This window comes from Spermophilus citellus, assembly GCF_964194105.1.
Source record: "Spermophilus citellus genome assembly, chromosome: 8".
Classification (NCBI taxonomy): Eukaryota; Metazoa; Chordata; class Mammalia; order Rodentia; family Sciuridae; genus Spermophilus; species Spermophilus citellus.
In genome coordinates, this window is record NC_138189.1 from 59,718,138 (window position 1) to 59,790,226 (window position 72,089).

General features: G+C 36.6%; 2 protein-coding genes across 6 annotated transcripts; one reads left to right on the top strand and one right to left on the bottom strand.

Moving 5' to 3' along the window:
- Window positions 1–11,956: 11,956 nt before the first annotated feature.
- On the bottom strand, window positions 11,957–35,179 carry RCHY1 (ring finger and CHY zinc finger domain containing 1). 2 transcript variants are annotated; one of them, XM_081303758.1, is made up of 9 exons: window positions 34,951–35,179; window positions 29,967–30,086; window positions 29,101–29,216; window positions 24,483–24,561; window positions 22,366–22,410; window positions 22,199–22,257; window positions 22,083–22,109; window positions 21,043–21,163; window positions 11,957–19,401 (listed from the first exon to the last, which is right to left on the bottom strand). In XM_081303758.1, exons 1-9 carry the CDS (start codon window positions 35,038–35,040, stop codon window positions 19,273–19,275), a joined length of 786 nt encoding a protein of 261 aa, XP_081159884.1. In that variant the 5' UTR covers window positions 35,041–35,179; the 3' UTR covers window positions 11,957–19,272. The 2 variants fall into 2 exon arrangements, with proteins under 2 accessions (XP_081159884.1, XP_081159885.1); XM_081303759.1 differs by lacking the exons at window positions 29,101–29,216; window positions 29,967–30,086; window positions 34,951–35,179 and adding exons at window positions 26,137–26,188; window positions 26,785–26,841.
- A 19-nt stretch (window positions 35,180–35,198) lies between these two features.
- THAP6 (THAP domain containing 6) lies at window positions 35,199–49,785 on the top strand. Of its 4 annotated transcripts, none has more exons than XM_081303761.1 (5): window positions 35,199–35,272; window positions 36,175–36,277; window positions 37,613–37,820; window positions 41,359–41,484; window positions 47,468–49,785. In XM_081303761.1, the coding sequence occupies exons 2-5, from the start codon at window positions 36,198–36,200 to the stop codon at window positions 47,705–47,707; spliced, it is 654 nt and encodes a 217-aa protein (XP_081159887.1). In that variant the 5' UTR covers window positions 35,199–35,272; window positions 36,175–36,197; the 3' UTR covers window positions 47,708–49,785. The 4 variants fall into 4 exon arrangements, with proteins under 4 accessions (XP_081159887.1, XP_081159890.1, XP_081159889.1 ...); XM_081303762.1 differs by lacking the exon at window positions 35,199–35,272 and adding an exon at window positions 35,601–35,723; XM_081303764.1 differs by lacking the exon at window positions 41,359–41,484.
- Window positions 49,786–72,089: the final 22,304 nt, after the last annotated feature.

Genomic DNA, 72,089 nt, shown 5'->3' on the forward strand with positions numbered 1-72,089 from the left:
TAAAGAAACAAACCAAAATGCTCAGAGAATTGTCTTTGGGTAGTACAATTAAGGTCCACTATTTTTTTTCCTTCTTTTCTACAAATTCTAAATTTCTATCATGAACATGTACTACTCTTAGCATAAGAAACAAAAATGGCTTTAAGAAAAATTGTCAGTGTTACATTGGCAATCTTGTTGCAGCTATCTTAGACTATTCAATCTGCCACATTTTACATCCCCCTTGGTAAGCCCATTTGATTATCTGGCTCTGAAACAGTTTCCAATTATCAGCAGGTCAAACAGTACTTTTCCTGCTTAATACTATCATCTATTTGGTCCTGTACACCTCTTAGAGTCCACATGGTACCAAAACTCATAAGTATAGCAATGGTGATGCTGGCTTCCAGATCCCTGCCCTTACTACTTGACCTCTTAATCTTTCCTGTAACCCTTGCTATTCCAAAATGTATACATAACATTTGTAACATTAACAAAACATTGATCATATACTCTTGAAAATACTCTGTCTTCACAGACTTGACCCAAGAAATACATTAGACTTTATCCTATTTAAACCTTGCCACACAAACCCCATCTATCCCCATTTCACAAACAGGCAGATATGAAATATGTTGGCAACAGACATGCTTAATTAAATTTTAGAACTATTTAATGATTGCACATTCTCAATATTGGTTTGTGTGACTATTATATAATTGACAATAAAAGTCCTCCTGTCAGTGTCCTGAAAAAGCTCTTACTTTTAAATACCAGGTAGGGAAAAATCATTCTGCACAGGTTTCTGTCACTAAAAACATTATGGCACCCTCTGCTGTCAGGAAACAAAGTATAAGGGTACCCTGGGTTGGGGGTTTTTTATTGTTTGTTTGTTTTTTTCCTGGAAGATTCTATAGCATCCGTGTACCATAGGCTGTGTCAGTCATCCAGATGTAAAAGTATAATTAAAGAGAGGAGGAAAGGCACTGGACTTCATGCAGGCAAGATACTAAAGGTAAAAGAATGAAAATCCAATTAGTGTGTGTAGTTAAATAGTAGTAAAGGGGAAAGGCAGCTATATAGAGAATCTCAAGACTTAGCAGATATCAAAGACATCAAAATACAGCTACCTTTGTCTAAGTAAGTAAAATTAATCTTGACAAATAACTCATGAAACACAGAAAGGTTAAATGTGTACACAAGGTCACGCAGCAAATTAATGGTTGAGCCAAGATACAAATTCCAGCAATCTGTCTCCAGAGCCTATATTTTTAAGCATTTTTTTTGCCACTACTTAATAAATAATTAAGACTACTAATGAGCAGTCTTAAATATATCAAGAATTATTGTTAGGGATTATTTCTATTATCTAAAAGAAAACTGATTCCTAGGAAAATTTCTTGCCCCATATTAAGCAGAGAAATTAAGAATTCAAGTCTCCCATCCACAATTAAGCCATTCTGAAGTTTAAGATTCTTTTCCCTTCTATATTTAGAAACAAATGTGTTATTTTGAGAAATAAAATTTCTTACAACAACCTGAAAAGTAGCATCCCTCCTTATAACCCCATTACAGCACCTATAGCAGGCTTGAAGCTTATGCAGCCTGTTTCATCCGGCAGCAAAGTCAACTGAGCAGAGTCACTCAGAGTATTCCAAACACAAAGAATGGTTCACTCGCAAAGTGACAGGGGAGTAGAAGTGGGGAGAAAATAGGTTTTTCCTTGTAAAGGGCAGAGCAACCAGTTCCCATCCTCCTCAGTGAAAAAATGAACTTCTAAGCCAAGAGGACAGGGGGTTGGAGAACTCTAGGCTGCAGGCTGCAAGGAGCAGGATGAAACTGTGCTATGGTCCTGGAAAACTGCCTGTTCTAAGAGACCCTCAAGGCAGAACAAGGAGCAAGTCCCAAACCACTCAAGGCCTTTTGTCCCTAGGAAAACTTCCAAGACTTCCCTGCTCAGAACCCAGGTGATTAAAGGTGACCTAGATTATTCCAGCCACTGGAATTTGGAGAAATTGGTACAGCTCCCATATGCTGGAAATTACCTCAATGCTACAAACAGGAGGGGCCTGAGCGTAATATCTACTGAGGCCCCACATGCACCAGCACAGTCCCTAGCCTTCCTATTTAAACCTTGCCACACAACCCCAAACATTCCCAATTCACAAAGAGTAGTGTCTAAAAACCCAAGAATCATGGTCACACACCAGTGTATATTAGAATTCAAATCTCTCTCTGCTTCCAAAGTTAAGCCACATCTATCATATCGAGCTGCCTGTGCAAAACATGATTCCTGAGACTGGGAAACTCGGAAAGTTGTTGCTGGGCCTCTACTCTGAAATTCTAGACCAGCCTTGAAGGTCAATGCTTTACAGCCTGATTATAAAACCACTGTGATGGGGAGGGAGGGAAACCAGCTTGGAGAGGATGCCTCCCCTATTTACTTACCTCTCCATGGTTTCCCTTCCCCTATCCTAGATGACCTCTCTTGATCTGTAGGTCTTAGGTAGGTGTTTCTCAAAGGGCACAATCCTATTATTCCAGCATCCATTTTATTCACATATGGAATACAGATGCTGAAAATAAATAACTTGTCCTTTGCAGGCCTTCTAAGAAAGCTTGGGCAAATCAATTGAAGTTTTCTGGGTTTCAGTTTGGTCAGGCAAAATTAGACTAAGTTGGACTGTATGATGTCTAATTCCCTTTCAACTCTCAAGTCTGATTCTTTTTTTCTTTTTTGTTTTTTTTTTTGAGAGAGAGAATTTTAATATTTATTTTTTAGTTTTCGTCAGACACAACATCTTTGTTTGTATGTGGTGCTGAGGATTGAACCCAGGCCGCATGCATGCCAGGTGAGCGCGCTACCGCTTGAGCCACATCCCCAGCCCTCAAGTCTGATTCTTTAAGTTTAAACTAAATCCATTAATCTTCACAATGAAATAGCCCCAAAGAAACACATCAGCTCATAAAAAGAATGATTTATTTCAACAAATACTGCCATGTGCCTGGGACATCAATTATTTAATCAAAAGATTTAAAGTGCACAGATTTAAGAATGGCCAGCACTACTTCATTCCTGAGATGAGAGAGGAAGCAGGTCTTATCTGATGCCACAACCAACTGTCCCCAGAGGTCAGGCCAATTTTAGTCTTTTCTAGGAAAAAGTTATTTATCTCATCCACCACAAGTTACCTAATGCACAAGGACTGATTACCTTGCATCCATAGATGCCAGGTCAATATGAGGGCTGCATCAGGGTCTTTGGAATGAAAATCTCCCCATCTTCTTTCCTCAGCTAATCAAACAAAATTCTGCCTACTTAGGCAGTATTCGGGAAGAAAACATTCATCCTTCATCTATCCCATCAGAGGAAACTTATTGTGAAAAAGTCATTGCATTACATGGCCTAGGCACTTTCAAGGCACTAGCCTTCCCCAGGCAACTGCAGTGCTTGTGACTTGACGCATCACTCTCCAGGGGAGAGCACCTGTGGAAGTAGGCCTGCAGCCAGTGACTGGGTGGGTAAGTCCAATTTAGTGCAAAGAAGTGCAAACTCAATTTGATTGCGGTTCCAAGCCACAATCTCCTTTCCAGTTTTATCATTGATATCTGCCTCCCACATCTACATCCCAATTGATTCAGAACTCCAGAGGAACACAGCCCTTTAAAATTATAAGAGAAGGCACAGATCGCATTAAGTTCAATATCAGATACTGTACTAGAAGCTCTAAAGGAATTCAGAATTCAGTAAAGAAAATTACCATGTAAATAATTTAAGTTAAGAACATAAAAAAAAGAAAAAGCCAACTGTGTGACCCCGGAGATCCAGGCTGTCTGATTCCAGCGGCCTGCCCCGCAGCTACAGAAGGCGAGGCGCCGCAGAGAAGGGACTAATTAGTAAGCAGGGAGATAAGTGGCTGCGACAACACAGTGGAATCCCGCCAGCCAAGCCCGCACTGACCCCCGGGCTGAGTTCGGGATTTCAAACGGGGAAGGAAGCGGTACAGTCCCATCCCCCACAAGGGACACTCCACTAAGGCAATCAGCGGCCACCATCTTGGAGAGCTGAAGTATCCACCGCCACTCTCCGACAGATTGCAACAACAAAACAGGTGTGTGTCACTCAGCTCAGCCCCCATACATAGGGGGATTTCGCATAAAATCTCTCCTAGACTTTCCGGGGGAGGGAATATCAGAGTGAGCCTGCATAAAGACTAAGGGGAAAATAGAGGCACCTGACCTTCAAACCCCCCCCCAATCAGCAGCCAAAACAAAACCTGTCTAGCCAGCGCTGGGGGAGGGGCAAGCAGAAAAAATCAAAACCATAGAGTGCCGGGGATCCCAAAAGCCAACTGTGTGACCCCGGAGATCCAGGCTGTCTGATTCGCGCGGCCTGCCCCACGGCTACAGAAGGCATGGCGCTGCAGAGAAGGGATTAACTAGCAAGCAGGGAGATAAGTGGCTGCGACAACACAGTGGAATCCCGCCAGCCAAGCCCGCATTGACCCCCGGGCTGAGTTCGGGATTTCAGACGGGGAAGGAAGCGGTACAGTTCTATCCCCCACAAGGGAAACAAAACAATAGAGTGCCGGGGTTCCCAATAGCCACCCTCCACACCCAACAAACGGCAGGCCCAGAGTACAGTTTGAACTGCCGAGAACCATCACTCAGGGGAAATCTGGTCTAGCAGGAGAAACCAAGACTAGCAGGAGAAACCAGGGGACTAGAGGCAAGGCCCTCGCGACTGGGCGGCTGTAAACTGCAGACCCGCCGGCGACAGTTCACCCACTGCCCACGTAACTGGGCGGTAGGAGAACGCCCGCCCGCTGGCGACTGATCACCTGCCTGCGGCCTGTGATACTGGGCGGCTGGAGACCGCCTGCCTGCCGCGACCGGGAGCAGAAACCAAACAGAGACAGTCCAGTCACACACCCCCATTAGGACACCCCGGCAAGGAGACTGGGGCCCGTCATAGCAGAGTAGTGTTGTCACTGGAGCTCGGACGTCGGAATTCCTTCCCAGCAGAATCCACGTTAGCAGGCATAGTTTAACAACACAAAGGAGAGACATCAGAGTAATACAGACACAAAACAAAGCTATAGAAGAGAGCAGAAACACGACAATCAAATAGAGCTGGAAAGTAACGTGGACAACATGAGAAAACAAGGGAAAAAAGGATTACAAACAATGCAAGACAACTCAATTCTTCTACAGGAGGACATAGAAACATCAGAAACAGGGATAGGGAAAGAACTCAAGGCATACCTAACTCGAATGGAAAGGAATATTAGAGAAGACATGAGACAGCAAGTTCAAAAAATAAAAGTATATTTTGAAAATGAATTAAACAAACAAATTCAAATGGCAAAGAACGAGCTCTACCAGGAGATAGAGATCTTAAAAAAAATCAAACAATAATCCTAGAATTGCAGGAAACTATAAACCAAATGAAAAACTCAAACGAGAATATTACAAATAGACTTGATCAAGTAGAAGTCAGAACATCAGATAATGAAGACAAGGTTTATCAACTTGAAAAGAATATAGTCAACACAGAAAAGATGCTTAAATCCCACGAGCAATCTATTCAAGAGATATGGGATGTCATAAAAAAACCAAATTTGAGAGTCATAGGGATAGAAGAAGGCACAGAGATTCAAACCAAAGGAATGGACAGCATATTAAATGAAATAATTCTAGAAAACTTCCCAGAGATGAAAGATGGAATGGATTGCCAAATCCTGGAAGCCTACAGGACCCCAAACATTCAAAACCATAATAGACCAACTCCAAGACATATAATTATGAAGATAGCCAACGTACAGAACAAGGAGAGAATATTAAAAGCTACGAGAGAAAAGAGGCAGATTACATTCAGGGGTAAACCAATTAGGTTAACGACCGATTTCTCATCTCAGACTTTGAAAGCGAGAAGATCCTGGAACAATGTATTTCAAACGCTGAAAAATAATGGATTCCAACCAAGAATACTGTATCCAGCAAAATTGAGCTTCAAATTTGACAATGAAATTAAAATCTTTCACGATAAACAAAAGCTAAAAGAATTCGCAGCAAGAAAACCAGCTCTGCAAAGCATTTTGAGCAAAACACTACAAGAAGAGGAATTGAAAAATAATGCCCAAAACTAACAGCAGGAGGTATCTCAGTAAAGGGGGAGGAAAGTAACCAAAAAGTAAAACTAGCCAAACTAAAATAAATAAATAAAGAAGCATGACTGGAAGTACAAATCATATTTCAATTGTAACCTTAAATGTTAATGGCCTAAACTCACCAATCAAGAGACATAGGCTAGTAACCTGGATCAAAAAAACAAATCCAACAATATGCTGCCTTCAGGAGACTCATATGATAGGAAAAGACATAAACAGGCTGAAGGTAAAAGGTTGGGAAAAATCATACCACTCACATGGCCCTCGGAAGCAAGCAGGAGTGGCCATACTCATATCGAATAAAATCAACTTCAAACCTAAGTTAATCAAGAAGGATAAAGAAGGACACTATATACTGTTAAAAGGAACCATCCACCAACAAGACATAACAATCATCAATTTGTATGCACCAAACAATGGAGCTGCAACGTTCATAAAACAAACTCTCCTCAAGTTCAAGAGTCAAATAGACCACAACACAATAATTATAGGTGACTTCAACACACCGCTCTCGCCATTAGACAGATCCTCTAGACAAAAACTGAATAAAGAAACTACAGAACTCAACAGCACAATCAATAACCTAGACTTAACCGACATATATAGAATATATCAACCATCATCAAGTGGATACACGTTCTTCTCAGCAGCACATGGATCCTACTCAAAGATAGACCATATATTATGCCATAAGGCAACTCTTAGTAAATATAAAGGCGTGGAGATAATACCATGCACCATATCTGATCATAATGGAATGAAATTGGAAATCAATGATAAAAGAAGGAAGGAAAAATCCTACATCACATGGAAAATGAACAATATGTTATTGAATGATCAATGGGTTATAGAAGACATAAAGGAGGAGATGAAAAAATTCTTAGAGTCAAATGATAATACAGACACAACATACCGGAATCTATGGGACACAATGAAAGCAGTTTTAAGAGGGAAATTCATTTCTTGGAGTTCTTACCTCAAAAAAAGAAAAAACCAACAAATAAATGAACTCACGCAACACCTCAAAAACCTAGAAAAGGAAGAGCAAAACAACAGCAAATGTAGTAGAAGACAAGAAATAATTAAAATTAGAGCAGAAATCAACGAAATTGAAACAAAAGAAACCATTGAAAAAATTGATAAAACTAAAAGTTGGTTCTTTGAAAAAATAAATAAGATAGACAAGCCCTTAGCCATGCTAACGAAAAGAAGAAGAGAGAGAACTCAGATTACTAACATACGGGATGAAAAAGGCAATATCACAACAGACACTACAGAAATACAGAAGATAATTAGAAAGTATTTTGAAACCCTATATTCCAATAAAATAGAAGATAGTGAAGATATCGATAAATTTCTTAAGGCATATGATTTGCCCAGATTGAGACAGGAAGACACACACAGTTTAAACAGACCAATAACAAAGGAAGAAATAGAAGAAGCCATCAAAAGACTACCAACCAAGAAAAGCCCTGGACCGGATGGGTATACAGCGGAGTTCTACAAAACCTTCAAAGAAGAATTAATACCAATACTTTTCAAGCTATTTCAAGAAATAGAAAAAGAAGGAGCTCTTCCAAATTCATTCTATGAGGCCAACATCACTTTGATCCCAAAACCAGACAAAGATACTTCAAAGAAAGAAAACTACAGACCAATATCTCTAATGAACTTGGATGCAAAAATCCTCAATAAAATTCTGGCGAATCGAATACAAAAACATATCAGAAAACTTGTGCACCATGATCAAGTAGGATTCATTCCTGGGATGCAAGGCTGGTTCAATATACGGAAATCAATAAATGCTATTCACCACATCAATAGACTTAAAGACAAGAACCATATGATCATCTCGATGGATGCAGAAAAAGCATTTGACAAAGTACAGCATCCCTTTATGTTCAAAACACTAGAAAAACTAGGGATAACAGGAACTTACCTCAACATTGTAAAAGCTATATATGCTAAACCTCAGGCTAGCATCATCCTAAATGGAGAAAAACTGAAGGCATTCCCTCTAAAATCTGGAACAAGACAGGGATGCCCTCTATCACCACTTCTATTCAATTTAGTTCTCGAAGTACTAGCCAGAGCAATTAGACAGACAAAAGAAATTAAAGGCATAAAAATAGGAAAAGAAGAAATTAAATTATCGCTATTTGCGGATGACATGATAATGTACTTAACAGACCCAAAAGAGTCTACAAAGAAGCTGCTAGAGTTAATAAATGAATTCAGCAAAGTGGCAGGTTATAAAATGAATATGCATAAATCAAAGGCATTCCTGTATATCAGCAACAAAACCTCTGAAATGGAAATAAGGAAAACCACTCCATTCACAATATCCTCAAAGAAAATAAGATATTTGGGAATCAACCTAACAAAAGAGGTGAAAGATTTATACAATGAAAACTACAGAACCCTAAAGAGAGAGATAGAAGAAGATCTCAGAAGATGGAAAAATGTACCCTGTTCATGGATAGGCAGAACTAACATCATCAAAATGGCGATATTACCCAAAGTTCTCTACAGGTTTAATGCAATGCCAATCAAAATCCCAACGGCATTTCCTGTAGAAATAGACAAAGCAATCATGAAATTCATATGGAAAAACAAAAGACCCAGAATAGCAAAAGCAATTCTAAGCAGGAAGTGTGAATCTGGAGGTATAGCGATACCAGAGTTCAAACTGTACTACAAAGCAATAGTAACAAAAACAGCATGGTACTGGTACCAAAACAGGCAGGTGGACCAATGGTACAGAATAGAGGACACAGAGACTAATCCACAAAGCTACAACTATCATATATTTGATAAAGGGGCTAAAAGCATGCAATGGAGGAAGGATAGCATCTTCAACAAATGGTGCTGGGAAAATTGGAAATCCATATGCAACAAAATGAAATTGAATCCCTTTCTCTCGCCATCCACAAAAATTAACTCAAAATGGATCAGGGAGCTAGATATCAAATCAGAGACACTGCGTCTGATAGAAGAAAAAGTTGGCTACGATCTACATATTGTGGGGTCGGGCTCCAAATTCCTTAATAGGACACCCATAGCCCAAGAGTTAATAACAAGAATAAACAAATGGGACTTACTTAAACTAAAAAGTTTTTTCTCAGCAAGAGAAACAATAAAAGAGGTAAATAGAGAGCCTACATCCTGGGAACAAATTTTTACCCCCCACACCTCAGATAGAGCCCTAATATTCAGAATGTACAAAGAACTTAAAAAATTAAACAATAAGATAACAAATAACCCAATCAACAAATGGGCCAAGGACCTGAACAGACACTTCTCAGAGGAGGACATACAATCAATCAACAAGTACATGAAAAAATGCTCACCATCTCTAACAATCAGAGAAATGCAAATCAAAACCACCCTAAGATACCATCTCACTCCAGTAAGATTGGCAGCCATTATGAAGTCAAACAACAATAAGTGTTGGCGGGGATGTGGGGAAAAGGGTACACTTGTACACTGCTGGTGGGGCTGCAAAATGGTGAGGCCAATTTGGAAAGCAGTATGGAGATTCCTGGGAAAGCTGGGAATGGATCCACCATTTGACCCAGCTATCGCACTTCTCGGACTATTCCCTGAGGACCTTAAAAGAGCGCACTATAGGGATACAGCTGCATCAATGATTATAGCGGCACAATTCACAATAGCTAGACTGTGGAACCAACCTAGATGCCCCTCAATAGATGAATGGATAAAAAAAATGTGGCATCTATACACAATGGAGTATTATGCAACACTAAGAAATGACAAAATCATAGAATTTGCAGGGAAATGGATGGCATTAGAGCAGATTATGCTAAGCGAAGCTAGCCAAGCCCTAAAAAACAAATGCCAAATGTCTGCTTTGATATAAAGAGAGCAACCAAGAACAGAACAGGAAGGAAGAGCATGAGGAAAAGACTACAGTAAACAAAGACGAATGGGGGGAGAGAAACGGAGAGAGAAGGGAAAGCATATGGAAATGGTAGGAGACCTTCAATGATACATAAAATTATAAGAGGTCATGAGGGGCAAGGGGGAGGGAAAAAAAGGGAGAGAATTGAACAACAGCAGGGGAGGTAGAGAGGGAAGATGGGAGGGGAGGGGAGGGGAGGGGAGGGGGGATAGTAGGGGATAGGAAAGGTAGCAGAATACAACAGTCACTAATATGGCATTATGTAAAAATGTGAATATGTAACAGATGTGATTCTGCAATCTGTATTTGGGGTGAAAATGGGAGTTCAAAACCCAATTTGAGTCAAATGTATGAAAGATGATATATCATGAGCTATGTAATGCTTTAAATAATCAATAAAAATAAAAAATAAAAAAAAAAGAACATAAAAAAGCCCATCCAAGATTCAAGCAAATGCTGTTGTGCTGCCAAGTGAGAGGCGTGGCGAAGTGGGTAGTAGACAATCATTCAGGATCACCAGGGATGGGTTTCCAAAAGAAATCTTCTGATGTGAGATAAGGTCCTCTGAGAAGACACAGAATTTTACCTTATTTTCAAGGTTCTCCAGGCTCCAGCAGACTCAGCTTCTTAGGGCCTCTACACACTTGAGAGGAACCAATGACCAAGTCCTACCTAAGCCAGCTCTACTGGCAAAGGCTGGAATTACAGCAACCTCTAAACAGGCTACAAGGTGTTTGCCATTCATAGCACATTCTGAATTCTGACTAGAAAAACCGAATAAGCATGATGAGGAAAAGGACAAAGAGTGAAAAATGGGATAGGATAATTGGAAGCAGGTGGATGATAGCAGGAAGTTTTGACTCCAATTTGAACATCATATATTGTTTGCCTCAGGAAAAATAAGTGAAAGCAATCAGTTTGATCTTATCAGAGGTTTATAAGTCTAAGTGCTTGTCAAGCCCAAAATACAAAATATGGGTAAATCCTTACTGAAATAAAAATGGCCACCACCACCCCCAAAATAAATAGATAGATAGATAGATAGATAGATAGATAGATACGGCCTGCCTTAGACCAGGGATCCCAGGCATCACCCACCTCATACCAGGCCTCTGCTAATTGACATCTATAAGAATTTAGGCTTGACTGCTTATTCTAAAAGAGAGAAAACACAAGTCACAGGCTTGCACACCACCCAAAGACAATACTTTTGTGATCCCTATATGGCATAACCAAGCCAAAAATTTGTTGCGAAGAGGCCATTTCAAAGAACTCCCTACTGAGAGAGTCACTAAACATGGATGTTAGAAATTAGTCCAAGCATTTTGTATCCATCACACATCTACCTCTCCTAGGTTAGGAATAACTTGAGGTCACTCACTATGTCTTATTCATACACTTTATAACCAAGCTCTAAATTGTCTCTGGCATGTAACTGGTCCAAAATAAATTTTGTTAAATGGAACAAATGAACCTATTAGCCAGATTTCAGCATGAATAATTGATCCCTGTCTTCTATATGATCAAAGTGTGATACCATCACATATATTAGTCAATATTCAATTAATAAAATTTCTGGGGGACCTTTTCAAAGAGTCTTTGTCCATATATGTGCACACATTTCTAACCACATTCACAGATACCGTGAAAACTTGGGAACAAACTATTTTTACATCTCACTAGAAATTAAACAGATTCTTATGAGTATCTCTATAAAGCTAGATGCTAAAAAAAGGTGAAAGGCTCCATCATTGTGTGAGAAAATAGGTTCTTCCTCTTACCTCCCCCACCTTAGGTTAGGGTCCTCCACAGCATACTTCCTTTACCACCCCTTAGCTTTCCTCACCATTATCTCCTGTGTTTATATATATATATTTTTTTTTGGGGGGGGGGGTACCAGGGATTGAACTCGGGGGCACTCAACCACTGAGCCCAATTTTGTATTTTATTAGAGACAGGGTCTCACTGAGTTGCTTAGTGCCTTGCCATTGCTGAGGCTGGCTTTGAACTCGCGATCCTCCCATCTCAGCCTCCGGAGCTGCTGGAATTACAGGCATGCACCACCACACCACGCCCACCAGCCTTTCCTGTGTTTATCTTCTACAAGTCACTACCAGTAGCTATAGCTCCTTCAGAGTTGTAGCTCCACCCGCTAACCCAGCTTTTATCTATGGTGAGTTTTATATACATTGTTTAAACGAGAAAAGCAAAAATTGAATCATAATAAAGAAAATGTTTAAGTCCTTTAAGATTAGAAAAAAGTGCTACAGAGTTTAAAAGAGAGTGAAGTTACAAAAGAATCTGAGTATTAAATGACATTTATGGAGAAGGTAAACATTGAGGTGGACCATGAAGACTAGGCCAGCCTTTTCTTTTTATACATAGATGAAACTAGGCCAGCTTTTGACTATATTTTTTAAGAATGGTTGCTCCAGGGCTCAGGTTGTGGCTCAGTGGTAGAGCGCTTGCCTAGCACGTGTGAAGCACTGGGTTAAATTCTCAGCACCACATATAAATAAATGAATATAATAAAGATCCATCAACAACTTAAAAAAAAATGGTTGCTCCATAAGGGAACTGTACAAGCAAAGGCAAGAAGCAAATTAAAAAGGAGGCGAGTTTAATATATGTAAAGGAATAACAAAAAATAAAACTAAAAAAGATAAAATTGGAACTACACTATAAAAATTTCAAAACAAAGACTCTGGGCTTAATAAAACAGTAGGGAATCTATATACTATGCTGACCATAATCATAATAAAGCCTAAGCACAGGAAAAGTAATACAGCAGGATGGACATTAAGGCGAAATAAAGTAAAACCAGATGTAAGCCCATGTAGGTGTGAGACTGCTATGAAAATAAAAATGGATGTATAAGGACAAATAAGGGCAAAAAGCAGTCTCACCAGTGGGTTAACTGGACAAACACAAGGGGGAAAACCCACTGTCAAATGACAGTAAGAAACAAGCTTGCTTAGTAAGAAATAAACTCAGGTAAATATGATGAAATAGCAAAAATAAAAAGAACTTAAAAGGAGATGATTAAAGTGGCATAAAGTTCTTTTAAAGATAAGCAAAATGAACAATCCTTTGGCCAGCTTAAAAAAAAAAAGAACAAATTATAAATCAAGAAAAGAGGAGACAAAACAACAGGTATTACAAAACTACAAAGAATGAGTCCAGTATGAATAAGCACATACCTCCAAATTAGAAAACCTAAAAGAAATAGATCAATTACTAGGAACATTCAACCTGCAAAGACTGAATCAAGAAGAAATACAACAGTCACTAATATGCCATTATGTAAAAATGTGAGTGTGTAACCGATGTGATTCTGCAATTTGTATTTGGGGTAAAATGGGAGTTCATAACCCAATTGAGTCAAATGTATGAAAGATGATATATCATGAGCTTTGTAATGTTTTGAACAACCAATAAAAAAATATATAAAAAAAGAAGAAATAGAAAATTTAAACAGACCAACAACAAGTAAGGAATTGAGTCAATAATTTAACCCCTACCACAAAGCCCAGGACCAGGTGACTTCACAGCAGAATCCTGCCAAACATTTAAAGAACTAATATTAATCCTTCACAAACTCTTATAAAAAAAAAATCAGAAGAAATATTTTCAAACTCATTTTATAAGGTCATCATCATCCTGATAACAAAGCCAGATGAAGACACTATAAGAAAGGAAAATCATAGACCAATATCACTGATGAATGCAGATGCAAAAAAATCTTCAAAAAATAATAGCAAACCAAATTTAATAGCACATTAAAAGGATATTCAATATGAACACAGGGAATTTGTCTTGTAGTGCAGGATAGTTCAACACATGAAAATGAATAAATATAATACACCTAACAGAATGAAAGACAAAAAAACAAATGATCATCTCAATAGATTCAGAAAAAGCATTAAACAAAATTCAAACTCCTCTCATGATAAAAAGAAAAGTGAAAAATTGTTAATAACTTAGGCTAGAAATAATGAACCCAAAACAAAAAAAGCCATATATAAATAGCCCACAGTTAGCATCATATTTAACAGTGAAAAGCTGAGGTTTCTCCTTGAATATCAACAACAAGACAATGATGCCCAGTCTCACCCACTGTTTTTTTTTTTTAACAGTATAGAAAATTCTAGCCAGACCAATTAGAAAAGAAAAAGAAAATCCAGAGGTATTTAAATATAAAGAAATGTTTGCAGATGACATGATCTTATAACAGAAAACTCTTATTTAAAGATTTCATCTGAAAAATATCAGAACTGATAAATGAAGAAAAAAAATAAAAATCAAGTCCATTCATAATCACATAAATATTAAGTACATACATACATACTTAGCACTGTTACCAAGAAGGTGAAAGGTCTGTATACTAAACACTATAAAACACTGATGAAAGAAATAGTAGACAATACAAATAAATGTAAGGTATACTGTGTTCATGGATTAGAAGAATACTGTTAAAATGTCCATAACTAGGGCCTGGGGTTGTGGCTCAGGGGTAGAGTGCTCACGTAACATGTGCGAGGTGCTGAATTTGATCCTCAGCACCACATAAAAATAAATAAATAAAATAAAGGTATTGTGTCCAACTACAACTAAAAAAAAAAATTCATAAACACTCAAAGGGATCGACAGACTCAACACAATCCCTATAGCAATCCCAATGTCATTTTTTACAGAAATTTTAAAAATAACTTAAAATTCATATGAAACCAAAAGACTACTTCCAATAGCCAAAGCAATCTTGAGGGAAAACAACAAAGCTGAAGCACCATACTGACTGATTTCAAAATCTATTACAAGGCTAAAGGAATCCAAATAATATGGTACTGACAAAACACACACACACACACACACACATATTAAAAATGGAACAGGACAGTGAGCCCCGAAATAAACCCACACACCTAACATCAATTTATTTTCAACAAAACAAATACACTCTGGGGGAAGGGACAGTATATTCAAGAGGTGGTGCTGGAAAAACTGGATATCCATATACAGAATGAAACTGGAACCTTATGTCACACCACATTCAAAAATCAACTCAAAATGGATTAAAAACATAAACATACGATTTAAAACTACAAAACTTCTAGAAGGAAACAGAGTAAAACGTTACATATTTATCTGAGCAAAGATTTATTTGATAGACTCTTAAAAGCACAAGCAACCAAAGCAAAAATATATGGAATTCCATCAAATTAAAAAGCTTCTGCAAAACAAACAACTGATAGAAGATGAAACAATCCACAAATTGGAAGAAATTGCAAACCACTGAACCTCATAAGGTGCTAATATTCAAAATAGATAAGGAACTCAATAGCAAGAAAATAAAGAAGCCAATTTTAAAATGGAAAAAGACCTAAACATACATTACTAAGAAGATATACAGATGGCCGGTAAACATTTGAAAAAATTATCATGTTCAATAAGCATCAGGGAAATGCAAATGAAAACCACAAGAGACATCTCCTCACACTTGTTAGAACGGCTATTACAAAAAAGGTGAAAAATAAGTGTTGACCAGGATGTGGAGAAAAGGGATCCTTTGCACACTTGGTGGGAATGTTAATTAATAAAGCCATATGGGAAACAGTTTGAAGGTTCCTCAGAAAACAAAAAACAGAATTTCCATGTGACCCACAATCTCACTTCTAAGTATGTATCTAAAAGATTTGTAATCAGAACGTTGAAGAATGACATCCGCACTTCTATGTTCACCGCAGCATTATTCACAATAGATATGAAATCAAAGTATCCATCATTGGATGAATGGATAAAGAAAAAACATGTACACACAAACAATAGAATATATTCACCTATTAAAAAAAAAAAGAAAATTCTATTATTTGTGTTTACATAGATGATCCTAGAGGGCACTATACTAAGCAATCCAGAATAAAACCGAACTCAAAGTAGTAGAGTAGAATGGTGGTAACCAGAGGCTGAGGGAGAGGGATGGCCAGATAAAGAAGAGATGCTGATCACAAGGTTTAAAATTTCAGTTAGACAAGAATAAGCTTTAATGATGCTATTGCAGAGAATGGTAATTACAATAAATAATGTACTGCATTGTTCAAAATTACTGAGTATATTGTAAGTGTTCATCACATAAAAATGGTATGAGAGGCAGACTTATTAACTATCCAGATTTAATCTTTTCACAATGTAAATCAGAAGGAATATTTTCAAACTCATTTTATACGGTCATCACTATCCTGATAACAAAGCCAGACAATAACTAAGCACAGGAAAATAAGCAAAAATATCACACTGTACCCCAAAAGTACATAATATATAATTATTTGACATATTAAAATTTTAAAAACAAAAAACAAAGTGTCATAGTTCTGAGCATCTATCATATCAAACTAATTCATTTCAAATCAGTCTATTCACCTACTGGACCCCTATTAAGTGTCAGGTACTTATAAATTGGTTCCTTAGTTCCTAATTTTAATTCATGACCAAAATTTAAAGAATATCATACAAAGCTCCATGTATTGGTTAAGAAGTAACCAGAAACTAAAAGATTAAAAATTAATATCTTGATACATATTTCTTTAATGACAAAAGAAGTTGATAATTAGCTATGCACCAAGAAACTCATAAACACTGAGCTACTGATTCTTAAAATAAGTAAACAATAGATAACAAATTTTGTGGCAGGGCAACCTGACTTATTTTAGGGACACACAATTCTACTAAACCTTATTTCACAAACTATTATTCTACTAAAGATCAAGCTAAGTGTTTAACATTCCTGTAAGTTTTTAAAGTCTTCATGTACAATAAAAGACAGAAGTTTCTGTTAAAATACTAAAAGTATTTATTCCTGAGTGTTTTACCTTTGCTTCTTTCCTACAGCAAAAATATTTTTAAAATTAAAAAAGTAAAAGAAAATTAAGTATTAGATTGCATATTATTATATATTATCATATGCTAAGAGACTGCTTTTATTCTGATTGTGAATAAGAATTGAAGCATTTTAAGCGCTGGGTTGACATATCATGGACATATCCTTGAAGGAACCCTGAGTACCAAAGCCTGGGCACTCTGAGGGCAATTGAAAACTGTTCCAAGTATATGATTGGATAGAATTAATAAGTGATTGCATATTATTTTGTATTATCTTACACAAATTTGGATCCTGAATTGCAGATAAAATCAGATTTTGAAATAAGACATTTCTAAAAACTATAGTCACTGAAAAATAGGTCAATCAAATAAATCATGAGTTCTTCAAAAACAGATGATTAGCTATCAGGGGTATTTTAGCACAATGGAAGTTAGGGTCAAAGACAATGTGGTATAGTGAGTTTGAAGTCACAGACCTGGATCTGATTCTCAATTCGCACACTCAGTAACTTATTTACTCAAGTATGTTAAATTCTAAAAATAGTTTAGCAGGATGAGGTAACAGAAACAAAAAGCATTACATCTGGAAAACTAGTCTCTCCTTCTCTGTACACTGGCCAGTAAGTAATACCTGGCAACATCATACACCTTCTCCAAATCAAGACAGCACTGCTACCCTATTCAGGCCAAGGAAACACATAAAGGGAGAAAACACAAAGAGTATAACACAGAAGATATAAAGATTGGTGCAATAGTTTAGATATGAAACAACAAAAGTCTGTTAAAAAGGGTTGCTCCCTACCCTGTAGTGCTACTTAGAGATGGTGAAACCTTTAAAAGGTGGGGCCTACTTGGAGGAAGTTAGGTATATGGGGGCATGAACCTGAAGGAGGTATAAGAACACTGGCTTTTTCATCTCCCAACTATAATGTTCTGCATTACCATAAGCCCCAAAATAATTGAGCTAAGTGACCTTGGACTGATCTCTGGAACTGTGAGCTGAAATAAACCTTTTCTCCTAATAAGTTTATTATCTCATGTATTTTATCACAGCAATAGAAAGCTGGCTAAAATAATGGATAACATAAAAATCTGAACCCCAATATTGCTACCTTTATCCAGGTAAAGAGATTTCAACCAAAGAAAAGATAAATGTACCCAAACTGTTAGGATTTCTAGTTATTAGACTATCTTCTTAAACATAGAAGATTCAACTGGTGTTTATTAAGTACTCATCAGTGAACATACATTTTACTTCCTAATGCTACTACTGAATACTGACACTACTGCAAAAGTTGACTAGATTATCAAGAATGTTAACTTTGTTCTTGAATTAAGAAGTATATTTAATTCCATTACACAAGCCCCCCAAAAGTATTACAAAAACAGATCTTGCCAGGCATAACCAATACAAGCCTTTAGGAAAGAAATAAACTATTCATTTACAACAAGGACAAACAAGGATGTGCTAATCAAATATGTGCAACACTAGAATGTACCGCCATCAGGGCAGGGACTTCTGTCTTTACTGTTCACTGCTGTCTGCAACATTTAGAACCATTTCTGGTACACAACAGTTATCCAATAAATACCTGAAGGATGACTAATTCTTTGAAAAATAATTTTGGGCCACCTACATAAATTATTTTCAATATTGCTATTTAAGCAAGGCTTTGAGAAAGTCACAGTATTTTACATAACATTTTTCTAACTGCTCTCATAAAAGAATAAAAGAAAGGAGGATTTATTTTAGCTTATGAAACATTGTCGTTATGAGTCAAAAATACACAATCTTGAGAAAAAAACTTCTATAAAAATCTTTTGATATAATTTTATTAGCATTTATTACATCAAAATTCACTTAGAGGATTCTAAGGACTGTCTTAGAAAAATTGAAAGCATAATTAGGTTTAAACAATTAGGTAGAACTTATTCTCATTATAGCACAGCCCTTCAAGTCAAGAACACTACTGAGAATTAAGTGCAGTTCTATCAATTCTGTGCACACAGTGTCACTTAGTTCCATGAAAATATAACATACTTCTATGAATATGTATATCAATGGCAAACATCATTGGCTTCCAAACAACTGACACTAAAGGATTTCCAATCAAAACACAAGCACAGAGGCTTTCATCCAATAAAGAGCTATGATAATTCTATAAAGAGACCCTGAATCCATAAGTACTTGTAATATGATTTTATGCTGTGACACTAGTACAAAACACATCAACTCCAATGCACAGATTATGACACAGTATAACATCAGCCATTGAGCTTTTTCTGTATCACAAAAGCTGAGTTTTCCAGTGAAGTATAGGCTGCTTATTGCTGATCTAGTGAAATTCTACGTCCTCCAGCTTGAGCAGTATTGTAGGATTCACAGATCTTACATTTCATGCCTAAAATATGGAACTGGACTGTAGATCGTCCATTGCAGTCATTGCACAGAATCTGAAAAGTGAAGAGATGAATTCAAGGTAAGTACTTTAAATGTTATTGATATAAGTGGCCTTGTCTGCTTATAACAATCTCTTGACAAGCCTATTAAAGATTCAAAGATACACATACTTAAACATTTCCACAAGTAGAAATCTCTTTTTTCACTGAAAACTCTAAAAAAGTATTAAAAACTTCAAACTTAGAAAATGAAAATACAGTGCTGGTATTAGTGGCACAGGCCTGTAATCCCAGCTGCACTGGAGGATGAGGCAGAAAGATCACAAGTTTTAGGCCAATCTCAGCAACCTATCAAGACCCTGTCTCAAAATAAAAAAATAAAAATAAAAAAATTTTAAAAGGAGTGATTTCTAAAATTGAGTAGAGACAGGAGACTCTCATCTCATCTCCAAAATGACAATAAAACGCCCTTTAATAAAATTCATCTCTTTTGGTGCTAAGTGAGCTCATGAAAAATTAGGCATTAATCTAAAAACAGATCAATATCACCACTACGCATTAAAAGCATTCATTTCAGTCATACCATCATAAGCAGAAAATTTCCAAATTTGCTTTAAATTATAATTTGGAAAACTATTCTTTTAAAAATACTGTCTAAATGTGGAAAGATTAGTGGTTGTCTAGGCCTGAGGAGCCTAGTGACTACTACTGGAAACAGGATTTCTTTGGGGGGTAATAAAAATTATTACCCTAAATTTATGGTGATCTTTGTACAATGATCTAAAATTATGGTGATCTTTGTACAATTCCATGAATATACTAACAAAGGAATGAGGTGTGTACATGAATTATAACCTAACAAAGCTATTATTTTAAAAAAAGTCTACATGAAATAGCACACTTCAGTCTCTAGTAAAACATCACATGATTCTCACTAGTCTAAAAATGATCATCTTTCACTGCCTTAACAATTCAATTTCCCACATGAATTAAAAACTTTTCAGAGTGAATAAAATTTTTAAAAATTGGTTTTATTCTTGTGTGAGGAAGTATTTTATATGTGCCAAAATTATTAAAGCATCAGAAAGCAATTTAGCTTTCTCATTCTGATCTATAACTCAACACTATGCTAAGAACAGAATAGTAGAGCTGCACATCTCAATTAGTTGAATAAAGATGGTCATTTTCTGTAAAGCAAAAGGCATAGAAATACTTCTTATACTTTAGGTTATAAGCTAATTAGTTAAGACCAAATAAAAGAAGACTAAGATAGAATAAAAAGGGTAATAAACATCAAAAAACAAAATTTAAACTTCAAAAATCAGAGAACATGTTCTCCTTCAATAAACATTTGAAATAAATACAAATAAAAATGAAAATAAAAATAAAACATCAGTGATCCACCTCTATCCAGTTTCATTATTGACTGGCAGGTAATGTGCAAATAATTCAGAATAAAGTTTTTGCCTGCCATCTAGTGTTGGGAAAAACCACACAAAGGTATTCTTAGGACTTTTTTCTTGGGTTTGAGCTCAACACAACTAAAATTTAAAAATCATTTTGTCCTTCCCATTAATCATCACATTGCAATTTATATCAAAGTAGTATTTTCCAGACAAATCTAAGTAAAAGGATAAAAATTTTTAAGAGTATCAATAAGAAACCTGAAAAGTTTTAAGAACTGATTCTACTCACATCCACAGTCATGTTCTGATATTCTGATGGCATAGGAGTCTGTGCTACCTCATCATCCAGCTGTCTCCAGTACCGAGTCATATCTAAAGCAGAGTGCATACATAATGGACATCTGTAGCCTCTGGAAGAGACAGAAAAGTTATTTTCTGAATATTTAATGAAGGGTATTTCAACTTGAGCATATAAGAAGATGCAAGCTAACTGGCACATAAGCCATCCAAGATAAGGCATTATTCTATAAAATTTATTCTATTTCAAGAAAAATCTCTGTAGGAACCCTTACGTTATAAAAGCTTTAAATTAAATCCAGTATCTTACAGTATTTTTAAACCCTAAGTCTTTTTCCTCAGTTTGCTAAAATGGAGAGAAATTAGTTCACAGTCTTCGTAAAATATATTTCATATACTTAAAAATATCAGTCAAGCTATTCCTTAGTTAAGCAACCTCAGGTTCTTAATACAGTCATGCAAGGAAGAAACTGTATTCCCTAAAAGATCATATTATTTCCTTTCTAAAAATTTGAAAAAATGTTTCCTTCTGTTTGGCTATTAAATAACAATTTCGGATCATCAATTCATAGAACAAAATACATTATACAGTCTCTTTTTTCCTAACTACTTCTCATATCATTTTAGTTCCAGTTTTAGATAATTTCTTTGCCAATTTTCTTTGCAGTTTATTACTGGACCAATACAATAACCAAACAAAAATTTCAGCAACATTCCTCAGTGTCTTTCAAGCACCATGAACAGACTGTGTTTCCTGATAAGTATACCTACATAACAAGAGATATTTATCTCAAGTTGTGGAAGAAGATAAAGCATAATAGAGACGATAGAGACATGGGGACAAATGTATAGCTCTATATCTTCCAAGATGCCTTACCTGGTTTAACACTATTCACCTACTTACTCATGTCAATTTAAGTATATGCCATGCCTAATACAGTGTGAATAGCAGTCATGTCTGCCTACCTCCCTATCCCCAAAAGCACACACACAAAAAAAATCTCACAATTACTTAAAATCTCAAATACTCACTCTTTCAGCATTTCTTCATAGCATGTTCTGAAAGAAAAAGTAATATTGTTTCAGTAAAAACAAAAACTCTCTTCACTATTTTCAAACATCTTTGAGGGAAAAGAAAGTTATTTTACCTATGTAAAAGATGTCCGCATGGCAAGACATGAGCAACAACACGGGATGTGTGAATGTCCTATAAAGAAAAAAAAAATGTTAGTGCTTGTTTGATGACAATATGAACATCAAAGTATTCTAAATTCAAGAAGAAAGATTTCCAAAGTGAAAAATATTTTAAGCTTACCTCCAAACATATTGGACAATTCTGCCGGGAAACATTTTCAATACACTGTTTTAAAAGAGAAACATTAACAAAAGCTTAAATAGATAAAAATGCCAGATATAATAGTAGTAGTAATAATAAAAATGATAGAATCAACTTACTAAAAACAATAGGTAACCCTAATACACATTTCTTGTATGTCAGATAAAATTAATAATTCCTTGATTTTCACAACTATGTCAGGGCAGACACAATACCTAAAACAAGGAAAATGTTCAATAAATCTGCACTATTCAGAGTACCTTCATTAAAAAGATAAGGAAACTGAATCAGAGAATCAAGATACTTACACTCAAGCTCCAAAGATAATGATGTTTGGAAGCTCTCTATTTTATATGTGTTTTACTACAAAGTAACTGCCCAAAATTGGTATGCTAAGCCAATAAATAAGAATATTAATAGTAAAAATAATAGCTCATACTGAGATTTACTATATGCTATTTGTTAAGTAAAGTACCGCATAAACTCAACTAACTCTCAACCCTAGATGATACAGGTAAAATTATAACTTCATTTTATAGATTAGAAAGGCCTAGAGAAGCTAAGTAACTGACAAAGTTGCACACTTAGGAGGCAGAATTAAATTTGAGTCCCAGAAGACTTCAGAGCTTGAGTTCTTAGTTTGGTAAGGCTTAATGTCTGACTACATGAAGAAAGAGAAGGGAAAGCATCACACCATCCCTTGCTTTTAATGGAAGCACCTGAAAAGAACTTACTAACATACAGGCAATACAAGATAACTTACAAAAAAAAAAAAAGAACAAAAAAATCATAAAAATATGTATAGCTTTTTAAAGACAATGGAGTATAATGCAGAGTAAAGTCCTCAAAATAATAAATTTTAAATCAGGAGATTGTAATCTTTGCTCTAACATTTATGAGCCCCTAAAATTTTGGACAAGCCACCACTTTTTTAGTCTTATGTTCCTTATATATAAAATAAAACTAATAGATATTTCATTTTGTTCTAAAGTGTACTTCACAGACATTTTAAGATCTCTGCAATTAAAATGTATCTGACAGCTTTGAGTTGATGAAATGTAAAAGATGCTGTAAGCGTGCAATGAATTGGTTGTGTGCACTTACACAAACTCTACACATGCTTTGGAGCATAGAACAGCACCACAAGAACACAATCTATAAGAGGCTATCAACTTCAAATTCTCTCCACTACGTTATCTAGCTCTCACCCTAAAATTAAGTTTATAAAGCCAAGTTCAATCTTTAACAAATTCACTATCTACTAATCAAGTACCTTAAACCAGGACTGAAAATCTTGGAATTCTTCTTTAAAAGCCCCAGTTCTTTTCCCCCAATTTCCTGTTACCATCTCCTACATGTTCATTACTCATCTTTATTATTTAGGCCAGGTACTATCTAAGATTTTATTTCTACAAGAACCTCTTTTCCTTGTCTTCTACTGAACCTAGTTGAGTGCTAAGCGAATTACTTCAAATACTTTCTTTCCAATCTCTAACACACACACACAATGTTGATACTCACTGTTCTCCCTTATCTGAAATTTCCTATACCTGTAAAATATCATTTATACTTCACTCCACACCAATTCCCCATTCTCCAAATTCATATAGTAGGTAGAATCAGTACTATAAATTCAAACTTTTATTAGATAGTTTTTAAATACTAAGGGAGAGCCTGGGATTATAATAAAATACCTGTATCCAGATTTAAAATATTTGTCTTAATTATGGAAATATAAAAAACTTTCTAAATTTTCATAGAATGTTCAGTGAATAAGTTACACTGCTCAGTATTTTTCCTGTAAATCACAAAAGCAGCACCAATGATCAGAATCTATAAACCAACTTAGAATTTATCAACATTATGCTAATAACTGGCCTCAGCATTCTTACACTACAGAAAAGAAATTGTACAACATCATATGTTCAGGTGTGTATTTTAGAATACCTACTTAATACTGCTTTTTTAAAACATAACATATAGAGTTGTACTTGCTAATATCTGAAAATTATCATACTTCCAAAATATATTAGAATTTAAGCTGGTTTTTAAAAACATTGCAATATTTTAAAAATTATGCAAACTGAATTATATACCTTATGTTTTCCTTGAAGATTCATAGCTAGGCATAAGTTACATTTCAAACAGTGGAAAAAATCTTCCTTTGGACCAATCCTAACAAAACATATGAAAGCCAAAAGATTAGATTATTTTTCACTACAGTGACAACCTGAGGAATACAGGGTAAACCCCCATCTCGCCAATATCCCTCTCCAAAATTTAGCACTGTAAACAGAATGGTATCTACCCTTCAAGGCTTTCTCTTTTCCCTATAAAATGAACTTATAGGGAGAAAAAGAAGTGTGAAAGATACACACAATTTGCATTACACTCCTTACATAAGTAGATTCTTTCCATATATGCTGTTCTACAACTTTTTTACTTAGTAAAATAATCCTCAGGATAAATTGTTATCTGTATAAAACTACTTCATTCTTAATAGCTACAAAGTATTAACATGGTATGGATATATGCTAAATTTTAAGAATGTTCTCTTATTCATATAATTTACAATCTTTTGCTACAGTGATACCATAAACACTCTCATCTAGATAACACTTAGCCTACATTTTGATTATTTTTTGCAAGATTCCTAAAAATGAAACTATTGATTCAGAGGATATTAGATCATTAATTGTGATGCAAACTGCTCCAAAAAGGCAGTACTAATTTATATTTCACCAACTGTGCATGATAGTATCCTTGGATCCCATAAACTCACCAGAACTAGTTACATATACAACAGCCTTTATAAAATATGCAATTTTAATTTGTGTTTCTCAAATTATGAGAAAGAATACACTTTAATGTTTATGAACCATTGGATTTTTTCTGTAGATTATCTGTTGATACTCTGCCTATTTTTTTATTTTACTGGAGTATTTGTCTTTTACCAAATTCAAAGAAGGTCTTTATATAGCCCAGATATTAATCTTTTTCATTTGCATTTGTTATGTTTACTTTTCTGGTCTCATCTCTTTGTCATACAGCCGTTTCTCCCACCAAACCCCAGACAGGGTCTCACTATGTTGCCCAAGCTGGCCTCAAATTCTTGATCCTCCTGCCTTTTTCAGAAAACTCACTTCAATTGCCTTAGCCTTCCAGCTACTTGGGACTACAGGTGTGTGTGTCACCATGACCAACTATAGTCATTTTTAATTCCCACGTACTAAAAATGGCATCAAATGTTTCCCTTTTACATCTTATGCTTTCTGCCTATTATTTAGGAAAAACTTCTGTAAACTACAAATTATAAACACATCCTCCTTTGTCTACTAATACCTACAGATTTTCATTCATTTATTTTTCCTCAGTCCATTTGAGATTTGTTACATATGATCCAGATGACATTGCTAGTTGTTCCTACATTTCTATTCTCTGCTCTTTCATGATAATAGAACATTTAGCTAGGCACTGAGCTTTTTGGAGTCATCTTAAATAAAGGCTATTTTCTAACCTTTTTGGAGGTTGCAAACAGAAGAGAAAAAAAAAATTTTGTGTGGTACCCTTAAGAAGAAAAGGTTTGTCTTCCCTTCACCTACCCACCTTCCACTGGTCAGAATATAAACCATTAGACTATACAGGCAAGAAAATGTCCTAGGGACACATGAACAAGAACATGTAAAAAAAAAATACTGGGCTCCTGTTAACTACATAATTTAGACTTTTCCATGAGAAATAAACACCTACCTTGCTTAAGCCACTACTGTATGTTTCTTTCACAAGATGCTAAAACTACAATCTAATGAAAATACAGAGTTTTAAGAGTCAATTTTTTGTTTCCCAGAGCGGTGAAGAGTTTTGCTGAATGATATTTCAACCACAAACAAAGCAGAGTGTTCTCCTTGAGAACACAATGAATTCATGCAGGTTGAAGCTGCTAGCACAAACTGCTTTCTGTTCGGCATTTGCAAGCTCTTCTGGGCCAGCTCATTCAAAGCCCAGTTCAGCCCTTTCACAACACAGTGCAGGCACAATATTTAACGTGAATTAGCAAAAGAACCTTTGTTAGTAGGTCAACAAATTTGGTGGGTGGGGGAAACAAGGAAATGTTAAGGGGATTCTTTCAACAAAGTTTTATTGAAATCTTTTTGTTAAACTTTTTCAGAAAATTCACTTCAATTGCATTTGCCCACTCCCAAAGAACAGGCAATTAGCAATGGCACAGATAATCAATTATCCTAATACTCTTTCCTCTGATTTAAAATGTCAGTTATTTATAAGCATAAATGTGTATCATCTTTAAATAAAAACGTAAGAATTCACACACTAATAAGATTATTTTTTAAGTTATGAGAGGGTTTCCAACAATGCTGCAATTGCACAAGTATCTTTTACTTGTCTTTTAATCGTTTTCATTTAAAAAACAATAGTAATATTTTGATGGTCTCGTCACTTCTGGAAAAAGATAGTATTTATCAGTCAATCTTATTCAATTTTGCTCAGAGTATCTTTTAGCAAATTTTTAAAAAATCAAAACAAGAATTCTACAGCTCTTGGTGAATTTTCATTGTGCTATCAGCACTCAACAAAAACAACTGCAGAATAGACATTTCAAAGATTTTGAACGATGACAACAGATATAATACCACCTGAAATACCCACTTGAAGTGACTCTAAAACTTGAGTCACAATTTTATAGTAGTATAAAATATGAAACATTTTTATTTGAAAATTTCTTAGGTACTCTACACTTTAACTAGACATTACTAATTATGTTCCAGTGAATGTAAAAAGGACTTTATAACCAACTATTAAAACCCTAAAAAGTCTTTGAGAAAGGATCTAAATTAAATTCAGCCTTTATCAAATCTTTATAATTGCAAAAGCTTTTATCATACAACATCCAATTTGTTGTCATACCACCCCAAATATACCCAATCTCATCAACTATACAACATCCATTCTGTACTCTGGGTCAGTTGTTTTTATAATCAATTCTATTTTAAAGATTAATAATTTATGACATTATTGAGATCTTCTGAAGAACAAGGAGAAAATGTACTTTCTTGAATAAGCTAAATTCATTCCATTTTATAACTACCATATAGGTTGCTGAACCCTTTTATAAATTTGATTTACATGATCTTAATGATCTTATTTTTCCTATACCTTGAAACATTCTGATATTTCAGTATCCAAGAAATTTTTTCACACTACTTATCAATTTTTCCCACTATCCCAACCAAAAGACTAAAATGGGAAGTATGGTTGGAACATCCAAAAGAATGATATACTATTAAATTAATCACTCCTGCAAGATCAGTTTGTTTTTTGTTTTTGTTTTTGTTTTTTGTTTTTTAATGCTGTGCTGTATCACTATCAAGAAGGTATTAAGAGTCTGGACACAGTTGAAATATCAGAATTTTTCCTTTTTCACCCTTAATGGCAAGTAGAAAAAAACCAACAGAAGAAATTTCAGACACAGAAAATAAATGCAAAGAGGCAAATAGCAACATTCTAATCTGGAGTTTCTCTCCACCGCTAATATTTTGGGCCTGATAATTTTTTTGTTTGGGGGGCGCGAGGTTGGCCTCAAACTTTCAATCCTTCTGACTCATCTCCCAAGTCACTGGGATTATAGGACTGTACCACCATGCCTGGCTAGAACAGAAAAATGTTGTGGTAGGGAACTGTCTCATACACTGTATGATCTTTAGCAGCATCTTTGGCCTCTATTCAATAAATGCCATGGTATCGCCGCATTCCTGGATGTGACAACCAAACAATGTCTCCAAACATTGCCAAATATCCTCTGAGGGAAAAATCATTCCCAGTTGCAACCATTGCTCAGGACTCTAATAATGATGATAAAACTGATGCTCTAATCAATAAATCAGATTATGGTTTTCAGATGATGATATCCTAGATGAACAGTCTCAGTCAGGAAAGGAGAGGGGCTAGAGATACAACTCAGTGAGAGAGCACTTGTGTTTCATGTGCAAGGCTCTGGGTTTAATCCCCAGCACTCTCCCTCGCCCCCTAAAAAAAAAAAAAAAAAAAAAGAGAAAGAAAAGAAATGAACCATGTATTTCTAAGAACAAAAGAATATATTATGGCATCCTCATCTAGTCACATCATTTATTAGGAAGGACTTCAAATCACAATTTAATAGGAAGAAATTCAAATCACAAATATTTTGAACCAATAATACCATTTCATTTTGCTAAAAGGACATGATAGTATTTTCCTATCTTTTATGTTTTTACCCAAAATTTACTTAATATGGTTTATAAGTGGTCGAATGCTGAAGACAGATATGTATGCAAAAGTATTTAGAAGGAAACAAATAATGTTAAAATTTTTTCATTAAAAAAATTCTGCAATTAGGGAACAAAGAACACATTTTATGTCCCAATGTTAACTATATTTAATATTCCAAAGTTAAAATTTAATATAGCTACACAGTAGTTGATGGGAAAATTAAATGATTATTACAAGAAGAGGCATGATAAAACTTTTTAGAATAATGTAAGAGATATATAGATATAGGTAAATACAGAGATATCAACAGAAAAAGATATCAAAACTCACTGGACACTTCAAATAAATGAATTTTATCAGATGTAAATGATATCATAGTAATGTTGATTCTAAAACATCGATTGCCCAGGTATATTAGAAGTATTAGAAAATAATATTTACACACAGTACCTACAAATTCCACAGTTTTCACAATGATACTGCTTCTTATCTTTGTCAAACAGATGGCAAATACTGCAATAATATTCTCCAAACAATGTGCTACACTCTTCACAAGTCTGTTGGGCCTAAAAAAGACATAAGTAATTTAAAATTAGAGTAAATTTCAGAAAGTCAAGGGTCATGTTTTCTCTCATGTGTGAAAACTAGAGAGGAAAAAGGAAAAAAAAAGGTAGGGGCAGGGGATCTCATGAAAATCAAAGGGAATGGGGGCAGAAACAATGGTGGAATGAGATGAAAATCATTACCCTAGGTACATGTATGACTGCACTTGTGGTATGACTCTACATTGTGTACAATCAGAGAAATGAAAAGTTGTGCTCCATACATTCTGCTATCATGTATAGCTAATTAGAACAAATTTTAAAAATAGAGAAAATTCAAATTGCTGATGATCTGATCACCTGGAAAATCATTGCTAACTTTTCAATGTGTTTCTTTATCATACACTGTACAAAAAAAAAAAAAAAAAAAAACAAAGGGAGACCAGCAGAGTAGAAGAAAGGGATCACTTGGGGGGTGGGGGAAGGAATAACAAGGAATGATATATTGTTATACCATATGCATTAACGAATATGTAACAACGAATTCCACCAGTATGTATAATTATAATGGACAATAAAAAATACAAAAAAATTTACTAAAGTATTTTGAACTACTATTTGAATATCTAGAATTTGTTGAAGATTAGCTTCTTTTAAGTTTTTAAATATCTAACATATTGTTTACTCCAAGAGTTATGTCTAAAGTATTATTTGCAATTTTAGTAATATTTTTCAAATCTTTAAAAAAAACAGAAATATGACATAAAATCTTACATGTTGAATTTTTTCACAGTTTATACACTGCACTTCCTTTACTTTAAAGCGGTCTAGCTGATGATCTTCATTGTTATCATGACACAACCGGCAAGTATAAAGCTTGTCACAGCAAGGCGCCTAATACCCAGGGGAGAGAAAGAGACAAAAAAAGCAAGAGAAGACATGTTTACTATGAAAAATAGAAAATTTCTTCCTCCTCCTGGAACAAGGGCAAAGAGTACAATCAATGGATCAGTTGCTTAGTTTCATTGTTTCTCGGACTATTTTATTTTATTTTTATCATTATTTTAATGATTCCCTTCAATATCTGTATGTTTGTATAAAGTTAAAAATAATCTTACAACACAAGAATTAAGAAGGATGGAAATACCTAGATTGACAATCTACTAAAAACAATAGTCAGGCTACCCATCTTGGACATGCATTTACATACTTCAACCCCTACGCATAGAATATTATACTTTTGTTTCACTAATATTCATTAATCATCAACTATCTACTTAATACTGCAGATGCAACAAATGAAAGAGCTCTTATTTTCAAGAGTGGCAAAGACTGCCAGTTGTCCACAAAAAGCTACTCTTTCCATCCTGGACACATGAAAACCCAGCTATACTACAGCTGGATCACACAGACATAATATGCCCTAAAACATGGAATGGTGACATTCAACAAAGCTTCATCACTAATTGGGACCACTCATCTTGGAATTGCTAAGCAGAAATAAACTTTTTTTATTCTTTAAACATTATTGTTGGGTTTTTTCATTAATTTCACCCTAAATAGTATATCAAGAGATTTTCAGGGGCTGGAGTTGTGGCTCAGTGGTATTGCACTTGCAATACCATGTGTGAGGCACTAGGTTCGATTCTCAGCACCACATATACATTAATAAAATAAGGTCTGTTGACAACTAAAAAATATTTTTAAAAAAAAAAGAGAGAGAGAGAGAGACAAATTTCCAGATCAAAACTATACTGTAATCTTGCTGGCTAACCAGTACAAGCTAACCCGGTACTATACTATAATCTTGCAGATCCTCTCACTCTGAAGACTTTCTATGCCATGATATAACCACAACATAATTCATTCTTTAAAGATTTTAATACTTCCTTTTTTTCCAACACTGTTCTTGTCCTCAATCTTAGTGATCTACATCCTTGCAAAGAGAATCATTCCAATAGCCTGAACTCTCAATTCTTTGCCTTCCTTACTTTCAATGGCCTAGTCCTCCAACCCTCCTCACAGAGAGTTATACCTCAGAACATTGTTCTACAGGGTCTCAGGATGCCTTTATCCTCTTAAAAAGTATTAAGGAGCCTAACACACTTTTCATGTTAGGATTATGTCTTTGATATATTCAAGCGACAGGCTTTAAAAAAAATTTTTTTGGTACCAGGGATTGAACTCAGGGGCACTCAACCACTCAGCCACACATCCCCAGCCCTATTTTACATTTTATTTAGAGAGAGGGTCTTACTGAGTTGCTTAGTGCCTCACTTTTGCTGAGGCTGGCTTTGAACTCAAGATCCTTCTGTTTCAGCCTCCCAAGCCACTGCGATCACATGCATGAGCCACCACATCTGACTGAAATATTATTTTTGAAAAAATAAAAGTAACAAGTCCATTACATGTAAGACAACAGGCTATAATGAAAAATAACTATTCTTTCCCCCTAAATAGCTGGATTCACATATCTGTTTCTGCATTCAATCAGCTGTAGTTGAAGCAAATGAAAAAATTCTGGTCTCACACAAATATGTAAGTTGAAAAGTTTTTTAATAGCCTTTTCAGAGAATTGTGGATATTCTATACTACACCAAAACTTAATAAATCTTAAAGGTTGGCAGTAACACAGAATCTGAAATAATACCAATAAAATTTTCCTTCTTTTTTCATTAAAATTCATTATCTATCTTGCACTTGGAATTAATATTTTACCCATGCACTGGTCATTTGGAACACACCAGTGCACTTAGTTATGTAGATCTTCCAAATTTCACATTTCACGTGCAATCAAAAAGTTACATTTATGCTGGCAATATGGCCCAGTTGTACAGAGCTTGCCTAAGATGTATGAGCCTCCAGGTTCAATCCCCAATATTGCATCAACAACAACAAAAAATCATTAAAAAACTTTAGGTATTGGGAAGCTTTCAAGCTCACAAAAGCTAATAAGGGTTTTCTAAAATTCTAGTTTTTGCAAAAAGCTTAAATTTTATCACTGGCAACAAATACTGTCAATTGTTTTTCTTGTATTGAGTCTTGACTCTTTTGAGACTGTACCAAATGCCAAAGTCTAAATCAGGTTTTTGGTTTTTTTCCAAGTTTAAAAAAAAAAAGTTGTTTCAAGAAAAAAGCAACTAGCTCACTTCACAATCCAATTGCACAAGAGCTTCTTCCTCAAGACAACCAAAGCACTTGATAAAAACCTTCCTTTTTGTCAAAAGGGCATTTTTTAAAATGTGTAGTATTAGTTCAGTACCACAGTCTGATTGATGCACAGGTGCTAACAATTTTAATCATTGCCTTTCCACCATAAGTGCAAATGTCAACACACTGAAATGAACAATATTCTAGTGTTCCTTAGAAAGTAGTTTTGTCCTCACAGTCTCAAGGTGGTCCATTCATTACACTCTGAAAACCACTGCTTCAGAACAAGGACTATATCTTCTTTACATTCAATTTCAAGCATGAAAATCTCTAACCACTACCTCCTCTTTCAAAGTAACTCCAAGTCTCCCCTTTTGTATTCCCTAGCTCTCTCCTCGCTCTTCCTCTACATGTCTGCCAAATCAACCCGAGTTAAATTCAACTCTTTCCTACTCAACCTAAATCAGAAGCAGCTGACCATGGTTAGAGAAAAACCACCAACCACCACACTGTCTGGTCTCCCTTTTAAGTCAAAACCACTCAAAAAGTAGAATCTTACTACCAGTTCCTTAGTTAATCCCCTCATTCTTCTAGAGTCAAAGATCTAGAATCTAGATGATCATTTCATATCTTCTCTCTCTTTAAAACTCTAAAACCTCTTCCTCCCTCTTAACCCTTGTTCCTTCACTATTAAACAGAAGTAATCAAAGGAAAACATCCTTCCAGAACTCTTATCAACCAACTAATATACTTCATCCTCAGCCTTCCCTTCCTTTACAAAGAATCTTTAGTCAGTTCATTCTTCAATCTAAAGTCAACCTCTCCACTTATGCAAAGGATCTCATCACCCTTTGGCTACTCAAAGACAGTACCCTTATGGTTTTCCCTCTTCCTCCTGGATTATATTGTTCTCTACTAAATTATTTTAAATATACAACATGCTGTAACATCTCCTATCCTGAAGTGGAAAAAACTCCGATCCCGCAGGTTTCTTCAATATAGAAAAATTTGAAGAATGGTCTGTGTTATTTTCAGTTTCACTTCCATTCTCTCTTGTACCCACTCCAGTCAGGCTTTATCCTGATCTCTCCATTACAATTCTCTTGGCAAGATCACCAGTGCTGACCTCTTTGCCAAATTCAAACATTAATTCTCAGTTCTTATCTTACTCAAACAGCTCCACTTAATCGAGTTGATCATTTCCTCCTTGAAACTCTTCATTTGGCCTCTGATATTTAAGGAAGAGGAGGGGGAGAAACAACAAAGTTCATGACACTTGCTCAGAGCCAAGAATTTTAGTGCTACAAAATTTAGATTCAGTTATGTTGTTTCTTCGGAAAGGTTCAGGGCAAGATATTAAACATTAGGTTTTAAACATCAAGTATGAAAGAAGACTAGAACATCTTAATAAAAATGTAATCAGAAGGATAGCATTCAATTTCCTTACACATCTGATGAATGACCAACTTTGAAAAAGCTTCAATCAGTGCAGTGCAACAATGATCACCAAACTATAGCCTACATGGGCTGTCCTCACAAGCCTGAGATTGCCACTTGCTTCTAATTACTGTGATCGGTAATAAGCAGAGTTGATTGGTAAAGTGAGAATGATGTGGATATTCATGATGGTGGTAATTAACACTACTCACTCCAGGAATGCACCTACTAAACACTACACACACACTTTAATAGGTAGTACTCTTACTTTTTCTAAGATCCCTATTTTACATGCTAACTAGCTCAAACATCACAGAAATATTAAGGGGCAGAGATAAGACTTGGAGATAAGGCTGCAGGACTCAAGCTTGCTTTCTTTTGGAGGATGAGGTTGCTGGGAGCTGAGCCCAGGGCCTCGTTGGCCTCCCGCATGCTAAGCACATGTTCTAGTAATAAGCTACACTACCAGCCCAAAAGCTCAGGCTTTCTTGATAAAATCTTTATAATGCTTCTTCCAAGAAAAATCATGAAACTTTAGTTGGATGGGTGCCAATTTAAAAAGCTCTAGATTGACTAAGACGTCTTCTCAAAGTAAATAGCAAAAATAACAATACATTCTAGGCACTTTCTATACCGAATTTCCAATTTAATGGTTACCACATGATTTGTCTTCCATCTCACACCTACTGTTTCTCATTGACAGGTTTAGGCATAGGCACTGACTCTAAAATGAAGCTGGCAGGCTGTAAAGTTTTTTTACTCCAGGAATTGAAATTGTATTCCGATTCTCCACTTGCTTATCCTCATTTCATCATACACTTGAAAGGTGGTTCTGGAGACAAGCCTGGTTCAGGCCTGACGCTGCCTCGGTCTACTTCCAACAGCAAAAGACTCACAAACCCATTGGTAAACTAATTTCGTGTAAGTCCAAGGTCTTACCAAACAAGAAGGGCTTTGTTTGCAAAGTACAAAAACAGAAAAGAACCGTGGGGCTTATGGTCGCCCTGACAAAAACGTTCTCTACTAGTGGAACCTAGTTCCAGATGGAGGCGCTGGTATCCTGACAAACAGCTCAACCTCAAACAAATCTTAAGCCTAACCGCTTTGCCCATCGCGTCCCCAGCCTGACCCAGCGGAAGCTCGTCGGAGAAAAGCCCACTGAAGTCGTCACCTTCAGGAGACATCCTCTGTCATAGTGCTCGCAGCCCCGCTGCCCTCGCTCTTGGCTGCGAACGCCATCTTCCTGTGCAGTTGCCGCCATCTCCTCCACCTCCCCTCACACTCCGCAGACCCTTCCCCCGGGTGGAAAACCACGCCCAGAGAAGAAGCGTCGCTCGGATCCCCCTCCCAGCCTCAGCTGACACCAGAATAGATATGGCGGCCGATCACGTGACCAGGGGCAGCCGGATTTCCGGTTCCCGGGGCTATGGGGCGGAAGCGAAGGGAGACGCAATCTCCGTCTTCGACGTTAGTCGTCGTCTTCGCTGCTAACGGTAATAACTCTTAGATTGGCTCTTTTCCCTTGGCATCGCCGCCCGCCCAGGTCCCGGGGCGTAGTTCGGAGCGAGGAGGACCGCAGCGGTGCAGAGACGCCTGGTGGCCCCTGAGGAAGAGACTGTGTCCGGCCGCATCGGCACCTGTGACTTGATGGCCCCTCCCTCTCTCCCTCGGGCGGCGGAGCGCCTCGAGAAAGGGGCGGAGCTCGGCCCGTGGCGGGGCCCGGAGCTCGCTGCTGATGAACTAGAGCTGCTGCTGCACCACGTTCCAGTCCCTTTTCTTGCTCTTTCATTCTTTCAAAATATGCATTAGCATTTATCATGTGCAGGTCCCCAGCCAAGACGAGAGGACAAAAAGTGAAAAAAAAAAATAGGCATGCCTACTGTTCCTTGATGGAACTGACAGCGAGTGGGGTTAAAAGACAATCAGAAAATTCCTGCAGTAAATGTAAGATTTTTAATTTGGAGAAGTACTTGTAAGGAAAAGTGTGTATTCTGAGAGATCTGATGTTAGAGGGGATCTGCCTTAATCCAAGTTTCAGGGAAGATTTCCCTGGTGAGGCAGACAGGAGCTGAAAGATGAGTAGCAGATAGTATGCCAGGAGATAGCAAAGGCTTAGGGCAGACAGACTCTGGGCTTGTAAGGAGATAGAAGGAAAATGTATATGTCTACAAAGATGAAATCATACTCTCAGGGGACACAGATAAATATGTCCTATTAATAAAATGCCAAGCCCTTAGAAAATTTTATGAGCAAAGTTGCTGGCAGATGTTGGATAAAAATACTTGCCTTTGGCTTTCTAATATGATTTCTTGTTTCCTGGAAGGTATTGGGAAAGGTAAATATGTTCCCTTTAGCTTTGAAGTTACTAACTCTTACTATTTTAATTTTCTTTCAGTTCTGTTATGAGTTGCTAAAATCATGGTGAAATGTTGCTCAGCCATTGGATGTGCTTCTCGCTGTTTGCCAAATTCCAAGTTAAAAGGACTGACATTTCATGTGTAAGACTGCTGTAGTTAAGCCAAGTTCTTTTGACTGTATTAAAAAGTAGACTGTTCTACTTAAGGCTTCAGTTTAGAACTTTAGTTCCCAAGTTCTTTTCTTTTTCTTTTTCTTTTTTTTTTTTAATATTTCTTTAGTTGTTGATAGACCTTTATTTATTTATACTTGGTGCTGAGAATCCAGTGCCTCACACATGCCATGCAAGTGCTCTACCGCTCAGCCACAGCCACAAACCCCAAGTTCTTTTTAAATAACCTTCTAGTTAAATTTGACACCTGCACACTTAAAAGTGTAAATTATAAGTAATTTAGTGTAAAAGTTTTAAGATAACCACCAAGGTATCAGAGACTTCAACAAATATCATCAAACTCATTTTTGCTAATGTAATTATTCTGTTTAGCATTGTATTTTCTTTAAAGAAGTTTGATGTTTACATGTAGTTTACAATCTGAATGAAGAATCTTAGCTTAAATATATTCTTTTCTATTTAGAAATAGATCAGGCATAGGTTGTAAAATATAAATATGAGTTCAGAGTGAGTGTTCTTAACTGCATTCCAGAATAAACTAAGATGAGCCACATTTAGTATTTTAGCCATTCCTCTGACAGCCATAAGAGAGAAATATAGAATTTAATAATTGTTCAGTTCCTAAAGGTTTATTTTGCTGCTTTTGTGCCAAGCACCATACTGTTTTTCTAGAGAAAGAACTGCTAGCTACTTCATTAGGTATATGGAAATAAAAAAATAAATATGTGTACCCTGCTTTATTCCAAAAAGATTTCAACCAGCTTAGAAAATTGGGAAAGACAAAATTATTGGCCTCCAATTCTCTCAAAATATTTCTGATCTACAGAACTTAGTCCTGCAGCTAGCTGTTCTCTGGATACATTCACTAAGCATTTATGGACCTGCTCTATATTAAATTCTATACTAAGCAATTTTCTAATGCTGACAGAAGAATGAATGTAAAAGGGCCCTATTCATGAGAAATAAATTCTGGATATTACTTCAGATAGGAAAAGACCCAAGTGCTATTCCTTATCATCTATAGATGAAGAAAATTCTTCAGTTGCTAAATATCCATTGGAACTTTTCTTCCATATACTCTCAGAAAAATTTAAATGAAGTCCATTTGGCTACAGAATGGTTGGCAGAAAAATCTGGATATTAAAACTTAAGTTACGCAGCACGAATCATAGTTTCCTGAATATTGCAATTCTCAAGAGTAATAACAACCTAAGGAATCAGTTTAGCCACATACATAGAAGACAGATTTAATTCAGGCATATATCAATAGTGTTTGTTTTTAAAATATTTTTGTATTTTTTCCTAGATTCCCCACAGATGAAAATGTCAAAAGAAAATGGGTTTTAGCAATGAAAAGACTTGATGTGAATGCTGCAGGCATTTGGGAGCCTAAAAAAGGAGATGTATTATGTTCAAGACACTTTAAGAAGACAGATTTTGACAGAAGTGCTCCAAATATTAAACTAAAACCTGGAGTCATCCCTTCTATCTTTGATTCCCCATATCACTTACAGGTTTGTTTACAAGATGCTGCTTGTCATCAGTACTCACTTTCCATGGTACCTTGAAGAATTTGCACCATTCTTTGCCTACATTTTTATTGTTTGCTTATTCATTTGAAGCACATTTTGGGGGTTTTTTTAATTTACAGAGGGCAGCTTTAGCTTTCACGATATATGGTAAGAATATTTTATCAGTAGCCACTCATAAATATTGGTTCATTCCTATAATGTGGTAAAGTGGACTAACTTTAGGAATTGGCATAACTCTTTGTGTCTAAAAAGCAGGGGGTTAACTTAGAAGGTTGAACAGAAATTCCAAATTAGCAGTCCTCAAGAAATCAAGAGCTAAATTACTTACAGGTCCAAAGTATACTTCCATGAGCAGCCACTACACAGAAACTTAAAGCCTGGATAGGACAAAAAAAAGAAAAAACAGGAGAGAAGGATAAGAACAGAGAAATAAAGGAGAAAGAGGTCAAGAAAAGAAAATAGAAGAATATTTTTGTCTCCGTGATTGTGCCATGGGTTAGCTGCCTCCTCCCCTCAGTATCTCTTTACATAGATATGTAAGAATGTACTTACTTCCAAAAAGTATGGACTGACTGATGGATTCAAATATGGAAAACTCAAAGAAGTATGAAAGGTATTTCCTTCCTGACAGCTAAAAATATTATCCAGACATGCACCTGCTCCCATGCAGTCTTGGTCACTCTCTAAAGCTGGTTACATTCAGTGCCTGAGTGATTACAGACTGCCTCACTTTCTTCCATGTTAGTAAATGTACAAAATCTTATGCAATTTGCTTTAAAGATTTTTCCTACCAGCAAAGAGTCAGCTAGCTATTAAGTAAGATAATAAATAAGCCATAGATGCTAACTTTCAAAGACTGTTTCCTTATAATAGATTTTTCATAATAGGAATTTACGTAAAGAAGCAAAAGATTAAATAAAAAGAATAATCAGATCAGAAATAATAATGTAAACACTTGGATGTGTAGCTTTCCAGTCATTTGGATGTATGTTTTGTATAAACTCATCTATGTTTATTTAGATAATGTTATAGAATTTCAGTGTCCTTTATTTGCTTATTTTATTTTGTGTTTTTTACATTTATATAGTGTTTGCTGTTTCAGGGCACCATTCTAACCATTTTACATATATATTAACTCAGTTAGTCCTCAAAACAACCACATGAGGTAAGTGCTGTTGTTATTCTCATTTTATCACTTTAGGAACCTAAGACCCAGAGAGCTGGAATGCCTCCTGTAGAGTTACACAGCTATAAAACAGCAGAGACTAGATTTGAAAATATGCATTTGAGTTCTGGAATTCACTCTTAACTACTGTTCTCCATGATGTTAAATACTTTCCCACAACAATGGCTTTCAAACTTTAGTCTACATAAGAGTTATCCAAGGAATTTTTTTAAAATACAGACTCCTATGGCCCACTCCCAGAGAACTTAATTCAGTTTCTTTGGGTTGAAGTCCAGGCAACCGTACTTTTTAACAAGCATCCCACATGATTATACTGCAGATTATGATCCCATTTTAAGAGAAATCTATGTAGAATATCATTCTTTTTAATTTAAGTTACTTATATGTGTGTGTATGTGTATGGAAAAATGAACACACCCTAAATGTGTAAATCACCAAGTTTTCACAGAGTAAATATACTCATCAAGCTCCCCTCAGAAAAAATACAACACAGAAGCTTCCCTTATGGTCTTCCTGAGTCACTATCCTCTCAGAGGTAACTACTATCCTGACTTCTATCATTATTGGTTATATAAATGTAGTCTTACCTACGGGTTGTACTCTGGCTTCTTGAGCTCAGTCTTTTATGTGATTCATCTATGTTGCATGTGATATTTGTCCGTTTATTTTTGTTGTTATATAGTATTCCATTATATCAATAAACAAATTTCTCCATTCTGTTGGTAAACATTTGAATTCTTTTTTTCATTTTGATGCTATTGTAAATGCAACCGTGAACATTTTTGTTCATGTCTTTTGGTGGATTTATGTACACATTTTTTATAGAATACATGTGTAGATACGTCTGTTAAAAATGAGACTTGCTGGATCCTGGGATGTGTATGTTTAATTTAAATAGATATTGCCATAGTTTTCCAAACTAGTTTCACAAATTTACAGTATCATCATATAAAAGTTCCTTGGATTCCTCTTGCCAATATTTGGTAGTGTCAGCTTTATAGCTCTCATTTAATGACCATAGAGCAGTTAATCCTGCATATAGGCACAATAGTTTATATAATCAAGCCTCACTATTGCATATAAGCTATCATGTAACAGCAGGGAAATGAATATTATTGAAGTGAGATTTTTATTCTTATCCTTATTTTATTGAACTAAATTCCTGGAAATGAAGTTGTTAAGTCAGGATTATGTAGGTTTTTAAAGCTTTGCTCTTGATACATATCTACAAAGACTCACTATAAAACTTACACCAGCCTACTGGCTATGCCAGTGTGTTTACCCGCCTCAATTCTTAGTATAACTTATTTTATTAACCTTTGTGAAAATTTGATAGGGGAAAAAATGAAATCTTAATGTTTTAATTTATCTTTGAATATTGGTGATTTCTACATGTTTTTTCATGTGTTTATTAGACATTTATATTTCTTATGAGTTACTTATCCAGGTCTCCTTGTATCTTTATCTTTTTCTAAGCTATTCTTTGAAAACATTGAGAATGTTAATCCTTTAGCTGATATCTATGTTGCAGCTACCTTTGTTTATCATTAGTTCTGATTATGGCATGTGTTTATTTTGTCTTGATTTTTCAATTCAAACTTTTTTATATAGTCAGTTGAATATAATTTCTTGTGTTTTATGATTTTAGCCTCTCTATCTTAAGATGATATAAATATTCCCTACATTTTGCAGGGGTCACCGTATTGTTTATTTCAACCTTCAAACAACGTAAGAGGTGACAATTTCTGATACCAAACCATGCAAGTAACAAGAACATATTCCCTACATTTTTATAGTTCCTCATGGTTTTCCTTTTTACATAAATTTTCAGTACATAGAATTTCATTGTGGTTTATTGTATATAAAAGATATAACTGCTTTTCTTCAGTCTAACACTCTCCCAACTAAGTGATTTCAGCACCCTTTTTGCTTTTCTTAACTGCTTGATTTTTACAATGTGATTTATAACCTTTTTGTACTTATTTAGAATGCCACTTTCATCCTAAAGGCATTTATGAACTTGATCTACTTCTAGATTTTTCTGTCTAGTTCTAAGAAAGCACACTATTTTAGCTATTATCACTGTGTATTGTGTTTTTATTGACTGGTAGAGCTCATTCCTTCTCATCACTCTTCATTTTTTACAACAGTTCGTTTCCAGATGAACTATCGCGTTGTTTTCAGGAAGTCCTTTTAAAGTAATCTGAGTGGAATTTATTGACTTCTAAAAGCAATTTTCCATGAAAATAAATGTATTTCTTTCACTACACAAAGAAATAAGAATTTGAGAAAAGATAGACTGTCTCAGTGATTGTTACTAACTATTCTTAACAGGAGAAAAGAGAAAAGATTCATTGTAGAAAAAACTTCACCCTCAAAACCCTTCCAGTCACAAACCACAGTCACCAGCTTGTTGGTGCTTCCTCATGTATTGAAGAATTCCAATCCCAGTTCATTTTTGTAAGTAAAATTGCTTACTGAACTAATGTTAATACTTCCAAGATGAACGTGTCCTATCCATTAAAATCAGACTTTTTCAGAATCTTGGCAAAAACTGGGGATTTAAGTGTTTCCGTATTTTTTAAATATGTAATATCTCCAAATAGTATTGCTTCCCAGGGCCAATTTATATGTAGACAGAGCAATATAGAAGTAGTTAATCCTTTGGTTACATAAATATGTAACCAATTCAAAGATTGCTCTCACAGGGATATTTCTACCAAGAAAATAATTCTTAAATATATGTTTTCTGTACGGAAATATCTAATAAAAATAGCTATGTCATTAGATTTCCTTGGGGGGGGGGGGCCATACACATATAAAGATTCAAGCTTACATTCATTTATTTGTCTGTTGCCTTTTTAATGTTACAGTCAGATCTAGAATATAAATTTGTCTTACTATAGCTTTATAGTAATTCTTAAAACCAGGCAATATTAGTTTTTACACTTTATTCTTTTTCAAAAGTTATTGTAGCTATCATGTATTCTTTTTAGGCATTTTTATGTGAGTTATAGAATTACTTTGTAAATTTCTACAAAAAAACTGCTGGAATTTTTACTAGTTTTGTGTTGATTTTATAGATCCATTTGGGAAGAATTGACAATAATAGTCTTTCAACACGTGATCTCAGAATATCTCCATTTATTTAGGTCTCTCAGAGTTGTATTATATTTTTCAGTACATAGGTATTCCACTTTGTCAGATGTATCCCTTAGTATTTCTTTTGGATGCTGTTATAAGTGGCATTTTGTTTTTTTGCTGCTAGAATGTGGAAATATAATTGATTTTCCTGTATTGATCTTGTATCTAGCAAACTTGCTGAACTCATTAATTATAACAGGTTTTTTGTAAAAGTTATCAGATTTTATAGAGATTAACACAGATCATCATATCTTCTGTGATTAAAGAGCATTGTAATTCTTCCTTTCTAGGATGCCTTTAATTTCTTTTTCTTGCTTTATTGTACCACCTCGAACCTCTTGGGCTATGATGGATATAATTATTAAGACCTGATCTCAATGCCTTGTTCTTGATTTTAGGAAGAAGGCACTTAGTCTTTCACTGTTAAATGTGATCTAGCTATGTTTTTTATAAATGCTTTTTATTGGGTCCAGTGCCCTTTCGTTCCTAGTTTGCTAAGCAGTTTTATCAGAAATGGTTTTCAAATGTGAAACCAACCTTTTATTCATGGAATAAACCAAGTGGTGATTCATTATCCCTTTTATATATTGTTCAAGTTTAACTCAATATGTTAAATTTTTAATTTTTTTTGGGGGGGTACATACAGGAGAGAGATATAACCTGTAGTCTTTTTTTTTTCTTCTTGTAATATATTTGTCTGGTTTCAGTATTAGAATATACCTCAAAAAATGAGTTGGAAATATTGCCAACTTTTTCAATTTGCTGGAAAATTTTGTGTACAGTGATTCTATTTCTTCTGGAAATATTTGATATACTCTTCCATTGAATCTGTCTAGACTAGTGGTTATTCTTTATAAGGAAAGAAAACTTCTTTAGTAGCTGTGATTTCCAGTGAATTTATCTATTCGTCACAGTTATTCATAAACATTTACTTATTACTCCTTTTAATACCCATAAAATCTTTAGTGATGTCATATCTCTCATTTCTGATCACTTTTGGTAATTTATTTCTGTTCTTTTATATTATTGATCAGTCTTCCTAGAGATGTAACAATTTCATTGACCTTGTCAGAGAACTAGCTTTCATTTTCTTTCTTCCTCACTGATTTCTATTCATCTCTGTTACTTCCTCTTTTGTACTTATTTTAGTAAAATTCACATCTTTCTAGTTGAAGTAGAAGTCAAGTTCATTGTTGAGTCTTTTTTTCTTTCTAGTGTAGGTATTTCATATGATAATTTCCTGCAGTATTGCTTTAGTGGTATTGATTACTCCAAAACTATGGTGTTCCACAAATTTCTTTGTTTTTCATTGTCATTTTCAAATTATATTTTAACTTGTTATTTGAACCATGGGTTATTTAGAAATGTATTATGTAGTTTACATTATTGAGAAATTTACCAGATATCATTAATTTCTAATTTAATTCTATTATGGTCAGAAGATGTACCTTGTATAGGTTGAACATTTCTAAACTTATTGAGATGTATTTTATAGCCCAGAATATGATCTGGCTTGATAAATGTTCTGTGTCTATTTGCAATGGATGTGCATTCTGCTGGTGTTACCTGGAATGTGCTATAAGTTTCAATTAGGTCAAGGTGATGGATGGTGTTGTTCAAATCTTCCTAATTCTTACTGAATTTCTGTCTGTTTTTATCTGTTTTTGAGATAGGGATGTTAAAATCTTCTCAGATAATTGTGGATTTGTGTAATTTTCCTTAGAAGTTGTCAGTGGTTTTGTATGTTATACTTTTCAGTACTGTTATCAGGTATATAAACATTTAAGATTGCTATGTTTTGATAAAATAAGCCCTTTATATTTAAGAAATGACTTTCATTATATCTGGTAGAAGACCAGGTCTGAAATTTACCTAGATAATTTAATACCCACTGTACCTTGCCTTATTATTATTGTTCTTGTTATTTTTGAAGTGCAATTTTTTGGGCAGGATACACTTTTCAATCTTGCTCTTTTTATAAAATCCAATCTGATCTTCTCTGCCTTTTTATTTGGGTTATTTAGACTATTTTTACTAAATGTGATGGTTGATATAGTAAAGATTAAATCTGTCGTTTTCTTATTTCCTATTTGTTCCTATTCCTTTTTTCTCCCGCTTTCTTCTTTTCTATCCTCTTTTGGATTAATTGAGTAATTCTTATGGTTTTATTTCATCTTCTTTTTTCACTCATAAGCTGTAATTCTTTGTTTTATTTTAGTAGTAGTTTGTAGGTTTGTAACAATACATCTTTACCTTATCACAGACTACATTCAAGTCATAGTGCATTTACATGTAAATATACATATGTGTGGATATGTATATGCATATATATATAAATATATTATAGTATACTTGCAGTTCTCTCACAGTCCTTTTGCTGTTGTTGTTTTTACCTATGTTATAAACTATGCACTGTATTGTTACTATTTTTGTTTGAACAATAAGATTTTTTAAGATATTTTTTAAAAAATAAGAAAAAATTCTTATATGTTCATGTAGTTCCCATTTTCACTGCTTTTCAATCCATCTGGTATCATTTTGCCTGAGGGACTTATTTTAACATTATTTATGATACATTTTTGCTGGTAACATTACCTCAGCATTTCTGTGTCTGAAAACATCATTTTTAATCTTCATTCTTGAAAATTACTTTCACTATATATTTAATTATGGGTTGATAGTTTGGGGGTTTTGTTTTTAGAGCTTTTAAAAATGTTATTGCATTGTATTCTCATGTGCATTGTTTCTTTTTTAATTTTTTTTAAGTTTTTGCTGGACCTTTATTTTTTAATTATTTATATGCAGTGCTGAGAATCAAATTCAGTGCCACACACATGCTAGGCAAGTGCTGTACCACTGAGCCCCAACCCCAGCTCCTCACATGCATTATTTCTAATAAAAAAAAGCTCCTATTATATTTTTTCCTTCCTTTTTTTTTTCCTCCTCCTTTTTGCCTTTTTGATTTTCTTGGTTTAGCTTTGTCTTGGTTTGTTTCTTGTGCTTGGGTTTGTACTTATTTCTTGAATTGTTGAAGGGTTTTGTTTTTATTTTTAATCTGAGCTCATATTTTCTATCAAATAGGAAAAATTTTGGCCACAAATATTTCTTCCTATCCCAACTTTCCTTTCTTCTCCTTTGGGGGAATATATATATTGGGCTGTCTGGAATTGTACTACTAACTGTTCTTTTTTGTTTTGTTTTTTACTATTACCTCTTTCTCTCTCTCATCCATTCTCAGTAGTTCCTTTTGTTGGATCTTCACATTCACTAATCTTTTCTTCTGAAATATCTAATCTGTCACTTTCTCCAATGTATTTTTCACCCCATACATTGTAACCTTTAACCACGGATGTTCTATTTGAGTCTTCTATACATCTTTCACGTCTTTACTTTTTTAATGTATGTAATACAGTTTTTAAAATAACCTTAATTCCCTCCTGTGCCAATAATTAACATTTATATCAATTCTGAGGTTGATTTTCATCAATCAGTTTATCTGTTAATGTGGCTAATTTTTTTTTTTTTTGCTTGTTTATATACTTGGTAAATTTTGTGTGCTGCATGGTGTGGATTTTAATTTTCTGAATGCCAGATATTTTTGTATTCTCTCTTCTTGAGCATTATTTTTGAATACAGTTATTTAGAAACAGTTTGGTCCTTTCAGATTTGTTTTTCTTGGCAGGATTAGAACAGTGTTAGTCTAGGACTATTCATTATCCATTACAGAGGCAAGATCCTTTCATGTACATTACTCAGTGTTCCATAAATCTTACAGTTTCACATCTGGCTGCTGGTGAATAGTATCCATACCCTATGAGAACCTTGCACTGTAATATTTTCTGATTGTTCTTTCCTCACCCTTGAGTAGTTTTCTCACATGCATGTACTTATCTTAATCAGCACAGTATTCATGGTGAAGCCTCTGAAGATCTCCAGAGATTTCTCTCTGGGAGGCGTTCTCCTTTCTAGTACTTTCTTATTAAATTTTAACCACCTTGGTATCCCTGGATATTTGACACTCTCTCCTCAACTCTGCCTGCCAATCTCTGCATGGGTTTCCCCTCCTTATACCGAGACCTACAAACTCGAAAAGCAATAAGCTGGAGCAATCATGAGACTCACCTCTTTGTTTTCCTTCTGTCCACGATAGTAGGATAACTTCTTTGCCCAACATCAGTTAATCTTCAGAACTGTCTTTCAAGTCTTTTGGCTATGCATTGTTGTTTTTGGGTAGGAATCAGTCATCTCTTTTACTTCATCTCGGCTAGAAGCAAAGAACTGTTCACTAATTTTAATATTAAACATCACCTTTTCAAAATTATAGTAACTGTATAAAATATGTGTTTTTCTCAATTTTCAAATGAAAATGGGAAAAAAAATGTATACCCAGCACACTTAAGTATAACCATAATAAATATTGAGAGGAGTTAAATTATCTCTTTAAAATACCAAGACCAGAGTCCTTTCTAAATACCTAACGCACAACTTTAGGACCTGCTCCAGTACTCTTTTCATCTTTTATAAAGTGAAAATTCATCAAAAGTAACTCAGGGCTGGGATAGCTCAGTGGTAGAGCACCTGCCTAGCATGTGTGAGGCACTTGATTCAATCCTCAGCACCACATAAAAATAAGATATTGTGTCCATCTATAACTAAAAAAAAAAAAATTTAAGAAAAATAAAGAGGATTAAATTATTTTAAAATAGTAACTCAGTTAAAAAATTAACAATTTAAATGCATATGATAGATAAAAATTAAGCTTATCATTGCCAAACTTAATGAGTGAAAGCTATATAGTTGTAGTGTCATGAAGTTCATAGCAGGTATGAACCCCCAGATAAGAAATGCTTCCCATCCAAATGTTCTGTACTCATGTAAAAGAGAAATCTAGGCACTCTGATTTTTGTTACTACCCCCATCCTCTTCCTGTATTCTTTAAGCCTTCAAGTATCACCAACTTAAAGACCTCTACACTTCATAAATGAAGAAACAACTGAAGCCTAGTAATAAGCTTTTTTTTTTTTTTTTTTTTGGTATTGATGATTGAATGCAGGGGTGTTCAACCACTGAGCCACATCCCCAGCCCTTTTTTTATATTTTATTTAGAGACAGGGTCTTGTTGAGTTGCTAAGTGCCTCACTAAGTTGCTGAGGCTGATTTTGAACTTGCAGTCCTCCTGCCTCAGCCTCCCAAGCTACTGAGATTACAGGCATGCGCCACCATACCCAGCACGTTAGTAATAAGCTTTTATCTTACTACTTGTGTGTATGACTTAATAACTTGGTGTTTATGTTTTTAGGAACATAGCTACAGTGTAATGGACAGTCCAAAGAAACTTAAGCATAAATTAGATCATGTGATCAGCGAGCTTGAGGATACCAAGGAAAGTCTACGGAATGTTTTAGACCGAGAAAAACATTTTCAAAAATCATTGAGGAAGACAATCAGGGAATTACAGGATGAATGTCTGATCAGCCAAGAAACAGCAAATAGACTGAATGCTTTCTGTTGGGAGTGTTGTCAGGAGAGCATAGAATGAGACTATATTTCATGAAATAATTTCATGTTCTACCTAAAATTGACCTTGATACAACTTTCTAGAAAACAATTCTCATGTACCATCACTAAACAATATCTATCATTGACAGTACTTTGGATTCTCTGGAGCATTATGCATTATAGTTGTTTTCCAAAGACTTTTTTGAAGATGTGCAGAAATATTATAGTTATCATGTTTTTGTGTGACTTCTGACAATTATGTTTTTACAAACTTAAATTAGTGCCAAGTCAGTGTTGTAAGATGTTAAAATCTGAAGAAAATTCTACAGAAATAAGAAAATGACATCAAATTAGCTACATTAAGATAAAATAACAGGATCTAAACACTTATTCAGTGGCATCAGATTTTTAGCTTCAGACAAATACCATGAATAGGTTTTATGATAAGTACATTGAAATTTTAGAAGTATTTTACTAAAAAGCAGAATTCATTTATAACACACATCCATCTTGGATCTTTTTATAAGTCTCATTTTACTGCCTATACCACTGACCCTGAGAATAGCACCTGGTAAAGATTTTCTGTATTTTAAAATTATTAAGAGCCAATTTAAGAAGACCGTTCATGAGATCTGTTTTTCAATACAGTATATCATTCCTCCTCGTGAGAGATACTTTGATGTAAACCAGAATAGTTTGAAAACCAAAACAAAAGGGTCATAAATTTGATCTTTAGATTGTTAGTTGCTTTAACAGCTCTCAAATTTTGCTTCATGACTTATTTCATAAAGGTATATCTTCAAAATCTGAATGCCAGAATTAGCTGAATACTTATAATGCTGCTTTGTATTTTATAGAAGGTACTATTGCTGAAATTTTAAAATATAGAATAAATCATTAAAAATAATAAATGGGTCCTCCAATGGAAATAGGAACTAGAGGAGTGGATTTTTTGTTCAAAGGATTTTATTGAGAAAAACAGGTATATAAAATAGTTTTATAATAGATTCTTACCAAATATACAAAAGAATAACTCTTAGCTATTTTCTGAATGATCCAAGTGTCAGGAATTTATTTTCTTTCCTAATTTCTTACTAAAACAACTGGAATTAAGAGCTGTAAGTACAGCTCTTAAAATAAAAATATTGGCCAAAAGTCACACTGTACTCTGAGGCACATATAAGTGAGCCTTAAGTTCATGCTATAATAGTGAGCATTTGAGTATCAGTTGTTTTGTTGTGTTAATAAGAAATGAACTGCATTTTGTGCTAATTTGTTCATGGTAATTTTATTTGTGTTACATTAATATCAATAAGGATGTGGTCACTTGAGGGGTTTTTTTGTATTTAAGAATTTCTGTTTTAATGCATGTTATATTTTTATATAGGAGTCCAAACTTTCCCTCTAAATCAGATTTTACCCACATTTGAAAGATAAGCATAATGCTTAAGAGGAAATCACTTAGATTTCCTCTTTTTACTATCTAAAATCTTTCATTACTTCATTTATTTTAATTTAATGAGTACTCTAATGAAATGTTTGGGTAAAATCGTAGGTTTTATGGAAATACTTTGATAGAAATTGAGACTTTTTCTTTAGCCTATTCCTAAACATGAATTAAAGCAAGTGAGTGGATAATGACAAAAAGTAAAAATCGAAACACAGTATCTCCAAAGTCCATCACTTTATTGGCTACTTAGATTAAGGAAGCCTGGAAGACATTTTCCCTACTTTTTAGTCAGGGCCCTTACCACCTGCCACTCAAAACAAATATGTAAACAGTATGTACCTCAGTTCTCTGTCCCACAGATTCTAGTCCAGTTCTTCTGGGAAGAACTGTCCTGTATGTTGTAAAACCACATCATCCCCCATCCAACCAAGGCTGCCCCAAGGGTTCTCATTGCTTTTTAAAGCTTGTAGTTGCCACTAAATCCCAGAGCACACCAATACTACCAGTTCAACTTCAGTACCAAATCAGAGTGAAGGACTTGATGTGGTATTTTTCTTCATATCAGGTTAAATTTCTGAAAATAGACTTTGGTTGCTATTTCTGAAATTTCTGAAAATAGACTTATGGTTACACCATAGTCTTCATTTTGAGAAAACATGAAATGTACTAAATATATATTTCATATTAATAAAAAGAAAATTCTTATAGAAATAATTGAGTGAAAAATCTATTATTTATTTGAAAAATAAAATATTTTCTGTAGTAATGTGTCGTGACTTTTTTCACATTTTTCCCTCCATCAGTAACTCTTAAGATGGGTATTCCCAGTTTATAACCCAAGTGACAGTCTTGGATCAGACCACAATAAGAACTGGCCATACAACCCCCCCTCAAAACTTACAGACTTTCATGTCATCCAGTGTATAGGCAAGAGCAATAATATTCCTAGGTGTGAAATAGACTACCTTCAAAATCCAAAGACATCTATCAGGCATTTGTGCCTCTTTCAGAGTTGGACATACAAATTATAGTAATTTGTCTTCACTTTAGAGAAGATGTCCCAGAGTGTACCACATCACTGGACATACCTCCCCCAAATTTTTACTGATATGTAGGCCTCTTAAAATTTTTATAGATTTTTATTTCACTCTCTAGAGTATGGATGCTTTATCTAGGCCTCCATTTTATTAGTCACTTCTTGCTCATCTCATTGGATTAACATAATCCATCCTTGTAGTAATCTAATTTTCTTTAGAATGTGTATCTGGTCTAGGTTTCTTAATAACAAGCAATAGCATTAACATCTTGGGGCAAGACTACATACTGTTGTCCATTCCATGTGAATATGAACTGTTTCTGATCCTTTTATAGGGATCAATCTAACTTTTGCAGAGGCAATAGTGGTGAATCAAATGGAGTTATGATGAAGGCTACCACTGCAGCATCTTGTAGCCCCATAGCAAATCCACAGAAAACTGAAATAGGGGGATAGTATGCAAAAAAGTGTTAACACTAGTCTTAGGAAGGCCTATGGGATTGCAAGGTTGGGGAGGAGGGACTTGAATTTGGGGAGGGATCCCATCATTCCCTAACTGATAAGAGTGGCTCACTCTACCTTAACTAAAAAACAACGTGGTTTATAATTGACATCCGCTTGCTTTCCAGAATCTGGAATTTTGGAATGTGTCATGCAAAGTGTGCCTCTATGACCAGCCCCCAGGAAAACCTTGGACATTGAATCTTTCACACACTTCCATGGTATACACCATTTCATATAGTCACAGTTTGGTGCTATAAGAATTAAGTGTGTACTGTGTGACAACATTGAGAAGGGACTCTTGGAAGCTTAACATCTGATTTCCCCTAGACTGTTCCATGTGTTTTCCCTTTGCTGATTTTGTTTTTTGTATTTTTCCCCTGCAATCCTAGCCATATATACAACTATATGCTAAATTCTGTGAACCTTCCCAGGAATCATCAAACCTGGGGGTGCTTGGAGACCTCAACACAGGTGTCCTTCTGGAATTGCTTGTCATAGTCTGCATTTAAAAAACAGAAGATAAACTAAGCAATCTGCAAAACTATCCAGAAACCTAAAATAATGCCTTCCTATAGTCCTGGCACCCTGGCACTATTTTTATTGGGCTATTCTTACATAATGTCTTTTATCCTAAACAGTCTTTAAAGTACCCTCCTCCCTTTTTCTCCCTGAAATGTGTGTGTATATAATCCTCCAAACATTGAAATCCATCCAGGTACCTTCAGTATGACACAAATCCATCCAAACTCCGTTCCAATTGGTGGGATTTCACCTAGAGTTCTCAAAAGAGCAATATCCCTGCCTTGAGATGGCTCAAACAAACCCATAATTCATTCACAGCCCCCAACAAATGTCCTGGAGAAACAGCTGTCTGTCCCCTGCTCCCATATCACTCATCTTCCCCAGTTGTGCCTCTGATCATAGAATTGTGCCTGATGCACAACAGGAGTTGGTGGAAATGGACATGGAAAAAGAAAATGTTGAATCAGAGCCAGGAAACTCGGGAGCAGAAGTGGCAATTTGTAATCTAGGAGCCACATGGAAATTGATGGTGAACATTAATAACAGCAGATGAAGAGGAGACACTATGGACCTAGTACATTTATCAGTTCAATTTTCAAGTATAGGAACTACATTACCAGAGAATGTACTAGACATTGGAGAAACAACAAAGAAAGACGCAGTTGCTGTCCTCAAGGAGGATACAGACTGGTAAAAGAGTTCTAAAAGCCATAATCCAGGAATGCTAAGAATTATTATCTCAGGAGGATAACTTATTAAATTCTGCATTTGTCTTCACTGTGCCCTGCTTTGATGGACAACACACATACTCAATAGATTTATACCATTACATGTTGAAGTATTTGTTCATTTATTTTTAAAACTTACCTTGTCAGGCACATGAAGAAGTATCTACTAAAATATTCCATGTAATAATCTATGGCATTGACTGGTTTCAAAGCCCCATGCACTATCATGAAGGATACAGAGATGGATAAGATGAAGGCATTCACAGCCTCTCTTTCAGGTCCTGCCTGGGCAAGGGAATGGGTACCCATCTGATGGATGGGCTGGCTGCAAAATAAAAGCTATGAAACTAGCACCACAAAATAAACACAAAAGACCAGAAACATATCTTAAAGAGTGAAGGCAGTGACAGATTAAGTCAACCAGAGGGGTACAGCTTCTAACAAAGAAGGCACCTGGACTTGCTTTATTATGGCAGTACAGATCAAAAGGGATCTATAGGGTTAAGCTTTCAGTGTGGGAGGAGTCTTGTCTCAGGGCTTGCTTCTTCATGGAAAACAGGATATGGGTGAGGATAAGGACTCTTAGTGGGTCACTCTCATCTCGGGGACTGTGCTGGAACGTGAGCGGTGAACTAGAACAGGGCGCCAAAGTGAACTGGACATTCTGGAACCGGTGGATTCTGCCTGGGAGTTTCCAAGACCTGCCTTCTCGGCCCAGTGGCTAGAATGTTGCGCAGTTCACCCACAGCTCATGGATGACTTCTGCAGCAACCCACAGGGTCATGCAGATATATCTCATACAGATATTGTGGCAACTAAAGGTATTGAGAATGAAACTGGCAGAGCTCAAAACTCCACACTGAAGCGTGAGTGTGTCAGCATGCACACCTACTAAATCCTGTCTCAGAACAGGATTCTGTTAGCACCTTCATCGGATGTGAAAATAGATACCGGGAGTTGACCTGAGTTCAAATCCCAGGCAGGTCTGATCTTTTTTTTTTTGGTGGGGGTGGGGGAGTCTGGATGTAGAGGTTCTGACCATGGAAATGTACAAGGCAGCGTTCCTTTAGTGAGTAAACTCGGGGAGGTGGGACCTGCCGATACAATACACCTTTGGTATATTTTGCAGTCTTTTCCAGGCACTCTTGAGATAACCAATGCATGCTTGGCTAAGCACATGTCTAATCATAAGCAAAACATCTTACATTGTGACCAAATGTAACCCATTGATATAAAGCCAGCCACTCAGATGAGCAGCCATTTTGCCACTTAGCCTTTGCTGCCTCTGCATCTTACTTCTGTCTCCTTTTGTTTTCTTTGCTGGGGGGTACTGGGGAACTCAGAGGCACTCAACCACTGAGCTACAACCCCAGCTCTATTTTTTGTATTTTATTTAGAGACAGAGTCTCACTGAGTTTCTTAGCACCTTGCCAGTTGCAGAGGCTGGCTTTGAACTCTAAATCATCCTGTCTCAGTCTCTGAGTCTCTGGGATTACAGGAGTGTGCCACCGCTTATTACTCATGGGATCTAATAAAATAACTGAAATTCTCTGACCATTTACAAAGTAGATGATAATATCTTTGTTACTCAGTTGTGGAGAAAAAAAATTATTACATATAAAACACAGACCATACAATGAGCCTTCCATGTATTGTTGTCTTTCTTCCTTAAATCCTATCCCAGAAACATGGGGAAAAGAATAAGAACAAGAAGAAGGGCAAAAAGCAAGAGAAGAAAACACATTTAACAGGAAATGATAGTGGTATAGTCAACAGGGACCAGATAGGCTATTTGTGCCTTAAATACCCTTCCCTTCTTGTGGCAGTTCAAAAACAGGCAAGGAACGTTGACCTATTTAAAAAGAAATTTTTATTTAATCACCACTCTTACTAGGTATGCTGGTGCACACCTGTAGTCTCAGCAATTTGGGAGGCTGAGGCAGGAGTACTGTAATTTCGAGGTCAGCCTCAACAACTTCTCAAAAAATAAAAAGGGCTGAGGATGTATCTCAGGAGTAAAATGGCTCTGGGTTTAATCCCCAATAACAAAAAATAAATTAAAAAATTACCATCCTCCTCTCCATCCTCCCACCCCAACTCTGACAAGCTATGTAATCCATCTTAGACATGTTTAATTCATTCACCCATTCATCCAACTTTATAAAACACTTTAAATAGGGCTACCCAAAATGTGGCTCACAGACCAGCATAAGAGTTAAGGAACTTGCACCAGAATGCAGATCAACTACATCGTGAAGCACACTGTTTAATTCAGTCAACATTTTTTTTATTTATATAAGTGAAACATTATGTTGTTTGACATTCAGCAACAAATGTTTATCTCATTCTTGGACCAGTCAGAAAAAGTTCACAGATTGGCTACTTTGAGGAGCGCTGTCTCAGAGTGGCAAGTCAGTAAACAGGCAATATTTGAACCCACCTAAACTATGGTTTGTGGTCAATTGACAGCAGAGGAATTCCCCACAGATTTGTGTCGGATAATAAATTCCCAGATCTTGTGGCAGAGCTTAAGCGTTTGAAAGGTAACATCACATCTGACTCAGCAGATCTGAGCTTCATGATTCTCAAAACAGAAGTAGTTTTATTAAATAAAGAGTAAGCTGTACAGACTGTGCAGTATGCTAACCATAAATACTAGTGATGAGTACCTTGTGAAGAAGGCATTCAGCTATAGACTTGCAGTAAATCTACTCAACATTCAATTTCAGTAAAGCTGAAGGGTACTGGTATTTATTTAAAAGGTAGATTTCATAAAGGTACAAAATGTTGACAAGCTACATAGAAAGAATTTGCCTCTGAATTTCTGGGGATTTTTCAAATTTTTTGGTTGCCACTCTTACTATGACACCTGTAAATGGGTCTGAAAAGTGGGGAGTATCTTGATTTTTGAGATACACATTTCACCTTTTGGTAGCCATCACATTATCTGGCCATATTTCCTTGCAAAGATAGGAAATGGTTTTAACTAGAAACAAGATGTGACTATCCAAAGGCTCAAATTCAGCAAGCCACCATACAGACTGATAAATTTAAGAGTGAAATGCAACTGTATTCTATAAGTTAAAACTAAAAACCATTTTAGCAAGTTATTTTTAAATGTACCTGATGGCAAAAGGACTCTGCTTGTGCCCAAAATGGGTTGTGTGAGGATTATTTGTAAGAAAATGGAAGGAAACCCAAATGTCCATCAAATGATAGCTGAGTACATAAAACTATGGTGAGTCCATAGAATCAAATAGTAAACAAGCAACAATTCCAAAGGAAGATTAATTTATATTTATCAACATGGGGAGAAATTTAAATGGGGGGAAAAAGCACAGTTTATGGACAACTCAAAATAGTACCTCATTATATAACATTGCTTAAAACAGTTACAAAACAATTTCTATATCTGTGTATAGATATAGATATCTACATAAATACAGATACATATATATGCACAACATATGTAAGTGTATAGAAGAGGAAATGGAAGAATATATGCCAAATTATTAAAAGTGATTACTTTTCCAGGGGGGTGCATATACTTCCTGTGAGGCAGAGAGAGAAAGATGGATGTGGTAGAGGGAAAAAAGAAAAATGGTAGGCAGAAAGAGAGGGAAAATTTTCTTTTTTTTAATTACAACAATTTGTTATCATTTGAATACAATTTATCCCTACCAAAACTCACATTGAAAGCTTGTCCCCCAATACAGCAGTGTTGGAAGTGGGGCCTAGTGGAAGGTGTATGGGTCATGGGGTGGAGCCCTGAAGGGATTAATGTAGTTCCCTTGAGAGGGGGTTCATTATCAAGAGAACTGACTATTTTAAAGCATCCAGTCCCTTTTGTCCCCTCCCCTCTTCCATTGTTGCCATCATGTTATGATGTAGCATGAGGCTCTCACCAGATGGGACCACTAGATCTTGGAACTTTCCAGCCTCCAGAACTGTGAGCTAAATAAACCTCTTTTCCTCAGAAATTCTACAGTCATAGGTGTTCTGTTACAGCAATAGGAAAGAGACATTCTACAAATTTAAACAAAACCATTTCAACTCTAAAAAACTAAGGGCTGCTTATTATTACTTTCATCATTTCCCTGGGACATAGGCTGAAGTTAGTTCCAAGTCTTGAATTACTACCATGTCCTGTGACACCTGGATATTTTAAAGAAATCTCCCAAACCCCTGCCAGCTTAACTATTGAGATTTCTACAAACCACTGTCTGGGGAGGTGTGGTTACAAGGTTTTACTTAAGTTAGCTCTGACAGGTGACCTAAAAGAACCTGAAAAATAACTCCAACCCCTGTAAAGAACATTTAGATAGTTTAGCAACTTACTTATTACCTCAGAAAACTAAAAACATGCCTTCTAAATCCTGCTGAAAAGTGTTAACACACACTCATAGAGCTAATCAGAATTTTCATAAATCCTCATATTTCTTCCCTTCCTTTGTTTTGCTTCAGATGTCTATGTTCAAGAAGAAACATTTGTTTGAAGAAGAAAAATATTATTTTCGGTAACACTGACAGCTAACCTATATAAGGTGTCAATCAAAGTGTTTACGGTTTTATTAACTCATTTAACCCACAACAACCTGTAAGGTAGGTAACTGTTGTCATTGTTTTACAGACAAGGACTTAACAGAGAAAAGTAACTTGTCCAAGGTCTCACAGCTGGTTGAATGATAAGGATAATGAGAAGAATTCCATTATTGTTCACTCAGATCTGCAATGCCAGGCCCAGAGATTTCAATTCACTAAAGATTGAATTGTTGTGGAATCTTCACAAGGTGTTGAAGGCCAGACTCCAATCATTCCATTCAGAAGCTCCAGCAGGGGCATGTGGAGGCCAAAGGTTGAAATGTGAACTCATCCTGCGTCTGAAGCTGAGGGGAACCCAGAGTTACTCATCACCACAATCTGAATTTGTCTGATGCTGCTGACAGGCACAAATAGAGCGGTTGAGCACTCAGGGTGAAGTCACCTTACCACACCCACAGGCAAGACACTCAAGTATCCGTGGGTACAGGAATCTGTCTAGTAACCTGGTTTCTCCCAGCCGGCAGAAAGGATTCATGGAATGAGAAAAAAAAAAAAATGATCTTGATCTTTGCTAATGCTTCACCCAATCTAAAATAATGTTCCACTCCATGACTACATCAATAGTCTATGATCAAATACAAGAGTATAAAAGTTAATCATTCTTTTTTCCACTTTTTAATACTTGGCTTAATAAAGAATTTTCATTCTACCCAAATGGTTATGTTTCAGAATTCATTTTAGCAAACCATCTGCAAAATAGAGCTGGCACATGAGTTCAAATGGTATTGTCAAAACCTGGTATCTCTCCACTTTGTTAATCACGAAGTAATCACAAAGCCTCTCGGGTAGGTGTGTCTCCTGACAACTTCAAGTCTAAATGCAAAATGTGTGCTGTCTTTCTAGTCACTCATACAAATGCCCCAGGCCTGCTCTTGACTTGGCTTAATTGACTTGGCTTGTGTTAAATGCCTAAATCATGTGCTGTGGCCACAGAAATGCTATGTTATGACTGGTAGGCATAGGTTACCCCCCAATTCTGGAATAAGGAAAGTAGGAAATGAAGATTTTGTAGGAGAAACTTAGAATTGGAACAGGTGTTGGACTGACAGGCACAAACATTGGCAGTGAAAATGAGAGAAGAAAATGGTCTCTGAGAGGGATGGTGGAGGGGCATGGTTGCAGAATGAAGATTTTTTTTTTTTAGCAAATCTCTTCATTGACATTTGTCCACAGGAATAAGGGGAACAGTAAAGAAGTATTTCATCCTCGTTATGACCATCATGGTAGAGAAAGCTGCCTTTAAATATACAATTGGGTCTACCAGGAAATATACAGAATTATTTTATCATTATATTTGGCTTAGAAACTAAATTCTATTCCTAATCTTTTGACAGAATGGCTCTCCAATTCACTAAGAACCAAATTCCTTCACAGTGTTCATTCATATGCTTATGTACTCACACAGTCCAAATCAATCTACTGAGTATCTGCCACATGTAAAGCACTGTAGGTCACCCCCAAATAAATTATACCCTTGGGAGGTGAATCTTTTAAGCAGGGGCCCACCCACTCACTCTCTCCCTGTGGGCTGTTGCTCTGTAAGATAGGTGACTGTTGTCATTGTTTTACAGTCAAGGACTTAACAGAGAAAACTTGCCCACACTAGCCCAGTGAGTTAGGGCTATGGAGTTTTTGATGTTTTTCAGAGAAAATAAAAACTTTTGCAGGGCAATTTTCAAAAACTTTTTTATAATATTGTAGTTCCAAACAAAAAAAGTGTACTTAACCCTAATGGCAAAGCCATATATCACTATCAGACCTAAAAATATTTCACAATAATCCCTTAATATCATCAAATACCCAGTCAGGGTTTCCCCTGTTGTCTTAATTTTTAACTAGAATTTATTTATTTGAAAATGAACCTAAATAAAGTACAAGGATTATAATTGGTTGGTACCTCTCTTATCTCTCTCTCTCTCTTTTTTTTTTTTTTTTTGGTAGTTGTAGATAGATAGCATGCCTTTATTTTACTTATTTTTGTATGCAGTGCTAAGGATCAAACCCAGTGCCTCATATATGCTAGGCAAGTGCTCTGCCACTGAGCCACAGCACCAGCCCTGTTATATCTCTTTTATTCTACATCTCTCTATCTGTCAGGAGCCGTGATTTGAATTATGGTATCTGATTGTCCGGCCACAAAAGTGTTCCTCTGCTAGGAACTCTTGGTGCAAAGGTAGGAGTGAGACTGCCCAGTTGCCATGGTGACGCCCTATTCAAAAGAGGTTCATGTTTGCCACAAGACTATCAGTCTTGACCTTGAGTTCAGATACCAGCTGCCAGTGGTAAAGAATCATGAGCACGGGGCTGGGGATGTGGCTCAAGCGGTAGCGCGCTCGCCTGGCATGCGTGCGGCCTGGGTTCGATCCTCAGCACCACATACCAACAAAGGTGTTGTGTCCGCCAAGAACTAAGAAAAAATAAATAAACATTAAAAATTCTCTCTCTCTCTCTCTCTCTCTCTCTCTCTGTCCCCCTCTCTCTCACTCTCTCTTTAAAAAAAAAAAAAAAAGAATCATGAGCATAAGTTGATAATTTTAATTGGGCCACTAGTCTTCAACCTGCTTGCTTTGAAGAAGCTTTCTCACAGAAAACCCTTTTGATGTTAAAACCTATAAAATAAACATGCTGAGCTAGCTCTGGGTCATTACATCTCCCTCAGGGTGTAATGAACCACCTGGTCTCAGCTTTCTCTCTGTGTGTGTCTGTCTTTTCTAATCCCCCATCACCCCTTGAAGGGTTTCTAAATTAAGGGTGGTGCAGGTGGAAGCACCTATTTCCCTCTTTATATTTATATATTTTATTTAAGAATATTTTCCTTTTCTCTTCTTTTTTTAACCTTGATGGTGGGAACCAAAGCCAGGTGCTCACACATGCTAGTCAAGAGCTCTACCAGAGCAAACTGAATCTTTTGTGCTATAGTACACGAGCAAATTTTAAGGATACTTTCATAGAATGTTTGCTGAAATAAGTTGACAGCAAAGGGAACAAAACACACCCGACACAATGATTAAGGGCAAGAATTCTGAAGCTAAATTGCCTGGGCTTATAGCATAGCTCTGCCACTTGTTAGTCACTTGACTTAACTCTGTGCCTCAGTTTTCTCATTTTGAAATAAATGAGGATGACAATCGTACCTCACGGAGTCAATGTCATTTGATTTTGTTTTGGTTTTCCACAGTACTTGGGATCAAATTCAGGGCCTCACACATGCTATGCTCTACCACTGAGCCACACTCCCAGTGCTCATTGGGTTGTTTTAATGAATGGGTGATTTAATTATATCCAATGTTTAGAATGTAGTAAATTAAATATAGATGAGAAAATTAAGAGGTAATAAGGCTGATTGGTCCAAGGTCTTCTAATTAATTGGTAGGACGGCAGGGACTAACATACTGACTTATCCCACTAATTTAATTTTGGGTTTCACACCATTGATAAATGAGGGCTCTGACCCTGACCAGGATGTTACTCTCTTTGTTGTTAAATCACTGGGATGAGGGCTGGGGATGTGGCTCAAGTGGTAGCGCGCTCGCCTGGCATGCGTGTGGCCCGGGTTCGATCCTTAGCACCACATACCAACAAAGATGTTGTGTCCGCCGAGAACTAAAAAATAAATATTAAAAATTCTCTCTCTCTCTCTCTCTCTCTCCTCTCTCACTCTCTTTTTTAAAAAAAAAAATCACTGGGATGATTTTAGGATCCTTCTCCAGGTCTCAGTCTCCCAATCTGAAAAATGAGGGAGTTGGAAGTGTGGCTAAGATACATGAAACCCCTTTTAGGAGAAATCCCAGCAGACAATTTCCCAGCAAGACTTGCACAGAAATTATCCAGGCCACAGAAATTAGTCAGCTGCACCTTCATCTGAGCGCCAGCCACAGAACATTTACATCCCCCCAAAAGAGCATCTATCCTGGCCAGCCTAAGGCTTCCCTCAGTGTAGCTCAACTCCCCCAAACACACACACACACACACACACACACACACACACACACCACACACACACACACACACACACACACACACACAGAATCCTGACTCATGGTGGGCCTAAGGGCTGCTCCTCGGATTACTGGATTACTCGTTGGAGCCCCTTGAGTGTGGGACGTTTCTTTGAGGCCACTGCAGCATTTCAGTTACAAAAGGGAGAGTAGCTAATGCTGTTTAGGGCAGTTCATCTTTGCTTCTCCAAATCCTAGCAGCAGAACAGGCCTTTCCCACAGCAGTGGAGATAAGACTGGCAGGTAAAGCAGACTCACCCTCAGGCAGACATCCTATTAGTCCTTAAGGGCCTGAAAGCCAAAAATGCAAGCTAGCCTGAAGCAATGGAGTCTGCCAACCTCTGGAGTCAGACTAATCTTCTGAAACCATGAGCCCAGAATAAACTGTTCCTCCTCTACGTTGTTCTTGTTCTTATTAGGTATTTTTGTCAACATGATGAAAAGCTGACAAACAGGGAATTACAGGTAATAAAATGGGGAAACCAGAGAAGCCAGAGTCCACAAGTGTCAGCAGAAACAGCCTCACTCCCTGACTCAGCTGCTCAACTCCCTGCTTTCTGTCCCCCACCCTGAGCAAAACTGCTCTGGACATAAGAATCTCCTGGCACATCATCAAGCAGGCTGCAAGGCAAATCCTACTTAGAGTCCAGATATGAAAACCTCACTTCTTTACTGTTGCAGTTTCATGGAACTCACCCCTTAGACATCTCTCCACAGACTCTTCAAACTGATCTTGGGTTATACAGTTACCTAGTATTTCTGCATCCTCCAGAAAAGACTTTTTTTTTTTGGTACTGGGGATTGAACTCAGGGGTACTCAACCACTGAGCCACATCCCCAGTCTTATTTTGTATTTTATTTAGAGAAAGGGTCTGAGTTGCTTAGTGCCTCACAGTTGCTGTGGCTGGCTTTGAACTTGTGATTCTCCTGACTCAGCCTCCCAAGCCACTGGGATTACAGGAGCGTACCACTGTGGGTGTGCTATCGTGCCTGGCAAGAGATTTTTATTCTTCCAATAAAATGCAAATATATATATATATATAAAATCACAAAATTTTTAATTTTTGACCATATCATATTCTCATCATCTGAACATACCCAACCCCAGTGGTCAAATGCTCAGACCAAAAATTATAATGTTATTTATGATTCACACTCTGTAAGGGTCCGGCGAAACGTCGGAGAAGGAGAGACCACAGGAGACTAGCTCCATGCAATGGCAAGGGGGATTTATTAGGGATCCGTTCCAGCGCGCTGGGGCTTCGTGCTCACTCAAGAAGGGAGAGCAGCCCAGAGCCCAGAGCAGAGGTCACGCAGAGCTTAAGTACACTTTTTGGAGAGGGTGGGGGGCTTTGCATACATCAGAACAAATCATCTTGAGGCGCGGGAAAATTGAACAACAATTCTGATACATGATTAGTCCATTCATTGGCGGGAACAGTTTGGGCAGGGGTGATTGGTCACTTCTAAACTGGGTACACATTCAAACTGATTGGTTCTTGTGACAAAGGGCCTTGTGACAAAGCTGCACAGGGCCCTAGGCTGAATGGCCAGTAGGGCGTTGTCTTAACTATCTCAGGAATCTGGGTGTAACAGAGGAACTTAATAATACCTAATCTTTTACATTTTAATTCAAGCTTTCCAGCTTAGAAACTTTACCCTTTCAACTCTACTTCCAATTCACCAGGAAATCTTGTCCAATTCAAACTCCAAAGCATGCCTGGAATGTCTCATACCTCTATTGCTACCAACCCAATCTGAGTCACTATAATCTCCCTCAAGACTACTGCAGCCCATCTACTATAACTGGGCTTTCTTGCCTCCAACAATCTGTTCACAAGGAACAGAGCTGTCATTTTAAAATATAAGTCAGATCATATCACACCCTTTTTATTTAAAACTCTCCTGTGGCACCCTGTTTCACTCATTAGAATGATCCAGCCTCATGTTACTCTTTACCCTCTTCTGCCTTTCCTTGACCCAGCTAAAAAGCTCTCTGTGCTATTGTATGTTACATGCCAGTCCTACTTTTACCTCAGGATCTTTCCACAGTCTGTTACCCTTTGTCTGATTCATTCTTCCCCTAGAAGCCCACATGCATAATTTCCCCACCTCCCTCAACTCCCTGTTCAAGTATATTCAAATTAAAATTCCAACCTCCCCATATTTCTTCCCTGATCATCCTCTATTTTTCTGTAACACATATTACAGAATGTTCTAACATATTCTAGCATGCTAATAATTTATTCCTGTGTTATATTTATTATTTATTCTTTATGACCACCATACTAGACTGCTAACTCCATTGAAGCAAGTATTTTTGTCTAGACCCCAAGTGCCTGGAATATCATGAGCACCCAGGAAGTAACTTGAATGAATGAAGTGATGAGAGTTAAGTTCGAATACCCAAGACAAACCCCCTCAGTGCCAGGTGCTCTACTTCTCTAGGTTGGGAACCTGGGACAAGTTTCCTAAAAAGTTCAACAGCACCTTTTTAGATTAGTAGTCCTTCTGTTATAGTATGTACCACTACAGTGTATTGAAAATATTTGGCCAAGGTGATATAGATACAGCACTAGACAGACTAAAACATTTGTTTAGAACAAGTTATCCTGCCAAATCTGTCTAAATCAGAAGAACCTTCAGTCACCAACAACTATTTCCTGGTATCCTCCCTCATAAAATAGCACCATAGGTATTGCTATGTTTATTGCAACCCCAAGCAGCAAATAATAAAAAGTGCTCTTTTTTATTTTTCACAGCAACATGGATTGTTTTATTCCTGTTGAAAGGCATTCTGGGTAACAAACACATACTGCAGATTGATTATTTGTGAGGGGAGGTCACATGACAGCATAGGTATACTACACACAAACTAACAGAACCTGTGACAGAGTCACTGCTACCATTTCCTAATCCTCCTTGTAATAACTCATCCCTGCCCCATAACCAACCACATGACCCAACTTGGCCAACCAGAGTTCTTCCCAAGGACTTTCTAAATTGTACTGACAAAAAAAAGAGCTGTTCCTCACAGGTTAAGCCACAGGACATAAAACGAATGAGTTATTTAAATAAGAACATAAATGCACTAATGAATTTTGTGCCTTAAAGATTTTGTTCCTTTGTTTTATAAATTTCAGAATAATAGTGGCAAATAGAAAATATGTTACTTTGCTTTTGTTAGAGAGGAAAAAAAGAAACAAACAACAAACAAACAAACAAACAAACTAGGAGTGGTGGCACACACCCAGTGACTCAGGAGACTGACAGGAGGATAAAAAGTTGAAGGCCAGCCTCAGCAACTTAGCAAGACTGTCTCAAAACAAAAAATAAATAAATAAATAAAGGTCTGGGGATGTAGTTCAGTGGTAGAGCATCCCTGGGTTTAATCTCCCATTTCACAAAAAAGAAAAAGAAAAGAAAAAACTTCAAAAGAAATAATACAGATGTCTGTCAAGTAAAAATGAAACACTGTGCAGTAGGTAAGTAATTAGGTGGGATCTAGTTTTACTGGCATAGCAATATGTCTCCAGCACAGGGGACCAGACAGACCATATACTACACTCACAGTTGTAAAATTACAGATGATGTTTCTGTGCTTCATGCTCCTATAGCTGGCATACTTTTTCTCTCATAACACTCAAAACTCTTCATGTTACTCCTGGGTTAATATGTCCCTGCCAGACTGGAAGGAACACTAATGTAAGCCCCCACCCCTTGACCCGCCTCTGGCCTTTGAATAAATAGAGTCAATAAAGAGTCCTGAAGTGGGTTGATCCAATGAACCGAGCCTGTCCTGGATGTTTTGTGATTCCATTTCTAACTGCTGACAAGTTATCACTTAATTATCTGATCTAACCAGGTGTGGCACCACCAGCCAATCATCCCAGCAACTTGGGAGGCTAGGGAGGAAGGATCACTTGATCCCAGGAGTTAGAGATCACCCAGGATAGCATATAGAGGGGAAAAAAAGATAAAACTCAAAAAAAAAATAATAATAATAACAAAAATATTATCCATTCTAGAACTTTGCCTGAGGAATTCATCACTTCCTTATTGTGAGTGTTTGCCTTCTAATTTATCCTGATTGAATGATGGAATGATTGGTACCTCATTAGATTATCCTTGCAGATTTCTTACACTGCCTTTCAAAGCTGGAAAGTATATTTAATTTTGCTTTTTCTACAATGTGACGGGACATGCTCTGCTCAAAGTGGAGGTCATTTGAGTGACTGGATGATTTGGCAAGTATAACCTCCTAAAAATTAATTATAAATTAGGGTTATTATAATTTGATAACCACCACAAACACTCCCTCCTTTCACAGGCCTGCCTCTGTGTGAAGCTTTATGTCAACTATCCCCTTTATTCACACTCCTCTAAGGAAGCACTTGCCATAGTTTGAATCCTGAATGTCTCCCAAAGGCCCATGTGTTAAAGATTTGGTCACCAGCCTATGGCACTATTGGAAGGTGGTAGAACTTTTGGGGAAGATAGTAATAAAAGAATGATCACTGAGGGATGCAAGTGATATACTAGAACCCCGGCCATCTTTCTCTCCCTCTTTGCTTCCCCTATATCTTTTTTTTTTTATTGGTTGTTCAAAACATTACAAAGCTCTTGACATATCATATTTCATACATTAGATTCAAGTGGGTTATGAACTCCCATTTTTACCCCAAATACCGATTGCAGAATCACATCGGTTTCACATCCACATTTTTACATAATGCCCTATTAGTAACAGTTGTATTCTGCTACCTTTCCTATCCTCTACTATCCCCCCTCCCCTCCCCTCCCATCTTCTCTCTCTACCCCATCTACTGTAATTCATTTCTCTCCTTGTTTATTTTCCCATTCCCCTCACAACCTCTTATATGTAATTTTGTATAACACTGGGGGTCTCCCTCCATTTCCATGCAATTTCCCTTTTCTCTCCCTTTCCCTCCCACTTCATGTCTCTGTTTAATGTTAATCTTTTCTTCCTGCTCTTCCTCCCTGCTCTGTTCTTAGTTGCTCTCATTATATCAAAGAAGACATTTGGTATTTGTTTTTTAGGGATTGGCTAGCTTCACTAAGCATAATATGCTCTAGTGTGATCCATTTCCCTGCAAATTCCATGATTTTGTCATTTTTTAGTGCTGCGTAATACTCCATGGTGTATAAATGCCACATTTTTTTATCCATTCATCTATTGAAGGGCATCTGGGTTGGTTCCACAGTCTAGCTATTGTGAATGTGCTGCTATGAACATCGATGTGGCAGTATCCCTGTAGTACGCTCTTTTAAGGTCTTCAGGGAATAGTCCGAGAAGGGCAATACCTGGGTCAAATGGTGGTTCCATTCCCAGCTTTCCCAGGAATCTCCATACTGCTTTCCAAATTGGCTGCACCAATTTGCAGTCCCACCAACAATGAACAAGTGTACCCTTTTCCCCACATCCTCGCCAGCACTTGTTGTTGTCTGACTTCATAATGGCTGCCAATCTTACTGGAGTGAAATGGTATCTTAGGGTGGTTTTGATTTGCATTTCTCTGACTGCTAGAGATGGTGAGCATTTTTTCATGTACTTGTTGGTTGATTGTATGTCCTCCTCTGAGAAGTGTCTGTTCAGGTCCTTGGCCCATTTGTTAATTGGGTTATTTGTTATCTTATTGTTTAATTTTTTGAGTTCTTTGTACATTCTGGATATTAGGGCTCTATCGGAGGTGTGGGGGGTAAAAATTTGTTCCCATGAGGTAGGCTCCCTATTTACCTCTCTTATTGTTTCTCTTGCTGAGAAAAAACTTTTTAGTTTAAGTAAGTCCCATTTGTTGATTCTTGTTATTAACTCTTGTGCTATGAGTGTCCTATTAAGGAATTTGGAGCCCAACACCACAATATGTAGATCGGAGCCAACTTTTTCTTCTATCAGACACAGAGTCTCTGATTTGATATCAAGCTCCTTGATCCATTTTGAGTTAACTTTTGTGCATGGTGAGAGAAAGGGATTCAGTTTCATTTTCTTGCATATGGATTTCCAGTTTTCCCAACACCATTTGTTGAAGATGCTATCCTTCCTCCATTGCATGCTTTTAGCCCCTTTATCAAATATAAGATAGTTGTAACTTTGTGGATTAGTCTCTGTGTACCCTATTCTGTACCAATGGTCCACCCGCCTGTTTTGGTACCAGTACCATGCTACTTTTGTTACTATTACTCTGTAATATAGTTTGAAATCTGGTATCGCTATACCGCCTGATTCACACTTCCTGCTTAGAATTGCTTTTGCTATTCTGGGTCTTTTATTTTTTCCATATGAATTTCATGATTGCTTTATCTATTTCTATAAGAAATGCCGTTGGGATTTTGATTGGCATTGCATTAAACCTATAGAGAACTTTTGGTAATATCACCATTTTGATGATGTTAGTTCTGCCTATCCATGAACAGGGTATATTTTTCCATCTTCTAAGATCTTCTTCTACTTCTCTCTTTAGGGTTCTGTAGTTTTCACTGTATAAATCTTTCACCTCTTTTGTTAGGTTGATTCCCAAGTATTTTTTTTTTTTGAGGATATTGTGAATGGAGTGTTTTTCCTCATTTCCGTTTCAGAAGTTTTGTCGCTGATATACAGAAATGCCTTTGATTTATGCGTGTTGATTTTATATCCTGCCACTTTGCTGAATTAATTTATTAGTTCTAGTAGTTTCTTTGTAGACCCTTTTGGGTCTTCTAGGTATAGAATCATGTCTTCCGCAAATAGTGATAATTTAAGTTCTTCTTTTCCTACTTTTATCCTTTTAATTTCTTTCGTCTGTCTAATTGCTCTGGCCAGTGTTTCAAGAACTATATTGAATAGAAGTGGTGATAGAGGGCATCCCTGTCTTGTTCCAGATTTTAGAGGGAATGCCTTCAATTTTTCTCCATTCAGAATGATGCTAGCCTGAGGCCTTGCATAGATAGCTTTTACAATGTCGAGGTAAGTTCCTGTTATCCCTAGTTTTTCTAATGTTTTGAAAATAAAGGGATGCTGTACTTTGTCGAATGCTTTTTCTGCGTCTATCAAGATGATCATATGGTTCTTATCTTTAAGTCTATTGATGTGGTGAATAACATTTATTGATTTCCGTATATTGAACCATCCTTGCCTCCCAGGGATGAATCCTACTTGATCACGGTGCACAATTATTTTGATGTGCCTTTGTATCCGATTCGCCAGAATTTTATTGAGGATTTTTGCATCTAGGTTCATTAGAGATATTGGTCTGTAGTTTTCTTTCTTTGAGGTGTCTTTGTCTGGTTTCGGAATCAGGGTGATGTTGGCCTCATAGAATGAATTTGGAAGAGCTCCCTCTTTTTCTATTTCCTGAAATAACTTGAAAAGTATTGGTATTAATTCTTCTTTAAAGGTTTTGTAAAACTCCGCTGTATACCCATCCGGTCCTGGGCTTTTCTTGGTTGGTAGTCTTTTGATGGCTTCTTCTATTTCATCCATTGATATTGATCTGTTCAAATTGTGTGTATCCTCCTGACTCAGTCTGGGCAAATCATATGACTTAAGAAATTTATCGATGTCTTCACTATCTTCTATTTTATTGGAATATAGGTTTTCAAAATAATTTCTAATTGTCTTCTGTATTTCTGTAGCATCTGTTGTGATATTGCCTTTTTCATCCCATATATTAGTAATTTGAGTTCTCTCTCTTCTTCTCTTCTTCAGCATGGCTAAGGGTCTGTCGATCTTATTTATTTATTCGAAGAACCAACTTTTAGTTTTGTTAATTTTTTCAATAGTTTCTTTTGTTTCAATTTCATTGATTTCCGCTCTGATTTTAATTATTTCTTGCCTTCTGCTACATTTGCTGTTGTTTTGCTCTTCCTTTTCTAGGGCTTTGAGATGAAGTGTGAGCTCATTTATTTGTTGGTTTTTCCTTTTTTTGAGGAATGACCTCCAGGCGATGAATTTCCCACCCCTGCTTGCTTACGAGGACTGTGTGCGTGGTATATTTTTTCCCAACCTTTCACCTTCAGCCTATGTATGTCTTTTCCAATCAGATGTGTCTCCTGGAGGCAGCATATTGTTGGATTTGTTTTTTTAATCCATGTTACCAGCCTATGTCGCTTTATTGGAGAGTTTAAGCCATTAATGTTTAGAGTTACTATTGATATATGGTTTGTACTTCCACCCATGTTTGATTATTTATCTTTTTTTTTAATTTAGTTTGTTTCTCCATGATTAGCTTCCCCCCGCCCTCTGTCTTTTCCGAGGCACTTCCCACTGATGGTTTTGGTTATTGTTTTTCATTTCTTCCTCGTGTAGTGTTTTGCTCAAGACTCTTTGCAATGCTGGTTTTCTGGCTGCAAATTCTTTTAGCTTTTGTTTATCATGCTGGATACAGAATTCTTGGTTGGCATCCTTTGTCTTTCAGTGTTTGAAATACGTTGTTCCAGGATCTTCTTGCTCTCAGCGTCTGTGATGAAAAATCTGTTGTTAACCTTATTGGTTTACCCCTGAATGTAATCTGCCTCCTTTCTCTTGTAGCTTTTAATATTTTCTCTTTGTTCTGTATATTGGATATCTTCATAACAATGTGTCTTGGCGTTGATCTACTGTGATTTTGTGTGCTCGGTGTCCTGTATGCATCTTCAATTTGTATATCTGTTTCCTTTTTTATTTCTGGAAAGTTTTCTGTAATTATTTCATTCAGCAGGTTACTCATTCCCTTGGTTTGAATCTCTATACCTTCCTCTATCCCGGTGACTCGTAAGTTTGGTTTTTTTATGTTATCCCATAACTCTTGGATGTTTTTCTCGTGATTTTTTACCAGCCTTTCTGAGTTGGCTAGACTCTTTTCAAGATGATATATTTTGTCTTCATTATCTGACGTTCTGGCTTCTACTTGCTCCACTCTGTTAGTGATACTCTCATTTGAGTTTTTAATTTAGTTTATAGTTTCCTTCATTTCTAGAATTATTGTTTGATTTTTTTATAATCTCTATCTCCTGATAAAGATGCTTAACTTCTTCTTTTATCTGTTTATGTAATTCATTTTCAATGTGTTCTTTCACTGTTTGAATTTGCTGTCTCTTTAAGGTTCCATTCCATCTGTCTAAGGTGTTCCTTGAGTTCTTTATATGACCATTTTTCTGATGACTCTAGGTCCTCCTGAATATTTAGGCTGTCCTGCATTGTTTGTACTCCTTTTCTTCCTTGCTTTTTCATGCTGCTCATGTTACTTCTTGTTCTGTTTGACTGCTGAGTTACTGTTTACTCCTGTAAATTTATTTGATGCTTGGGAGGAAAGGTATTAGAAGGGAAGGGAAGAAGTCACTAAAGAGAATGAGAGTAAACAGGTAGAATTTAAGGAAGGGGGAATAAGAAAATTAAAAAGAAATGAAAAGAGAAACGAAAAAAAATAGAAAATAAAAAAAAAATTTAAGAAATAATAATAATAATTAAAAAATGAAAATTTAAATTTAAAAAAATAAAATAAAAATATTTTAAAAAATATTTAAAAAACAACAAAAAAAGAAAATGAAAAAAAACCCAAATTAAAAAAAAAATTAATAAATGCAGTCTTAGAGTTTGATTAACTTCTCTTCCAGTAGGTGGAGCTGTGCCCACTGGGCCAACTTCTCCTCTCAATAGGCAGGAACCAATCACTGTGCAGCAGCTCTTCCTCCCAGACTGGGCGGGTCTCCAATCCTGAGTGCCTAGGGCCTTCTCTTGTGTCTAGTCACTTCCCCACTTTTCCTCAAGCCAGGCCCCGCTCACTGGTGACAATACTGGCTACACGCCAGGTCTGCTGCTCCTGGGAGCCCTGTTTTCATGAACGCCTGGGCACACTCTCCCTGTTTGCCATTCCCTCAGACCCTAAGTTTGTAGAGCTTGGGGTTGAGAACCCCCAGCAAATTTGCTTGCCCTCTGGTTGCCACGCCCCCGGTAGCTGGTGCAAGAGACCTCAGTTGTCAGCACTGGTGAGAGTGGTAGCTGGTAGTTCCGCGCCGCAAGTCCTGCGCCACCCCTGATTCCCCCGGTCTGGCTGTCGCACTCACGGGAGAGCTGGGACGGGGGAGGGGCCCTTAAGGTTTCCCCACTGTGTGGAGAGGGATGGCTAGGGGATTACACACCGGTCGCCGCTGGTTTCAATGAAGTTATCTCCTCCGCTGCGTTCTGGTGACGTCAGTTCTCTGCCATGGTGGTATCCCATGCAAATGGTGACAGTTCGTTCCCTTTGCCAGGTGACCAATGCAACGGGTGGGTCCTGACTGTCTCTCCCAAGCCCCGTTTCAATCCTGTGGCCACTGCTTATGAAGGCTCGGTTGGCATTTACCTCCATAAGTTCAGAAGGGCTGACCAGTTGTTTCGGCGGGATCATTAGTGCTGAGTCACAGCAGTTTGGCTGCGAGAAGCAGGCAAACGGGAGCTTGAATTCAGCCGATCTGGGCTCGGTGGGTATTCTGAGAGGCCCAGACTCTTCGCCCCAGATCCACGTCAGCTCAGCATTGCTTAGCGATCCTGAGCAAACAGCATTTAGACAGTTTACGACTCCCTATGCCCACGCAGCTGAAGAGGTCAGAGACTTGATCTCTCCGCGCCCGCCGCCATGTTGGATCTCCCCCCTATATCTTGTGGTGACCAGTTTTGCTCCATCACACACTCCCTGCCTCACCCCAGGCCCAAAGCAATGGAGCCAACTAACCATGGACCTGAGCTTCCAAAACTGTGAACCAAAATAAACTTCTACTTCTTATAAGTTGATTCTCAGGTATTTTGTTACAGCAACGAAAACTGACACAGTATTGCAAACCCCACTTTACAGATCAGGCACCTAAGGCCTCAGGGACTCACCACTGCAACTCCACTAGTAAGAAAAGGAGTCAAGATTGGAGTTTTTCTAACTCTGAGGTCCAGATTCTTAATCATTCATGAGCACCACCTCCCATTCCCCCATCAGCTGACAGTCTTCTCAGGAAATCAACCAGGTATAGGTACACCATGTCCATGTTGTAGACATTTTGGTGAATTAGAGGGAAACCTGAAAGGACAGCTTACTAAGTTATGCTCCCAGGCTTTCATGTTATTTAAAACAGAGACTGTGATGGAGACAAAGGAAGATAGATAGTTTTCTGACTATGCTGCCCTTGCATCCTGGACAAAAGCAGAGAAGGATCATAAACTCTGGGTCAGAAACAAGAGGAGCTTCTTAACACCCCCATCCCACTGGGTCAGGAAGCCCCAGGACAGTGCCCTCCGCCCTCAGTCGGCTCCAGAGTGGGAAGCAGTGTTGAGCATTGCCTAGACAGCTCCCTTCTCCTGCAGAGGAAGACTGATTCACGCCGCCAGTAAAGAGAAGGCACCACCGTGGGAGTAGATTTGAGGGATTAAAAGGATAGCAAGGATGTGGTTGTTCAAAATCAAGGCATGATGAATGATGCTTGGCTGTCATAACAAGACACTTCTTGTTGATACATACTGTCTGGTATGTCCTTACGGATTTGTTGCCCTCACACCACAGACCCAGATAGCTGTGGTCCACTATGCAAATGCAAATTACCTCAATCAGGCTGCTGGTGACTCACCAACTCCCATTTAA

Coding starts and splice junctions, on each gene's coding strand:
- RCHY1 (XM_081303758.1), bottom strand. CDS start 35,040: ATGGCGGCAACTGCACAGGAAGATGGCGTTCGCAGCCAAGAGCGAGGG. Junction 22,258..22,365: donor ATTGTCCAATATGTTTGGAG/GTAAGCTTAAAA, acceptor TTTTCTTTATAG/GACATTCACACATCCCGTGT. Junction 22,110..22,198: donor TGCGGACATCTTTTACATAG/GTAAAATAACTT, acceptor TTTTTCTTTCAG/AACATGCTATGAAGAAATGC.
- THAP6 (XM_081303761.1), top strand. CDS start 36,198: ATGGTGAAATGTTGCTCAGCCATTGGATGTGCTTCTCGCTGTTTGCCA. Junction 36,278..37,612: donor AAAGGACTGACATTTCATGT/GTAAGACTGCTG, acceptor ATTTTTTCCTAG/ATTCCCCACAGATGAAAATG. Junction 37,821..41,358: donor ATTCCCCATATCACTTACAG/GTTTGTTTACAA, acceptor TATTCTTAACAG/GAGAAAAGAGAAAAGATTCA.